The sequence below is a fragment of the Anomaloglossus baeobatrachus genome, chromosome 5 (genome assembly GCF_048569485.1).
Source record: "Anomaloglossus baeobatrachus isolate aAnoBae1 chromosome 5, aAnoBae1.hap1, whole genome shotgun sequence".
NCBI lineage: Eukaryota > Metazoa > Chordata > Amphibia > Anura > Aromobatidae > Anomaloglossus > Anomaloglossus baeobatrachus.
The window spans coordinates 34,153,303-34,225,391 of NC_134357.1; the positions used below are offsets into that span (position 1 = coordinate 34,153,303).

Here is a 72,089-nt window from a genome sequence, read left to right on the forward strand (position 1 = left end):
CACAGCTCTGGTTTCCAGCACATTGACTGAAAGGGCTGATTCGGACAGAGTCCAAGTGCCCTGAGCTCTGTGGTGGAGATGTACCGCTCCCCAGCCGGATTGGCTGGCATCCGTGGTGAGAATCACCCAGGACGGAGCCAGGAAGGAGCACCCTTGGGACAGGGAGAGGGGTCGAAGCCACCACTGAAGAGAGGTCCTGGTCCGTGGCGACAGAGCCACTAACCTCTGTAAGGAGGAAGGACGCTTGTCCTAACAGCGGAGAATGTCCAGCTGCAGAGGACGCAGATGGAACTGGGCAAAGGGAACCGCCTCCATGGAAGCCACCATTTGACCCAGCACCTGCATCAGGCGCCTGAGGGAATAACGGCGGGGCCTCAGGAGAGAGCGCACCGCTAGCCGGAGAGACTGCTGTTTGATTAAGGGCAACTTCACAAGTGCCGGCAAAGTCTCGAACTGCATCCCTAGGTACGGGAGACTCTGAGTCGGAGTCAGAGTGGATTTGGGAAGATTGACAATCCACCCAAATTGGGCTAGGGTGGCGAGAGTGAGCGAAACACTCCACTGACAGTCTGCGCTGGATGTACCCTTGACCAGAAGGTCGTGCAGATAAGGAAGCACTGCTAACCCCTGGAGGTGCAGGACCGCAATCACTGCCGCCATGACCTTGGTGAATACCCGAGGGACCGTGGCTAACCCGAAGGGGAGAGCCACGAATTGGAAATGATCCTCTCCTATTGCAAAACATAACCAACGCTGATGTGACACTGCGATTGGCACATGTAGATAGGCATCTCTGATGTCGATGGACGCCAGGAACTCCCCTTGGGTCATAGAGGCAATGACTGATCGCAGAGACTCCATGCGAAAATGCCGCACCCGGACATGCTTGTTGAGAAGCTTGAGATCCAGGATGGGCCGGAAGGTACCGTCCTTTTTTGGAACTAGGAAGAGATTTGAGTAAAAACCTCTGAACCGTTCCTGAGCGGGAACCGGGACAATCACTCCGTTTGCCTGCAAGGACGCCACAGCCTGCGAGAAGGCAGCGGCCTTGGAGCAGGCCTATAAAAGAGCGCAGCACCTCAGCAGAGATGCAGAATGCAGGATGTCCCAGAGCAGAGTGAACTCTGCCTGAGAAATGGAGGGGGCGGGACTAGGGGCGTTCCTATAAAAGAGCGGGAACTGGAGGGCTATAGAGACCTGCCGGGAAGGAGGGACGCCCCAGCAGTGGGGAGTGTCCCTCCCCTGTGTAGAACGGCCGCCGGGAGGAGCCGAACCTGTCCCTCTGCATGAGTGACATGCGAGGGCAGGAAAATGAAACTAGGCCTCCGGCGAAGCCGGGGCCTAAATTTAAGCTGCGAGGCCGACAAGCAGGCACCATCGGCGCGGTTCTCAGGCAAAAGCTGGAGAACCCGCCGGAAAAGTTAAAAACAATCACATACAGCATACTCTCCCCTTACAATAAAGAACCGGGACCCCCAACATAAACGTCTCAGGTACTTAGCTGCTGAGACGCAGGGCCATGTCCCTGAGGATGAGTGCTCCGGTCCAACAGAATCCTCAAGGGGCTGTGGATGGAGACTGGACTCCTGCCAGGCATGGAGACCGTGCTGGCTCCCACTTCAAGCCAGAGCCCAGGAGGGATGGTGAAGGAGCGCGGCATGTAAGGCTTCAGCCTTGTAAATCAACCTTAACAACACCGACGACACAGTGGGGTGAGAAGGGACATGCCGGGAGTCCAGACATGGACCCGCTTTTCTTCAAACTCTTTCCAAAAGTCAAACAATCAGATGAGAATGCATGTGTGGATGTATGACCTCCTGAACACAAAGCGATCAACTGGCTAGGACTGGCTACCAGGGGGTGTTTAAGCTCAGAGGGAGGAGCTACACTTTTAAGTGTAGTACTTTGTGTGTCCTCCAGAGGCAGAAGCTAAACACCCATGGTCTGGGTCTCCCAAAGGAACGATGAAGAAAAATGGCGGGGGTGATTGCTGGATGATAAAATTGCACACTGATGACTTGCATAAAGTACTGTTCACACATGCAGATTCACAGTCACAAGCCCGCAGCCTATTAGGTGACGCTCATACTATTAAATCAGGCGCGCTGCCAAGCCGTACCCCACCTGTGCACCATAGAGGGACAGGAACAGGAATATGCAAGGCCCAACAGAAAGGGACCTTTTGTTGCTATTTTTATATTTAGTGTAGGGACCTACAGTGCTGGCGAAAAGTATTGGCACCCCTGTAATTCTGTCAGATAATGCTCAGTTTCTTCCTGAAAATGATTGCTATCACAAATTCTTTGGTATTATCTTCATTTACTTTGCTTACGATGAAAAAAACACAAAAGAGAATGAAACAAAAATCAAATTCTTGATCATTTCACATAAAACCCCAAAAATGGGCCAGACAAAAATATTGGCACCCTTAGCCTAATACTTGGTTGCACAACCTTTAGCCAAAATAACTGCGCACAACCGCTTCCGGTAACCATCAATGAGTTTCTTACAATGCTCTGCTGGAATTTTAGACCATTCTTCTTTGGCAAACTGCTCCAGGTCCCTGAGATGTGAAGGGGGCCTTCTCCAAACTGCCATTGTGAGATCTCTCCACAGGTGTTCAGGTCTGGACTCATTGCTGGCCACTTTAGTAGTCTCCAGTGCTTTCTATCAAACCATTTTCTAGTGCTTTTTGAAATGTGTTTTGGGTCATTGTCCTGCTGGAAGACCCATGACCTCTGAGGAAGACCCAGCTTTCTCACACTGGGCCCTACATTATGCTGCAAAATTTGTTGGTAGTCTTCAGACTTCATAATGCCATGCACACGGTCAAGCAGTCCAGTGCCAGAGGCAGCAAAGCAACCCCAAAACATCAGGGAACCTACGCCATGTTTGACTGTAGGGACTGTGTTCTTTTCTTTGAATGCCTTTTTTTTTTCCTGTAAACTCTGTTGATGGCTTTTCCCAAAAAGCTCTACTTTTGTCACATCTGACCAGAGAACATTCTTCCAAAACGTTTTAGGCTTTCTCAGGTAAGTTGTGGCAAACTCCAGCCTGGCTTTTTTATGTCTCGGGGTAAGAAGTGGGGTCTTCCTGGGTAGCCTACCATACAGTCCCTTTTCATTCAGACGCCGACGGATAGTACGGGTTGACACTGTTGTACCCTCGGACTGCAGGGCAGCTTGAACTTGTTTGGATGTTAGTCGAGGTTCTTTATCCACCATCCGCACAATCTTGCGTTGAAATCTCTCGTCAATTTTTTTTCCTTCCACATCTAGGGAGGTTAGCCACAGCGCCATGGGCTTTACACTTCTTGATGACACTGCCCACTGTAGACACAGGAACTTTCAGGTCTTTGGAGATGGACTTGTAGCCTTGAGATTGCTCATGCTTCGTCACAATTTGGATTCTCAAGTCCTCAGACAGTTCTTTGGTCTTCTTTCTTTTCTCCATGCTCAATGTGGTACACACAAGGACACAGGACAGAGGTTGAGTCAACTTTAATCCATGTCACCTGCTGCAAGTGTGATTTAGTTATTGCCAACATCTGTTAGGTGCCACAGGTAAGTTACAGGGGCTGTTAATTACACAAATTAGAGAAGCATCACATGATTTTTCAAACAGTGCCAATACTTTTGTCCACCCCCTTTATGGGAATTATATCCAATTTGGCTTTGACAATTTTTTTTCTTTTTTTTTCATTGTAGACAAATTAAATGAAAATAATACCAAAGAATTTTGTGATTGCAATCCTTTTCAGGAAGAAACTGAGTATTCTGACAGAATTGCAGGGGTGTCAATACTTTTGGCCAGCACTGTACAAGCATGAGGTCCCGTGACGAGGGTTGCAGGCTTCCATATTCTGGCCATAATACCAACTAAAACCTCGTATTTTTTTGTACAGCATACAGCCAGGCCCCTTTCTGTTAGGTCTTGTATATTACTGTAGACTCATGTTCCTGTATGGTGTACAGATGGAGTACGGCTTGGCAGCCCGCCTGATTTAATAGTATGGGGGTCACCTAATAGGTTTCGGGCTTGTGTTTGTGCATCTGCATGTGTGAACAGCTTTGTATGCAAGCCATCAGTGTCCAGTTTTATCATCCAGCAATAGCCTCATTTTTTGGAAGTGTGTGTGATTTGTTCCTTCTGCACCTGTGATGCCTCTACTTAGTAGGGGCTTAGGCTACTTTCACACATCCGGTTTCTGCAATGCGGCACAATCCGGCACTTTGCAGGAAAATCGCAACCGTTTTTTTTTTTGCTGCCGGTTGCGTTTTTTCTGCATAGACTTTAATTAGTGCTGCATTGTGCCGCAAGGCCTTGCCTTCCATCCGGTTTTTGCCGCATGCGGCAGATTTAGCCGATGCGGCGGCCGGATGGAATGTTGCCTGGCACGTTTTTCGTGCGGCAAAAAAGAAGGGAATTTTGTTTACTTACCGTAAATTCCTTTTCTTCTAGCTCTAATTGGGAGACCCAGACAATTGGGGTGTATAGCTACTGCCTCCGGAGGCCACACAAAGTATTACACTTAAAAGTGTAAGGCCCCTCCCCTTCTGCCTATACACCCCCCGTGGGATCACGGGCTGCTCAGTTTTAGTGCAAAAGCAAGAAAGAGGAAAGCCAATAAACTGGTTTAAGCAAATTCAATCCGAAGGAATATCGGAGAACTGAAAACCATTCAACATGACTAACATGTATACCCCAAAAAAACAGGGGCGGGTGCTGGGTCTCCCAATTAGAGCTAGAAGAAAAGGAATTTACGGTAAGTAAACAAAATTCCCTTCTTCTTCGTCGCTCTATTGGGAGACCCAGACAATTGGGATGTCCAAAAGCAATCCCTGGGTGGGTAAAATAATACCTCGTGATAGGCCGTAAAATGGCCTTTTCCTACATGGGGGCAACCGCCGCCTGCAGGACTCTTCTACCTAGGCTGGCGTCCGCCGAAGCATAGGTATGCACCAGATAATGCTTGGTAAAAGCGTGCAGACTCGACCAGGTAGCCGCCTGGCACACCTGCTGGGCCGAAGCCTGGTGCCGTAATGCCCGGGACGCACCCACGGCTCTGGCAAAATGGGCCTTCAGCCCTGAGGGAACCGGAAGCCCCGCAGAACGGTAGACTTCAAGAACTGGTTCGTTGATCCACCGAGACAGGGTGGATTTGGAAGCTTGCAACCCCTTACGCTGACCAGCGACAAGGACAAGAGTGCCTCCGAGCGGCGCAGGAGCGCCGTGCGGGAAAAGTAGATTCTGAGAGCTCTCACCAGATCCAACAAAAGCAAATCCCGTTCACATTGATGAACTGGATGACAAGACGGTAAGGAGATATCCCGATTGAGATGAAAGGGGGATACCACCTTAGGGAGAACTCCTGAATCGGGCGCAGAACCACCTTGTCCTGGTGAAAACACCAGGAAGGGAGATTTGCAAGACAGCGCTGCTAGCTTGGCCACTCTCCGAAGAGACGTGACCGCCACTAGAAAAGGCCACTGTCCGTGAAAGGCGAGAAAGGGAAACATCCCTCATAGGCTCGAAAAGCGGCTTCTGGAGAGCTATTAGAACCCTGTTCAGATCCCAGGGCTCTAACGGCTGCATGTAAGGAGGGACGATCTGACAAACCCCTTGCAGGAACGTGCGTACCTGTTGGAGTCTGGCCAGGCGCTTCTGAAAAAACACAGAGAGCGCAGAGACTTGTCCCTTAAGGGAGCCGAGCGACCAACCTTTTTCCAACCTGGATTGCAGGAAGGAAAGGAAAGAAGTCAATGCCAATGGCCAGGGAGAAACGTCCTGAGCCGAGCACCAAGCTAAGAATATCTTCCACGTCCTGTGGTAGATCTTGGTAGAGCTTGGTTTCCTAGCCTATCCCATGGAGGCAATGACCTCTTGAGATAATCCTGAAGACGCTAGGATCCAGGACTCAATGGCCACACAGTCAGGTTCAGGGCCGCAGAATTCAGATGGAAAAACGGCCCTTGAGACAGCAAGTCTGGCCGGTCTGGTAGTGCCCACAGTTGTCCTACCGTGAGATGCCACATATCCGGGAACCACGCCCTCCTCGGCCAGTCTGGAGCGACGAGGATGGCGCGGCGGCAGTCGGACCTGATCTTGCGTAGCACTCTGGGCAACAGCGCCAGAGGTGGAAACACATAAGGGAGCCGGAACTGCGACCAATCTTGAACTAAGGCGTCCGCCGCCAGAGCTCTGTGATCGTGAGACCGTGCCGTGAAAGCTGGGACCTTGTTGTTGTGCCGGGACGCCATTAGGTCGACGTCCGGCATCCCCCAGCGGCGACAGATCTCCTGAAACGCGTCCGGGTGAAGAGACCATTCCCCTGCGTCCATACCCTGGCGACTGAGGAAGTCTGCTTCCCAGTTTTCTACGCCCGGGATGTGAACTGCGGATATGGTGGATGCCGTGTCTTCCACCCACGTCAGAAACCGCCGGACTTCCTGGAAGGCTTGCCGACTGCGTGTCCCCCCTTGGTGGTTGATGTATGCCACCGCTGTGGGGTTGTCCGCCTGAATTCGGATCTGCTTGCCTTCCAGCCACTGCTGGAAGGCTCGTAGGGCAAAATACACTGCTCTGATTTCCAGAACATTGATCTGAAGGGTGGACTCTTGCTGAGTCCACGTACCTTGAGCCCTGTGGAGGAGAAAAATTGCTCCCCACCCTGAAGACAATGAGGTGGGAAGAAGCCACCACCGAAGAGACTCCTTGGCCGCCTGAGAAAGAGAAACGTCCCTGTCGAGGGAACGTCGACTCCCCGTCCCATTGGCGGAGAATGTCCCCTTGTAGTGGACGCAGATGAAACTGCGCGAAAGGGACTGCCTCTAATGCTGCTACCATCTTCTCTAGGAAGTGCATGAGGCGTCTCAAGGGGTGCGACTGGCCTTGACGGAGAGATTGCACCCCTGTCTGAAGTGAACGCTGTTTGCCCAGCGGAAGTTTCACTATCGCTGATAGAGTATGAAACCCAATGCCAAGATGTGTTAGCGATTGGGTCGGGGTCAGAATTGACTTTGAAAAGTTGATGATCTACCCGAAACTCTGGAGAGTCTCCAGCGCAACGATCAGGCTGTGTTGGCCTGCCTCTTGAGAGGGTGCCTTGACGAGTAGATCGTCCAAGCAAGGGATCACAGAGTAACCCTGAGAGCACAGGACTGCTACTACTGCAGCCATGACCTTGGTGAAGACCCGTGGGGCTGTCGCCAGACCGAAAGGCAGGGCTACGAACTAAAGGTGTTCGTTTCCTATAACGAAGCGTAGAAACGCTGGTGCTCTGGAGCATGTCCATTGATGCTAGGAACTCTTCTTGAGACATTGAGGCGATGACGGAGCGGAGGGATTCCATCCGGAACCGCCTGGTCTTCACATGCTTGTTGAGCAGTTTTTTAGGTCCAGAACAGGACGGAAAGACCCGTCCCTTTTGTGGCACCACAAACAAATTGGAGTAAAAACCGTGATTTTGGTCCTGGAGAGGAACAGAGATCACCACTCCTTCTGCCTTTAGAGAGCACCCGCCTGCAGACGAGCACCGGCTCGGTCGGGAGGTGGAGAAGTTCTGAAGAATCGGGTCGGAGGACGAGAACTGAACTCGATCCTGTACTCTTGAGACAGAATGTCTCTCACCCAACGGTCTTTGACCTGTGGCAGCTAAATGTCCCCAAAGCGGGCGAGCCTGCCACCGACCGAGGATGCGGAGAGAGGAGGCCGACAGTCATGAGGAAGCTGCCTTAGTAGCGGTTCCTCCGGCTGCCTTCTTTGGGCGTGACTGAGCCCGCCAAGAATCTGAGCTCCTCTGAACCTTTTGAGTCCTTTTAGACGAGGACAATTGGGCCCTGCCCGAGCCTCGAAAGGACCGAAACCTCGACTGTCCCCTCCTCTGTTGGGGTTTGTTAGGTTTGGGCTGGGGTAAGGAAGAATCCTTAGACTTGGACTGTTTAACGATTTCATCTAATCTCTCACGAAACAGTCTGTCACAGAAAATGGCAATTAAGCACTTTTTTTGGAAGCAGCATCTGCCTCCATTCCCTTAACCCCAAGGCTCTGCGTACAACCACGGAGTTGGCGGACGCCCCTACCGTACTGCTCGTAGAGTCCAGGACAGCATTAATAGCGTAAGACGCAAATGCAGACATTTGAGAGGTTAAGGACGCTACTTGCGGAACAGATGTACGTGTGACGATGTCAATCTGCGCCAGACCAGCTGAACTAATTTGTAGTGCTGCGAATGCTGGAGCAAACGACGCGCCGATAGTTTCATAGATGGATTTCAACCAGAGCTCCATCTATGTCAGTGGCATCTTTAAGGGAAGCCCCATCTTCCACTGCAACTATGGATCTAGTCGCCAGCCTGGAGATTGGAGGATCCACCTTTGGACACTGGGTCCAGCTCTTGACCACGTCAGGTGGAAAGGGATAACTTGTATCCTTAATACGTTTGGAGAAACGCTTATCTGGATAAGCGTGGTGTTTCTGAACTGCCTCTCTGAAGTCAGAGTGGCCAGAAAAGTACTCAATTTACGCTTGAGATACTGAAATGGAATTTCTCCTGCTGTGAAGCTGACTCCTCCACTGGAGGAGCTGAGGGAGAAATATCCAACATTCCATTGATGGACGCTATAAGATCTTCACCATGGCGTCACCATCCGGTGTATCCGGCTTGAAAGCGGTCTCAGGATCAGAGTCCTGATCAGCTACGTCTGCCTCATCATTAGAGTCCTCCTGCTGGGACCCTGACCAGTGATGAAGCCGAGTGCCGCTCCCAGCGAGCTCGCTTAGGCTGTCTGGGACTGTTGTCCGTGTCAGAGCCTTCACCCTGGGATGCATGGGACCTCCCCGGAGCACTGATTTGTTCCAAATGAGGGTGGCCCGGGAGCATTGAATCAACATTGCCCATGGTCTGTCTGGACTGCAAAGTCTCTAAGATGTTAGTCATAGTCACAGACAATCTATCAGCCGAAACTGCCACTCTGTCCCTTTCCCTGGACAGGGTTCACAGGTGGTTCCTTTGGCCACCTCTAGCAGAGACCCCGGCTGAGCGAGTGCTACAGGGGAGCATTGCACACAATGGGGGTCAGTGGAACCTGCCAATGGAACGGTATCACATGCAGTACAAGCAGCATAGAAAGCCTGTGCCTTGGCACCCTTGCTTTTTTGCTGCTGTTGTCTAGCCATCTAGGATAGTATATAGCCAAGAATAGCGACTGTACAGTGCAATGTATAGCATACAAGCATAAAGTACAAATGAACACTTCAGCACATGCAATACACGCAGCATAGAAAGCTTGTGCCTTAGCACCCTTGCTTTTTGCTGCTCTTGTCTAGCCATCTAGGAGGGTATATATCCAAGAATAGCGACCGTACAGTGCAGTGTATAGCATACAAGCATAAAGTACAAATGACCACTTCGGCGTTAGTGGGGTCAGCACTTCAGGTGCTGCTTACCGCCCGCACAAAGGCGGGTGTGTGGTCGCCAGAATCCTGTGACTGGTTGCCCAGAGCTTGTCTCCCTTCTCCAGCTCGGACTGCATGCAGGAATGGCCGCCGGCGTCCTGTGAAGAGGGGCGGGCCGTGGGCGTGCCCCAGACTAGAGCGGGAAACTGGCGTCCCACTGTGTCCAGTGAGGGGGCTGGAGAATGCAAAGCAGACTCCAGCTCTCGGCGCTGACTTTCTGTACAGCGTCCCGCCCCTCCCCTGACTGGCAGGGCTGGGGGCGGGAACGAAACGAAAACTAGGCCGCAAAGCCGGGGACTCGAGTAATAAGCGCGGCCGTCCTATGCACGGCCAGCGCGGAAGTCCCCGGCGCACCACAAGTCCCAGCCGCGCCACAGTGTAAAACACCCAGCAGCGGCCGGCGCGGCAGTTCCTAATACATAAATTCACTCAGCTAAGCTGCAGTGAATAAAAGCACAAGCGATCCGCGCTGTTGTCCCCGGCGCACTAACACTCCCAGCAATGCTGGTGTGTGTGTGCGCGATGTGTACGGAGACACAGAGTACCTTAATGTAGCAGGGCCCTGTCCCTGACGATACTCAGCTCCATATCCAGCAGGTTCTCTGGGTCTGTGGATGGAGCCCGGTCTCAGTGCCTGGAGACCTGTAAGATCCCACTTCACCCAGAGCCCTGAGGGGGATGGGGAAGGAAAGCAGCATGTGGGCTCCAGCCTCCGTACCCGCAATGGATACCTCAACCTTACAAACACCGCCGACAGAAAGTGGGGTGAGAAGGGAGCATGCTGGGGGCCCTAGTATGGGCCCTCTTTTCTTCCATCCGACATAGTCAGCAGCTGCTGCTGACTAAACAGTGGAGCTATGCGTGGATGTCTGACCTCCTTCGCACAAAGCATGAAAACTGAGCAGCCCGTGATCCCACGGGGGGTGTATAGGCAGAAGGGGAGGGGCCTTACACTTTTAAGTGTAATACTTTGTGTGGCCTCCGGAGGCAGTAGCTATACACCCCAATTGTCTGGGTCTCCCAATAGAGCGACGAAGAAAACCGCATTCGGCCGATGCGGCGCATTTTTCAAAGCATGCCTATGGCGGCCGGATGTGGCAATAACCGCATCCGGCCGCCGCATGCGGTTTTTGCCACTGCGCATGCTCAGTAGCATGCCGCAAGCGGCAAAAACCGGACTGGCCGCAAAGGAAAAACTTATGCAAAGGATGCGGTGTGTTCACCGCATCCGTTGCATAGCTTGCACAGCCGGATTGAGCCGCAGAGCTCAAGCCGGATGTGTGAAAGCAGCCTTAGCTGCATCCTGCTAGAGTACTAGTTTTTGGCCTGGGCGATGTACAACTGCCACCCTTCTTTGCTGTAAGTAATGCTTAATTTTTGGAGGATATTTCTCTTTTTGTTGCTATTTGACCATGATGTAATTCGAATGTGTCTCTTTTTGTAAACGCTTCTTTTTCCTGGCATATGACCAATGACTCCAACTAGACTAATAGCCGCCCAGGTAAAGTTGAAAATAGATTTTAGCTGAGGAATTGTGTTTTGCAGTTTAGTGCACACAGTAATGCCAGTCCTGCTGCGGCTCCGTGCAGAGCACAGGTTATGTTGCAGACAGGCCTCTTCTCGTAAAGGAGGAATATCCAGGAGCAGCTATTTATTGGGAAAGCAGCCAGTCCCGTGATAGTACTGACATCACTACTTAATAAAGCGGGTGCACTACTCCAGCTCCCAGAGTGACACGTCACATTCACCGTCATTCACAGCAATATGTCAGGGCTTTGTTCTAGGTCACTTCAGCAGACGTTTGGTAGCGTTGGAGGTTTTACTCCCTTCCCTTTTTTTTTTTTTTTTTTACAGGGGCAGTTGTTGCAGCCTGTGTCATACCACTTGATGTGAAACTACAACCCCCAGCATGGTCTAACGTGGCACCCCAGCATACTGACTGCTCCATGGTTAGATGAGCTCAATGGCTTTGAGCTGCAGAATCTGGAATAGTCACGTGGACAGATCAATCCTTGTCATCATAGGCCGAGGTTCTGGCAACCCAAAAAATTGACGAACCTCTTTAACAAAAAGTGATGGTTGTATTCCTTTTTTTTTTCCTTCTTTTTTTTTTTCCTTCTTAAAAGGGACTATTGGCACAGGATCACTGTTCACACCAAGTCCAGGCTTTCGTGTATCATGGTGGGGCGAATCATTTAAATACAGCTTCCCACCTCCTTGTTTTCCCTTAATTTCCACCCTCCCCTCTACTGTTATTGACAGCTCTGGTTTCATAGGGCTAGAGAAGGGAGGAGATGGATACAAAACCAGCAGGTGGGAAGGGTATTTAAAAAAAATAATAATTAGCTACTATGATGCACGAGTGCCTGTACTTTGTCAGCACAGGATGACTGTTCACGCCAAGTCCCTTTAAATCACTATCAAAAGTTGCATTGATATTTTCCGAAGTGTACAACAGCAAAAAGTTGCATACATGTATATAGCATTAAAAGGCAGTCTGTCAGCACAAGATGACTGTGCAAACCAAGCACAGACACTTGATGCACCCTTGGCATGGCCAAACAGTACACTATATCCTCCCATCTATATTCATCCCTCATTATTGCCTTTAAACCCAGAGATGTCAGAAGGCAGTGGAAATTGATGAAAACCAAGTACAAAAGGTGCAGGGAACTGTTAGACAGCACCAAGGGTGCGCTGAACGCCTGTACTGGTTTTGAAGTCATTTTATGTTAAGACTCCCATTAAAGTACCTGTTTTTTTTCTTCTTCACAAAAACCTCTTGGAAACTATGGCCTTTTTGTTAGAGCTGTACCAATTTTTATGCTCTAACATGCCAGGTTTTTTATTTTTTTTATTTTTTTAATTGTTGGCATTCTGCCAGTACATTGTGTGTTGGAGCTCTCTTCCCGACATGCATTACTTCTATTATCTTGCCTGCACAGCTCTATCTTATGCCAGTTTGCAGTTTCATGCACAGGAGTGTAAAGGCAGAATCAAAACCCTTCCCCTACCTTCTGTAATGTTTGTGTCTCTGTTTCCAGAGAAGGATTACACTTGCGTTCAGCGGAGTCCGTCACTATGGAGAATAGCGCAGTCCGTTAACGCACTGCGCTATTCTCCATAGACTTGTATGGACAACGCACTGTAACGCAAGTGTCTGCGTTGCATCCGCTGCACGACGCAGCGTCGTTATTTTGACGCTGCATCGGGCGGAAGAAACGCAGCATGTAACGTTTTTTTGGAAATCTCAAACTTTGTCTCTGGTGGCCGAACATCCAGCTAAGCGCCCACCCGCCGGCATGCTCAGCTGCCGGCAAGTGACAGCACTCAGCTGATCGTTCACAATAGTCTGCTGCCGGTAAAACTGTGAAGAAAGAAAAAGAAAAAGCTTTCCGTTGTTTTGTACGATCCGTAGCATTTGTTGTTCCACTATATGCAACGCATCCGTCACACAACGCAATGCTACGGAAGCAGTCCAACGCAAGTGTGAAAGTAGCCTAACAGGCACTGAGCACCTAGTGGCTGCCCCTTTGAAGTACATTTTCACATTACAAACACTTGGGTCGCGATTAATCAAAACAGTAAATCAGTCTTTATGAATGGTGCATTTGCAGTAATATGTGCCAAATTCATCAGACTTTGGTGCATCTTACAGCTGTTGTAAGATATTGTAAGGAATTTCTGCCAGCCAGGGATTGGCTTACATTTCTGTTGTAATTTAGGATACTTGTGGTGCAAATAATTAGTGGGGCACACTTGGCTATACCTTCTCCCAGCTGCGCTCTGCCCACTTTTCAAAAGTTGGCAATACTAGCAGGAACGAGCAATAAGTCGCTGCAGTTTTAGGCTACATGCGCACACTGCATCTTTTTGTGTTCACAAACTGCAGCCAAAACTGCACCTTGTCAGAGAGAGCCTGGAAATGGCACAAAAAAAAAAAAAAGAATTTTGTTACTTACCGTAAATTCTTTTTCTTATAGTTCCGTATTGGGAGACCCAGACCATGGGTGTTTAGCTTCTGCCTCCGGAGGACACACAAAGTACTACCTAAAAAGTGTAACTCCTCCCTCTGAGCTTATACACCCCCTGGAGAACCAGATCTAGCCAGTTTAGTGCAAAAGCTGAAGGAGAATAGCCACCCATAAGTAAAACAGAGCAAGAACCGGAACAACCGGAGACTCTGTCCACGACAACAGCCGGTGAAAACACGCGGAACAAGAAATTGCCAACAGGGAGGGAGCTGGGTCTCCCAATACGGAACTATAAGAAAAAGAATTTACGGTAAGTAAACAAAATTCTCTTTTTCTTTATCGTTCCTTTGGGAGACCCAGACATTGGGACGTCTCAAAGCAGTCCATGGGTGGGAAGAAACAGAAAAACTAAGAAGTAGGCGGAGCCTAACTTCACAAATGGGCGACAGCCGCCTGAAGGATGCGTCTGCCCAAGCTCGCATCTGCCGAAGCATGAGCATGCACTTGGTAGTGCTTTGAAAAGGTATGCAGGCTAGTCCAAGTGGCAGCCTGACAGACCTGCTGAGCCGTAGCCTGGTGCCTGAAAGCCCAAGAGGCACCGACAGCTCTGGTCGAATGTGCCTTGATCCCCGGCGGGGGAGGCACCTGAGAACACTGGTAGGCATCCGAAATGGTCGACCTAATCCAACGGGCTAAGGTCGGTTTAGAAGCAGAGAGACCCTTACGCCGACCTGTGGTTAGCACAAAAAGAGAGGTGCACCGCCTAAGAGCAGCGGTGCGAGACACATAGATCCGGAGAGTACGCACCAGATCCAGAGTATGCAACGCTTTTTCAAAGCGATGAACAGGAGCCGGACAGAAGGAAGGCAGGGAAATATCCTGGTTAAGGTGGAAGGGAGAGACCACCTTAGGAAGAAAGTCCGGAGTCGGACAGAGAACCACCTTATCTTGATGAAAAACCAAAAAAGGTGACTCCGAAGAGAGCGCAGCCAAATCAGAGACTCTCCTGAGGGAAGTTATGGCCACTAGAAAGACCACTTTCTGTGAAAGACGAAACAAAGAAACCTCCCTAAGAGGCTCAAAGGGGGGTTTCTGCAAAACCGTGAGAACCAAATTGAGGTCCCAGGGGTCCAAGGGCCACCGGTAAGGTGGAATGATGTGAGACGCGCCCTGCATGAAGGTGCGGACCTGAGCCAGCCGGGCGATACGCCGCTGGAACAGCACTGATAGAGCTGAGACTTGTCCCTTGAGAGAGTTGAGGGACAATCCCAGCTGCAGACCGGACTGTAGAAAGGACAGAAGGGTCGGCAAGGAAAAAGGCCAAGGAGCATGGCCGGAAGAGCGACACCAGGACAGGAACATTTTCCAGGTCCTGTGATAGATCTTGGCGGAGGAAGACTTACGGGCCCGAGTCATAGTGGAAATGACTTCAGGAGGGATACCAGAAGTCGTCAAGATCCAGGACTCAAGAGCCACGCCGTCAATCTGAGAGCCGCAGAATTCTGGCGGAAAAACGGACCTTGTGAGAGAAGGTCTGGACGGTCCGGAAGATGCCACGGCACCTCTACGGACAGATGGAGCAGGTCTGGGTACCAAGCTCGCCTGGGCCAGTCCGGAGCAATGAGGATGACTCGACGGCCCTCCATTCTGATCTTGCGCAGGACTCTGGGCAAGAGAGCTAGAGGGGGAAACATGTAGGACAGACGAAACTGGGACCAGTCTTGAACCAGAGCGTCCGCGGCGAATGCCTGAGGATCGTAGGAGCGAGCCACGTAAACGGGAAGTTTGTTGTTGTGACGGGATGCCATTAGGTCCACGTCCAGAGTGCCCCATTTGCGGCAGATTGCTGAAAAACTGCCGGGTGCAGGGACCACTCGCCACTGTCCACGGTTTGACGGCTGAGATAATCTGCTTCCCAATTTTCCACGCCTGGAATGTGGACTACGGATATGGTGGACTTTGAGTCCTCCGCCCATTGAAGGATGCGTTGTACCTCCAACATTGCCAGGCGGCTGCGTGTCCCGCCTTGGCGATTGATGTAGGCAACCGCTGTCGCGTTGTCTGACTCGACTCGAATGTGCCTGTCCGCCAAAAGGTGGTGAAAAGCTAGGAGAGCCAGAAGCACGGCTCTGGTTTCCAGCACATTGATCGAAAGGGCTGACTCGGACGGAGTCCAAGTGCCCTGCGCTCGGTGGTGGAGACATACCGCTCCCCAGCCGGATAGACTGGCATCCGTGGTGAGGATCACCCAGGACGGGGCCAGAAAGGAGCGCCCGAGACAGAGAGAGGGGCCGAAGCCACCACTGAAGAGAGCTCCTGGTCTGTGGCGACAGAGCCACTAACCTGTGCAAGAAGGAAGGCCGCTTGTCCCAACAGTGGAGAATGTCCAGCTGCAGGGGACGCAGATGGAACTGGACAAAGGGAACAGCCTCCATTGACGCCACCATCAGACCCAGCACCTGCATCAGGCGCCTGAGGGAATAACGGCGAGGCCTCAGCAGAAAGCGCACCGCCAGTTGGAGGGACTGCTGTTTGACTAAGGGCAACTTCACAAGTGCCGGCAGAGTCTCGAACTGCATCCCTAGGTACGTGAGCATCTGGGTCGGAGTCAGAGTGGATTTGGGAAGATTGACAAGCCACCCGAATTGGGCTAGAGTGGCGAGAGTGAGCAAGACACTCCTCTGACAGTCCGCGCTGGATGAAGCCTTGACTAGAAGGTCGTCCAGGTAAGGAATCACTGCCAACCCCTGGAGGTGCAGAACCGCAATCACTGCTGCCATGACCTTGGTGAATACCCGAGGGGCCGTGGCTAACCCGAAGGGGAGAGCCACGAATTGGAAATGTTCCTCTCCGATTGCAAAACGTAGCCAACGCTGGTGTGAAACTGCAATTGGCACATGCAGATAGGCATCTCTGATGTCGATGGATGCCAGGAAATCCCCTTGGGTCATTGAGGCAATGAGTGATCGCAGAGACTCCATGCGAAAATGCCGCACCTGAACACGCTTGTTGAGAAGCTTGAGATCCAGGATGGGCCGGAAGGAACCGTTCTTTTTGGGGACTAGGAAGAGATTTGAGTAGAAACCTCTGAACCGTTCCCGGGCGGGAACCGGTACAATTACTCCGTTGGCCTGCAAGGATGCCACGGCCTGAGAGAAGGCGGCGGCCTTGGAGCAGGGGGGAGTTGACAGAAAAAATCTTTTTGGTGGGCTGGAAGAGAATTCTATCCTGTAGCCGTGGGAGATGATATCCCGCACCCACTGATCGGAGACGTGTTGAAACCACACGTCGCCAAAGTGGGAGAGCCTGCCACCGACTAAGGATGTTGCTGGAGCGGGCAGATAGTCACGAGGACGCTGCCTTGGCGGCAGCACCTCCTGCAGTCTTTTGTGGACGCTTTTTTGGACTCCAGTTGGATTTCTGGTCCTTGGCTGAGTTAGTGGACGAGGCCGAGGGCTTAGAGGACGACTAGTTGGAGGAACGAAAGGAACGAAACCTCGACTCATTCCTGCCCTGGACAGGTTTCCTGGTTTTAGTTTGTGGCATGGAAGTACTCTTCCCGCCAGTAGCTTCCTTAATAATTTCATCCAGCTGTTCACCGAACAGCCGGGACCCAGCAAAAGGGAGTCCAGCAAGGTACTTCTTTGAAGAGGCATCTGCCTTCCACTCTCGAAGCCACAAGATCCTGCGGATAGCGAGGGAATTAGCCGAAGCCACCGCAGTGCGGTGAGAAGCCTCCAGCATGGCAGACATGGCATAGGCTGAAAAAGCTGAAGCTTGGGAAGTTAAGGTAACCATTTCGGGCATAGATTCCCTGGCGAGGGAATGCATCCCCTCTAGAGAAGCAGAGATGGCTTTGAGAGCCCACACTGCTGCAAAAGTCGGGGAGAACGAGGCCCCTGCCGCTTCAGATACAGATTTGGCCAGAAGGTCAATCTGGCGGTCAGTGGAATCCTTAAGAGAGGTGCCATCAGCCACCGATACAACGGTCCGGGCTGAGAGTCTAGACACCGGGGGGTCTACCTTTGGGATATGAGCCCACTCCTTGACCATCTCAGGTGGGAAGGGAAAACGGTCATCAGAACCACGCTTTGGGAAGCGTTTGTCAGTACAGGCCCTGGGCTTGGTCACAGCGGCCTGAAAACTGGAGTGGTTAAAGAACACACTCTTTGCCCTTTTAGGCGAGGTAAACTGGTGCTTTTATGCCAGAGAGGGTTGTTCCTCTGATACTGGCGGATTGAGATCCAGTACAGAATTAATGGACGCAATCAAATCACTAACAACTGAGTCACTTTCGGACAGATCAATGGGGTACATGGAGGTAGCCTCCGAGCCCCCAGTAAAGGCATCCTCCTCATCCTGCGAGTCAGCTCCTGAATCAGAGCCGCGTGACGAGGAAGGAGAGGGAACCCTGTGTCTCTTCTTAGAAGGACGGGGTCTGGGACCAGATGATGAATCCTCTGTGAGCTCCGGTCCTGAGAGACCTCTAGTAGCAGAGGCACCCTGTGAAGGGGGCTGATGCATATTCAGCAAAGTCCTGGACAGAAGTCCCATGGAGTCGGCAAAAGACTGGGAGATAGACCTAGAAAAGGATTCTACCCAAGCCGGGGGTTCAGCCACAGGAGCAGGAGCAGCCTGAGAGACCACTGGGAGTGAGACTCCATGCTGAGGCACCGTCAGGTTAGAGCAGGCATCACAATGTGGATAGGTGCTCGGTTCAGGCAGTAGGAGCTTACATGCAGCGCATACTGAATACAGCTTTGGAGCCTTGCTCCTCGTGTGAGACATGCTGCTGGAGTGGGGGCTCTGCCAGAGAATGACCCCCAGAGAGTATATACAGAGGTCCACAACCAGAGGTTGTGGCTTACCACACCGCTGGAGCGGTGTTGTGTGCCCTCCAGATCCCGAAGCCCGGACCCCCAAGTACAGCACCTCGGCAGGGATGCTGCAGACCAGCGCTGCAATGACTGATCGCAGGGGGAACGCTGAGAAAATGGCCGCCGGAGCGAAGAGAGGGGGCGGGACTTGCTTGAGAGCGGGATCTGGAGGGCCATAGAGACCTACAGGGGAGGGGACATACACTGCAGTGAGGAGTGACCCTCCCCTGTGCAGAACGGCCGCCGGGCGGAGCCAAGCCTATCCCTCTGCATGAGTGACATGCGAGGGCAGAGAAACCGAAACTAGGCCTCCGGCGAAGCCGGGGCCTAAATTTGAGCGGTGCGGCCGGCGCACAGGCACCAGCGGCGCGGTTCTCAGGCAACAGCCAGAGAACCCGCCGGAAATATCATAAAACACAATCAGCACACTCTCCCACAACAATGAAGTACAGGGACCCCCAATATATAAACGCCTCAGGTACTTAGCTTGCTGAGACGCAGGGTTCCAAGTCCCTAGGGATGAGTGCTCCGGTCCAGCAGGATCCTGAAGGGCTGCGGATGGAGACCGGTCTCCTGCCAAGCATGGAGAACCGTGCTGGCTCCCACTTCAAGCCAGAGCCCAGAGGGATGGTGAAGGAGCACGGCATGTAAGGCTCCAGCCTTGGAATCAACCTTAACAGCACCGCCGCCACAGTGGGGTGAGAAGGGACATGCCGGGAGTCCAGACTTGGACCCGCTTTTCTTCAAACTCTTTCCAAAAATCAAAAATCAGATGAGAATGCATGTGTGGATGTATGCCTCCTGAACACAAAGCGATACACTGGCTAGATCTGGTTCTCCAGGGGGTGTATAAGCTCAGAGGGAGGAGCTACACTTTTGAGTGTAGTACTTTGTGTGGCCTCCGGAGGCAGAAGCTAAACACCCATTGTCTGGGTCTCCCATAGGAACGATAAAGAAATGTTTGTAATTGTAGGTGCGTTTTTGTGACAAATGTTAAAAAAAAAAAATGCAGCATGTTCTTTCTTCCTGCGTTTTTGTTGTCAAACTTTTGACAAAACGCTGACAAAAACTGCAACATGTGCATAGCAAATCTGACTTCTCAGACTTTGCTGGGAAGTCAAATGTCAGAAAGTTCTGACAAAACTGCAGCAAAAAACGCAGCGTGCGCATGTAGCCTTATACCAAAAACTGCTTGATGAATTTGCCGTTATTTAAGTCCTTCGTGACCACCACTATGAGTTAAAAAGAATGATAAATGCAAGAGATACCCTGTTTCCCCAAAAATAAGTCTGGTTTTTTTTGCCTTGAAAAAAAGCACTAGGTCTTATTTTCAGGGGGTGTCTTATTCTTGAAGAGACATGGTTGGGGGTAAGTTAACACCCCCCCCTCCTTCCCAGGATAGTCATACTTACCAGGACCAGGCATCTGTATGGCTCCCAGATCTCCCAGCAGGTGTGCTACACAACTCCCCTGCATCTGGCCGACTCGTATCAAACGAACAAACGCCCCCTGCATCTGGCCGACACTCACATCAGAACAGTCACACACATCCGATCACATACATTCACGATATCTCACATGCCGGTACAATCGCACACTCAACATCTGGAGATACCACATTCTTCCAGCCATGTGATCCTCCGGCAGGTCCTGGAAGGTCACTGCACAGTATCGCCGCCGAGAAGCAAGCAATATCACTGGATGTGGAGTGTGTGTGTGCTCTGCTGCGGCGTCTGGTATCATCGGGAAGGGGGGTGGGGGGGGGGGGGGGGGGGGGGGAAGAGGAGTCTTCTCTCCTTTCTTTAGGGGGTCTCCGCTGTCTATAATGAAGTGTCCTTAGTGTCTAACTTTTTTACCGCTGCATGGACACTTCATTACAGACTGCAGCTAGGTCTTATTTTCAGGGGATGTCTTATATTTAAGCCTCCCTGAAAACTCCTGCTAGGTCTTATTTTCGGGGAAACACGGTATATGGTATGGGCTATGGACAATATATTTGCATGGTGCAACCATTACTACCCCAGAGCGCAGGTGCCAGCGAAAGATGTCAAGGATTATACATGTAATAAAGTTTTCTGCAGTGACAAGTAACACAACTGCTTTTATTGACCGACAGAAGATGGGATTTTCCTAATATTTGCATGCGGCAATAAGACTTAGTTTGACATTATACAGTGTGTGTTCCGTCTCGCATGGACCTCGGATTGTTCAGTCGGGCCGGCTGTATACTTCCCTTCCTCATCAGACGATATCTCCTGAATGGTGATGTCTAAAGTCAGTTAATCTAAAAAGGGAGCTCATATCCCCATAGCAATATCCTTATATCATGGTGGATAAAATATTGTAAGCTTCAGTAGCCAGTCTGACTATGAAGCTTATGTGACCTCTAGTGTTTCTCTTCTACAGATGCATGTAATAAATGGCTTATGTAATGGCCAAGATGACTACCTATCTCCAGACTATAAAGTTACTATACACATGCAGGTTTCCGAGTGTCACATGAGGATATAGTATCAGTAGTGCACAAATTCACAAGAGGCAGCCATCCGGGGTAAGTCGGCTTCTTTTTCTTACATAGCAGTTTTCTGGATTGTGAATGAGCAGCGGATATATTGTCCTGGACTTTGCACCATTCATCGTTTTATTTGGTGCAAGTAGCTGGAGATTGACCTTTCCTGGTGCCGTCCTAGTTTATTCTTGGTTCTCTGGATGCCGGATGATTTCTTGGTCGTGCAGAACGCCAGTCGATCTTGTGCATCATCGCAAGGCTGGGCAGAATCCTCCTCGCTAGAAGCCACGTCTTCCTTAATACTGTCAGAAAGAAAAAATAAATAAATTAATAAAAAAAAAAAAAAATCAGACACTGATGAGGTCACACTGTTAGGCCTAAAACACACTTCCGCAAAAAACGTTTTTCGGGTCCGTGTTCAGTTTTTTTTGGGCGTTTCTCCGGTACGTATGGCATCCGTGTGATGGCGTATGCGAGCCGTGTGTACGTGTAAAATGCCCGTGTATGTGTACGTGGAATGTCCGTGTGGAATGTCCATTTGTGTGTTGCACAATGTCGTTGATACATGTCGGCTGACAGCAGACAGAGTTGCGCGATGAGAATTAACTCGGGTGAACTTCACTGTCATGCCGCGGCTCTGTCTGTGTGCCGCATACTGATTAGCGGTCACCTGTGAAGGATTCACCAGTGACCGCTAATCCCCCAAGTGACTGAAGAGAGCAGCCCTCTCTCATACTTACCGCTCCCCGATCACCAGCGCGGCGAGGAACAGCTGTGCAGAGAATACGCGGCAACAATTACTTTGAAGATGCCGGCCGCTCATTAATCAATCTCTTATTCCCTGCTTTCCCCACCCACAGATGCCTGTGATTGAATACACCGCCGCTCCTGTCAGCTCCACGCAGCAACTGAGGTGAGTAGCGCGATCAGCTGAGCTGTCACTGAGGTTACTCGCGGCAAACGATGAACACAGCTGATCGCGCTATTCCCTTCATTAGCTGTGTGGAGCTGACAGGAGCGGTTGTGTCTTCTGCAGCTCCGGTCACCTTTATGCAGCAGAGCTGGAAGCGACGCTGGACCATCCTGGAGTACGCCGGATATGGAGGGCTTTTTCGGGTTTAAATTGGTGAACAAGGCAATTTCTTAGTGTTTTTTTTTTCTAATAAAGGATTGTTCGGGTGTGTTTATTTACTGTAATTTACAGATTAATCATGGAAGGTATCTCGGGGAGACGCCTGACATGATTAATCTAGGACTTATTGGCAGCTATGGGTTGCTGCCATTAACTCCTTATTACCCCGATTGCCAACGCACCAGGGCACATCAGGAAGAGCCGGGTACAGTCCCAGAACTGTCGCATATAATGTATGCGGCAATTCTGGGCGGCTGCTGACTGATATTGTTAGGCTGGGGGGCTCCCCATAACGTGGGGCTCCCCATCCTGAGAATACCAGCCTTCAGCCGTATGGCTTTATCTGGCTGGTATTAAAATTGGGGGGGACCGCACGCCGTTTTTTTTAATTATTTATTTTACTGCACAGTATAGACATGCCCACCGGCTGCTGTGATTGGGTGCAGTGAGACAGCTGTCACTCAGCGTGGGGGTCGTGTCTGACTGCAACCAATCACAGGCGCCTGTGGGTGGGGAAAGCAGGGAATACGAGATTGAATATGCCTGCCGCTCATTAATCAAAGTAATTGTTGCCGCGTATTTTCTGCACAGCTGTTCCTCGCCGCGCTGGTGATCGGGGATTGGTAAGTATGAGCCGCGGGAAGAAAAAAAACGAGCACCAATGTAAGTATGACTGAGAACAGCAGAAAAAAAGGCAAGTATACTGAATTTAATTTAAAAAAAAACACAAAAGAAAAGATCGCTAGTGTAAAAACGCACACACATGAAACGTGCTGAACACGGACATACTCCGTGTGCGGTACATGCAGGCACGGACCCATAGACTAAAGCGGGTCTGTGCCTGCGTGCTGCCGGCCAAAAACGGACATGTCGTCCGTGTAGAAAAGCGTACACACGTACTTACGATACGGTCACACGTTCCGTGTGATTTTACGTGTGTGTGCCATCTACCAATGAATAACATGGGTCTCCGTGTGTACGTGTCTCCGGTACGTGCAAATTAAACGGATTTGTGTTGCGGGTCTTAGATAAATCCTGTCAGGGGTCAGCCCACAAACACTTATGAATCCGTAGTATGAAATGCATGAGCACAGGGGCCCTACCCCACTGGGGACCCCTTTTGCAAGTATTGATGGTCACACGTGCTACCGATCCATTCATTGAGAGAGACAATCTCCTAGGTGACCCCACTAAACTGGAAACCTGGGACCCCCATTTTTTGTGATCAGTGTGGATCCCAGCGGTAAAGAGATCCTTCTAGAGAACTGGTAGTCGCAGGAGTTACAAGTCTCAAAACTCAGAAAATAGCAAAACAAAAATGTATATATTTTTTCCCCTAAAGGGAACCTGTCACCGGATGTTTATAATACTTACCCAACGGTTGGTGCGGTGCAGACTGGTTGAATGGGAGTCTCCGTTTTCCGGGTCCACGCCTCCTCTTTCGGCCATCTTTGTCCTCCATCTGAAGCTAGTGTGGATAACGCGTTCTACGTAATCTACACTAGCCCATAGTGAGGTCCTGCGCAAGCCCCGGAGAACGGAGACGCCCATGCGACCAGTCTGCTCTGCGCTGACAGGTTATCTTTAAAGTTAATCTTGCAATTTTTTTTTATAAGTCAACTGGCATAAAACAAGCCACCATGTGGCTGGAAAGAAGGGAATTTTGTTTACTTACCGTAAATTCCTTTTCTTCTAGCTCCAATTGGGAGACCCAGACAATTGGGTGTATAGGCTATGCCTCCGGAGGCCACACAAAGTATTACACTAAAAGTGTATAGCCCCTCCCCTTCAGCCTATACACCCCCCGTGCTGCCACGGGCTCATCAGTTTTGGTGCAAAAGCCCGAAGGAGGAAAAAATTATAAACTGGTTTAAAGTAAATTCAATCCGAAGGAATATCGGAGAACTGAAACCATTTAACATGAACAACATGTGTATACAAAAACAGGGGCGGGTGCTGGGTCTCCCAATTGGAGCTAGAAGAAAAGGAATTTACGGTAAGTAAACAAAATTCCCTTCTTCTTTGTCGCTCCTTATTGGGAGACCCAGACAATTGGGACGTCCAAAAGCAGTCCCTGGGTGGGTAAATAATACCTCATAATAGAGTCGTAACGGCTCCGTCCTACAGGTGGGCAACTGCCGCCTGAAGGACTCGCCTACCTAGGCTGGCATCTGCCGAAGCATAGGTATGCACCTGATAGTGTTTCGTGAAAGTGTGCAGGCTCGACCAGGTAGCTGCCTGACACACCTACTGAGCCGTAGCCTGGTGTCGCAAGGCCCAGGACGCTCCCACGGCCCTGGTAGAATGGGCCTTCAGTCCTGAGGGAACCGGAAGCCCCGAGGAACGGTAAGCTTCGAGAATTGGTTCCTTGATCCACCGAGCCAGGGTTGACTTGGAAGCTTGTGTCCCTTTACGCTGGCCAGCGACAAGGACAAAGAGTGCATCCGAGCGGCGCAGGGGTGCCGTATGAGAAATGTAGAGTCTGAGTGCTCTCACCAGATCTAACAAGTGCAAATCCTTTTCACATTGGTGAACTGGATGAGGACAAAACGAGGGTAAGGAGATGTCCTGATTGAGATGAAAAGTGGGCAAGGCAAATGGCCAGGGAGAAAATCCCTGAGCAGAGCACCACGACAGGAATATTTTCCACGTCCTGTGGTAGATCTTGGCGGACGTTGGTTTCCTAGCCTGTCTCATAGTGGCAATGACCTCTTGAGATAATCCTGAAGACGCTAGGATCCAGGACTCAATGGCCACACAGTCAGGTTGAGGGCCGCAGAATTCAGATGGAAAAACGGCCCTTGAGACAGCAACTCTGGTCGGTCTGGCAGTGCCCACGGTTCGCCGACCGTGAGATGCCACAGATCCGGGTACCACGACCTCCTCGGCCAGTCTGGAGCGACGAGGATGACGCGGCGGCAGTCGGCCCTGATCTTGCGTAACACTCTGGGCAACAGTGCCAGAGGAGGAAACACATAAGGAAGCCGAAACTGCGACCAATCCTGAACTAAGGCGTCTGCCGCCAGAGCTCTGTGATCTTGAGATCGAGCCATGAATGTTGGGACCTTGTTGTTGTGCCGTGACGCCATTAGGTCGACGTCCGGCATCCCCCAGCGGCAACAGATCTCCTGAAACACGTCCGGGTGAAGGGACCATTCCCCTGCGTCCATGCCCTGGCGACTGAGAAAGTCTGCTTCCCAGTTTTCTACGCCCGGGATGTGAACTGCGGATATGGTGGATGCTGTGGCTTCCACCCACAGCAGAATCCGCCGGACTTCCTGGAAGGCTTGCCGACTGCGTGTCCCACCTTGGTGGTTGATGTAAGCCACCGCTGTGGAGTTGTCCGACTGAATTCGGATCTGCTTGCCTTCCAGCCACTGCTGGAACGCTTTTAGGGCAAGATACACTGCCCTGATCTCCAGAACATTGATCTGAAGTGAGGACTCTTGCTGAGTCCACGTACCCTGAGCCCTGTGGTGGAGAAAAACTGCTCCCCACCCTGACAGACTCGCGTCCGTCGTGACCACCGCCCAGGATGGGGGTAGGAAGGATTTCCCCTTCGATAATGAGGTGGGAAGAAGCCACCACCGAAGGGAAGCTTTGGTTGCCTGAGAGAGGGAGACGTTCCTGTCTAGGGACGTCGGCATTCTGTCCCACTTGCGTAGGATGTCCCATTGAAGTGGACGCAGGTGAAACTGCGCGAAAGGGACTGCTTCCATTGCTGCCACCATCTTCCCCAGGAAGTGCATGAGGCGCCTCAAGGGGTGTGACCGACCTTGAAGGAGAGATTGCACCCCTGTGTAGTGAACGCTGTTTGTCCAGCGGAAGCTTCACTATCGCTGGAAGAGTATGAAACTCCATGCCAAGATATGTCAGCGATTGGACCGGTGTCAGATTTGACTTTGGAAAATTGATGATCCACCCGAAACTCTGGAGAATCTCCAGAGTAACGTTGATGCTGTGTTGGCATGCCTCTTGAGAGGGTGCCTTGACCAGCAGATCGTCTAAGTAAGGTATCACTGAGTGACCCTGAGAGTGGAGGACCGCAACTACTGTAGCCATGACCTTGGTGAAAACCCTTGGGGCTGTCGCCAGGCCGAACGGCAGTGCCGCGAACTGAAGGTGTTCGTCTCCTATGGCGAAGCGCAAGAAGCGCTGATGCTCTGGAGCAATTGGTACGTGGAGATAAGCATCCTTGATATCGACCGATGCTAGGAAATCTCCTTGGGACATTGAGGCGATGACGGAGCGGAGGGATTCCATCCGGAACCGCCTGGTCCTTACGTGTTTGTTGAGCAGTTTTAGGTCCAAAACAGGACGGAAGGACCCGTCCTTCTTTGGAACCACAAACAGGTTGGAGTAGAAACCGTGACCCTGTTGCTGAAGAGGAACCGGGACCACCACTCCTTCTGCCTTCAGAATGCCCACCGCCTGCAGAAGAGCCTTGGCTCGCTCGGGAGGCGGAGATGTTCTGAAGAATCGAGTCGGAGGACGAGAGCTGAACTCTATCCTGTAACCGTGAGACAAAATGTCTCTCACCCAACGGTCTTTTACTTGTGGCAGCCAGGTGTCGCAAAAGCGGGAGAGCCTGCCACCGACCGAGGATGCGGTGTGAGGAGGCCGTAAGTCATGAGGAAGCCGCCTTAGCGGCACCTCCGGCGGTCTTTTTAGGCGTGATTTAGACCGCCATGCGTCGGAGTTCCTCTGATCCTTCTGCGGCCTTTTGGACGAGGAGAATTGGGACCTGCCCGCACCCCGAAAGGACCGAAACCTCGACTACCCCCTCCTCTGTTGGGGTGTTTTTGGTTTGGCCTGGGGTAAGGATGTTTCCTTTCCCTTGGATTGTTTGATGATTTCATCCAATCTCTCACCAAACAAACGGTCGCCAGAAAATGGCAATCCAGTTAAGCACTTTTTGGAAGCCGAATCTGCCTTCCATTCCCGCAGCCACAAGGCCCTGCGTATTGCCACCGAATTGTCGGCTGCAACCGCCGTACGGCTCGCAGAGTCCAGGACAGCATTAATAGCGTAGGACGCAAATGCCGACGTTTGAGAGGTTATGGACGCCACCTGCGGCGCAGACGTACGTGTGAGTGCGTCAATTTGCGCCTGACCAGCTGAGATAGCTTGGAGTGCCCATACGGCTGCGAATGCTGGAGCAAAAGACGCGCCGATAGCTTCATAGATGGATTTCAACCAGAGCTCCATCTGTCTGTCAGTGGCATCCTTGAGTGAAGCTCCATCTTCCACTGCAACTATGGATCTAGCCGCCAGTCTGGAGATTGGAGGATCCACCTTGGGACACTGAGTCCAGCCCTTGACCACGTCAGGGGGGAAAGGGTAACGTGTATCCTTAAGGCGCTTGGAAAAACGCTTATCTGGACAAGCTCGGTGTTTCTGGACTGCCTCTCTGAAGTCAGAGTGGTCCAGAAACATACTCTCTGTACGCTTGGGAAACCTGAAATGGAATTTCTCCTGCTGAGAGGCTGACTCCTCCACTGGAGGAGCTGAGGGAGAAATATCCAACATTTCATTGATGGACGCAATGAGATCATTCACTATGGCGTCCCCATCAGGAGTATCAAGGTTGAGAGCGGCTTCAGGATCAGAATCCTGATCAGCTAGCTCCGCTTCATCATACAGAGAGTCCTGTCGCTGAGACCCTGAACATTGTGATGATGTCGAGGGGATATCATAGCGAGCTCGCTTAATCGGTCTGGGGCTGCGGTCCGTGTCAGAGACCTCATCCTGGGATCCATGAGACACCCCGGGAGGACATTGCTGTTCCAACTGAGGGGGACCAGGGGGCAATGATTCCACAGTGCCCCTGGCTTGAGATGCCGGCCTGGACTGCAAGGCTTCTAATATCTTAGCCATAGTCTCAGAAAGTCTGTCAGTAAAAACTGCAAACTCCGTCCCTGTCACCTGGACAGTGTTAACAGGTGGTTCTCCCTGGGCCACCCTTAGCAGAGGCTCCGGCTGAGAAAGTGCCACAGGGGCCGAGCATTGCACACAATGAGGGTCAGTGGAACCTGCCGGCAGTATAGCCGTACATGCTGCACAGGCAGCATAGTAAGTCTGTGCTTTGGCACCCTTGCTATTTGTGGACGACATACTGTTGTCTCCTCTGAGCAATACAGGAGGGTATATAGACAAAAATCAACAGTGCACCATACAGTGTAAAGTATAGTCTATAATCATATAATCTATAAGTACACTTCTGCACTAGTGGGGCCAGCACCACAGGTGCTGCTTACCGCCTGCGCAAAGCGGTTGTGTGGGCACCAGAAATCCTGCCTGGGTCTCCCTGAGCTTGTCTCTCCTCTCCAGCGCTTAGCAGAGCTGAGAGGAATGGCTGCCGGCGTCCTGAGGAGAGGAGGGAGCCGTGGGCGTGCCCTAGAAAGTGCGGGAACTGGTGCCCCACTGTGCAGAGTGAGGGGGGTGGAGTATGCAAAGCATGCTCCAGCCCTCAGTGCTGCCGTCCTGTACAGCGTCCCGCCCTTCCCCTGATTGGCAGGGCTGGGGGCGGGAAGAAAACGAGACTAGGCCGCAAAAGCCGGGGACTCGAGTTATAAGCGCGGCCGCCGTATAAGCGCGGTCGGCGCGGAAGTCCCCGGCGCACTAACAGTCCCAGCCGCGCCGCAGTGATAACCATGGCAGCGGCGGTCAGCGCGGCAGTCCCCCTACACGAACACACTCAGCGACGCTGAAGTGTGTAATGGCACAAACGCAGTCAGCGCTGCTGTCCCCGGTGCACTAGCACACCCAGCAATGCTGGAGTGTTGCTGTGCGCGGTCCCCACGGGGACACAGAGTACCTCAAAGTAGCAGGGCCATGTCCCTGAACGATACTCGGCTCCTATCCAGCATGGTCCTCAGGAGCTGTGGATGGAGCACGGTCTCCTGTGCCTGGAGACCGAAAGGATCCCACTTCACCCAGAGCCCTAATTGAGGGATGGGGAAGGAAAGCAGCATGTGGGCTCCAGCCTCCGTACCCGCAATGGATACCTCAACCTTAACAACACCGCCGACAAGAGTGGGGTGAGAAGGGAGCATGCTGGGGGCCCTGTTATGGGCCCTCTTTTCTTCCATCCGACATAGTCAGCAGCTGCTGCTGACTAAGCTGTGGAGCTATGCGTGCATGTCTGACCTCCTTCGCACAAAGCATAAAAACTGATGAGCCCGTGGCAGCACGGGGGGTGTATAGGCTGAAGGGGAGGGGCTTTACACTTTTAGTGTAATACTTTGTGTGGCCTCCGGAGGCATAGCTATACACCCAATTGTCTGGGTCTCCCAATAAAGAGCGACAAAGAAAATAAAGTTATGACTAAAGGTGAAGAGGAAGAAAAATCAAAAATTAAAGTTTCCTCCAATGGGAAGGGGTTTACTGACCCTAATGTGCCCCATAGTACCGCTCATGACAACACTTGTGCCTTGGCGAAGGGAACCAGTCATCATCCAAGTGCAGCCCAATCTGCAAACAGCACATTGACAGAGCTTTGTAAGAAAAGACTCAGAATACCTGTGCATAGTCTTCCCCCCCATACAGAAAAAAAAAAAAATTCAGTTTGATTCATATGGTCTGAGTGTCAATATTTCCTCAAATGTTTAAAATAAATAAATATAATATTATCTATATCTATATCTATATCTATATAAAATAAAATTCTCCACTTTCTCCTTTCTGATCATTAAAATTAGTCTATGCTTGTATGTGATCTGACTGTAGTCAGAATTTTTTTCACAAATCAATACATATGCACTGCCGATTTGAGGTAACCCTCAAAGAAAAAATTCGGATGTCTCCCAAATTTTCTACAAACCATGGTAGGTCTTGGATGTCTGAAAAGCCCCATAGACCATTACAGGTTCGACTGCCATCCGTGAAAACCACAGACCGCACATGTACATCGGACTTCTGAATGAGCCCTTGATCCTCTGCTCTGTCAGATTTCAATCCAGTGGGTGGTCCTATCGCTGACTGTATGCACAATTATACATAGAAAGCTGTCAATCACTGATAGGACCGCCCACTGGATCCAAAATCGCAGAGCAGAGGATAAAATAAAAAATACAGGGTATACTGAATCTTTTTACACAAAGCCTTGCATCAGGCTACTCTGCTCCCCCTGCTCATCATCTGAGTTATATGGCCGTCTTATCCCGGCCTAATACTGTATCTCATCCAAGATATCCACATGTCATAACAAGGCCTCTCCATTCTAGTGCAATAAACCCCTAGTCCAGACATGTGGCTGCATTTGCACAATCTTCAGTGAAGACTACAAAACAAAAATCAGTTAGGCCATTTCCTAATCTTCCATAGACTACAATGGGCAGTAACTAACCCTTACCAGAGTTTGCTGAAATTCTGCACGGACAGTCCTCCAATCCCATCCCCGCTCATTTTTGGATGGGACGAATGGAAGCCCTTGTTCCTCTTCTTTCTTTGTAGCTTGATCAAAGCTTCTGCAATGCGCCTGTCCCCGGCATAGTTGTAGATGATCTGAGCCCGCTCGTCGGCACACTCGTCCCCGCTGGTGCGGAGCAGCGTCTTTATCTGCAGGAGGTCAATGTCTTTGAAAATGTTGGCAGAGGCCTTTTTCCTGCTCCGTGGTTCTGGAGCCGGCCACGCTGCTGCAGGGGTGCTGATCACAGAAGCTGGCGTGCCCATGATAGAATAGTCTGGCAAACACTGCAAGGAAGAATAAAAATAAACATGTGCAACAATAAATAGCAGGGAGACTGTTCTAGATATCATCTGGTCACTGCCCACGTAGAAGTTTCACTTCCATGTTCTGGCTAGTTCTGCTTTTGGCTACCGCCAGGTGCGTTTCCAGCTTATCTATCCACGGATGATCTCAGCACCGTACATTGCTCTGCTGCATAGCCGTACTAATGTGGTGCACGGTTTATGTGGGCCAGCACTGCATTAACGGGGTCTATACATTCCGTGGTTTTAACATTACAACCTCCAGTGTGAGCATGCTAGGAATTGTAGCTTCACAATAGCTGCGAGACCCATGCTTTAGGAGAATAGAAAACTAATTGCAGCGGTATTCTTTTCCAGGCGCCAAAGCTTGGAAGCCGGGCACGGTTACATTTAATGGTTTATTCGGGCTTCAGGAACATCACTTCACAACATGTTTCGGCAGCATACTCTCCTTTATCAGGTGATCTGATGACCTGCTAAAGGCGGAGTATGCTGCCGAAACATGTAAAGTGATGTTCCTGAAGCCCGAATAAAGTATTAAATGTAACCGTGCCCGGTTTCCCTGCTTCCAAGCTTTAGCGCCCAGAAAAGAATACCGCTGCAATTTTTTTCTATTTTTAACCTACCATCCCTCTTGGGGGGGCAGCGGACGGAGCTGACTTAACAAGGACCCTTCTCTAACAAAAGGACCAGCCATTCCAGGACCTGTCGTGGCGTCACATCTCACATGACCGGCTGATTGCTGAACCCGGAATCCTTCGGACATGTGGTGGGCGTTACACACCAGCAGCGTTGCGCAACCCTTACAGGTTAGTGGTTCTAACTTCATCTACTTCCACTGGACCACCAGGTGTTACCCTAGGAGCGCCCCTCAGACTTTCCTTATCTCCCATGCTTTAGGATAAGCATGGTTCGTGATGTCCAAACACAAGTCCCCGCACTAAATATGGCACTCAGAGGGGCTCTACTATACACAGTGCCACTCTCATCCACACAGTGTCTGGTACTGCAGCGCATAACCCTCCAATACAGTCCTATCTACATTGCTGGAGGTTACTGGTGGAGGCCAACATGGACAATGTCTCATATCAAGCACTAGACAGAATTTGGTCACTAAACTTTGGATTACTCCAAACAAGAAAGACACTAGAACAGCTAAGGCTATGAAAAACAAGACTGTCAACTAGTATTTATCAACATTGACAGGATTAACTAGTTGGTCATTGTTCCATACAGGACTCCGGTGACCTGTTGGTATGTGAATCCCTGGTTATGGTGATGCTCCCACTCAATGGGCACAGCAGCGCCTGAAGGGGACAAATGACATCAAGGCGGTGTCAAAAATACCTAAGTGATCAATGGTTTTATTGGAGGACATCAGTGCTTGGAATGGACAGCTGGTCTCGGGCCTTCCTCATTCCTAGAGGGATGATTACCACTGCAGCCATATTTTAAATGATCTTTGTATCTCTATTCTATTTTGGACCCAAGAGCGCCATCTTCAGGAGAATTTCGGCGTCAGCAGGAATGTGTATTTTCCTGATCGGATGGTCCTAGTATATATAGGGCCGTTACAGGAACGGACAAAGTATGGGTTTTGCTGAAACAGAAAGATGGTGCACAGAGAGAGGCATTGCCCTTCTTCCCGTACCCCCTTATCCCTTTCCTCTTGTCCTTGAGGGGGTGTTGGGGGGGGGGGGGGGGGAATAGGATTCCATCATCGAGATCTTCAATTACACTACACTTACATTACACTTCAGATACACTTGACTGGGAATTTTGCTTAAAATAAAAAAAAAAAAAAAAAAAAAAAAAAAATCACAACTCCAGTCCACATTGTGACTAGCAAACGCGTTTCGGACTGCTGTATATTATTGATGCAATGATTAAAGACAGCAGTGTAAATTTGTTTGTAGTCACAATCTTGGTTGGAGTTGTGACTTTTTACATTTTAGTTCCCCAATAAAGAGTAAGATCTCGATACTCGAATCCTTTTCACTATCCGATTTTTTATTAAGTCATTGCAAGCTTCCGTACATTGATCTTTTCTATGGATTTTTTTTTTCTTTAATTTATTCCTTGTCCTTAGTTAAAGAAGCTTATGCACAACTTTTGCATTTACGGCCTATCCTTAGGATAGGCCATCCATTCTCGATCGGTCAGGGTCCGACACCGAGCACCCCCACTCATCGCCTGTTTTCAGACCTGGCGGAATTGAGCATTTCCAACTGCTGACACTGGAAACAGCTGATCTGCAGGCGTGCAGGGTGTTGGACCCCAGTTGATCAGACACTGATGCCGTAACCTAAGAACAGGCCATCAATATACGGCACCAGTAGTGGATAACCTTTAAGTTTCCCATAATTATATAATATAATATAATATAATATAATATAATATATATATATATATATATATATATATCCTGTTTAGCCACAGGAGACAGTAACGGGAAGTATAGAGGACTGTAACTTCTCCAAAATGCATCAACTTATGGCTTTGCCTCAAAAACTACAGATGTGCTTCCAGCGCAAGACCAGTGTCAGGTGGCTGCAAAACAGCCACATTTTAAGGTTTGTATCATAGTCCCAAACCTTGATGTATAAAACTAATGGGTCTGGATGTTGTGCCCAGATTATAAACACGACATACTGCCATATCTGTCCGAATCTGGCCTAGAACCCTTTACTAAAAGGGTTATCTACTTCATTATTCTATTTGTTTCAAAATAAATGAGGGTGGCCTTCAGGGGAAGAAAAAAAAAAAATCTGTACTCCGCCACGGATCATTCACCACCTCCCCCTGGTGCTGGCTGCCTTCACAAGCCCACCCACCTTTGAAAGAGGAAGCGAGACCAGCAGGGGACCCGGGCAGCTTGACAAGGAAGAAGTGCCAATCAGTAGGCAAATATAGATTATTTTATTTATAGACCAATCTGGGTTGAAGAGAAAAAATAAAAAAATGGGGTGGACAATTGCTGTATTTATGAACGCTTGTGAAAACCCAGATTTTAAGCACTTTTCACAGCGCTTGTTAGTTTACACATTTGGTATCTGCATTTTGTCCGCATTCAAGTCCTATAAGAGGAGCCAATAGTGTAAAAATAAAAAAAAAGAAAAAACCCACAAGTATCACATGCACTTATGTAATAAATAAAAATAAAGAAGTGAACTGAGGCTCTTATCTGTGGTTACCACCAGTATGCCAACCATCCCACGTAATAACACCCGCTGCTCGGGTACATATGACAGTGATACACAACCGCGTTACCACTGCCGCATCACCAGCACATGCCAAGCTGCACAAAATCCCGGCTAACACTTCCTGCGTTATATGAGATTAGCTGGCATCGCACATCCTGCCCTGGAGCCGCGCCAGCCTGAGCTCTGCCCTGTGAGTCATGTAATCAGTACACTCTGCAGAGGAAAATGTACATCAAGGGAGGAGGGGGCCTCATGACTACAACAGACTATGCCGGATTGGGCTCCTTGGCTATCAGAAAAATAAAGACACCCCCCCCCCTCCCCCCAATACCACGCACACTTGAATCCGGTCTACAGAACACGCAGCACCAATCTGGGTCCTTATCATGATTCATGATTTTGTGCTACAATGTAGCAGCCTGGATTCAAATGAGGCAAACCATCAGCAATGACAAAAATTCGGTCTGTCTGGGCCACGGACAAGCCAGCGGATTAGGCCTATAGTGACTAAGTGGGGCTAATCTGCAGATTATTCTCCTAAGATTTTCCTAACAGAATTGGGTGAACACGGCCTCTGAACTTCTTACATCTGAGGATTTGCTACAATTGTGTTCGGTCTGGACAATCATCTGTGAGCCGAACCCATCATCAGCAGACCGTTTGCTACATTGTATCGGTGCCATGAAATGCATCAAGCTGGAGTCCAATCTCACTGTCTACAATTGTAACAACCCCACTAAGGTTATGTGCGCACATTGCTTTTTTTAGACCCTGCATTTGTGCGTGTTTTTTGCCGCTAAAAAACGCACCCACGACAAACGCATTCCGTTTTACCGCGTTTTTGATCACTTCGTTTTGCTGCATTTTTCAAATGCATTGGGTGGGTGGAAAAACAGGAGAAAATTGACATGTTCATTTTGTTTTCTGCACAAAAACGCAGCCAAACAATAGGCTTTGTCATAGGCTTTGCTGGGGAAGGAAAGTCATGCAGTTTTGAGCCCAAAACCACACAAAAACGCACCGCAAAAACGCAGTAAAAAATGCAGCGTGCGCACATAGCCTAAAATTTGGAAACCGCATTAAGGCTATGTTTACACAGTGCATTTTTGCAGCTTTTTATTGACAGCAAAACCTATTCTCTTGGCAAACAAAAAAAAGCTGCGTTTTGTTGCTGTGTTATTTGTCTACAGTACATGTTGAAATAAAGTTAAATTTATTCACCCAAAAAAAAAAAAAAAAAAAAAGACGCAACTGCGTAATACATACTAAAAAAAAAAGCTACAAACTCTGAAAGAATTGACACTGCTTCTTTCAAAAATGCTTAAGTTTTCCATTTCAGTCTGGAAAAAAAAAGTAGGTGTGTATCCGTGTGCATGAGATTTCTGGAATCTCAGGTTTTGCTAGTACTGTAAAAACAGCTTGTTATTAGCATGAATTTGCATAAAAACCAATGAAAACAAAAAACATGCAAAAAAAAAAAAACCACAGCAAAAACAAATGTGAACATAGGCTGCAAAACAAAATAAAAATGACCCCTCCTCCTCTTGTCCTGCAAATCCAGTTAAATAAAATTAACGCTTAGTATAATGGTGGATATCTACTGTCTGAGCGGTGACTTTCCAGCTTTGTGTCAGTGAAGAGTCTCACGGGGACATAACGTCCCCCAGTGACCGATGTGCGGACGTCAGCAACAGATAAGAGGCTGCACCCAGTTCTGCTCCTGCTGTATCTGTCATTACAGTCTGTGCAAAATAAGAGCCTTAAAGGGGAATCCACTGTAAAGTGATGTCCATGTAACGTCTCTAAGGGTAACGGTCATTTAAAATACCTCATATTATATATATTTATGATAAATATATATATGGACTTCTGATTGGTGGTGACATGGGTCTGGATAACCCTCTCATCAGTAATAACATCTTCTCCACCTCCTGCCTGCACAGGCCCATAGACTTACATGGACCCCTATGTAAAACTCTCTCATTCACATCAGTGAAATCCTCGAGTCTAGGGGGGTGTCAACCTGCACTTGTAGTGTCCCCTACAACTGGCTGACAGGCCCTTAAAAAGAGTGTCACCAGCAATTTGCCCCCTATATGAGAGCAGCATAATGTGGAAACAGAGACCCCAATCCCAGTGATGTGTGACTTACTGAGCTGTTTGATGTCTGTTTGTTATACAGAGCTCATGAATATGCTGGACTACCTGAAGCACAACAAGTAGTCCTCTAATGATAATGCACTGCTGATAAAACAGTGATTTAACATCTCCAGATATCCCTGGACCCTACGTTTTACCTATTAAATATTCTACCTGTTCAGTTGGGCAGGAAAGTTAAACTGTTACTGCTACACATAACCGCAGCAGCCAGGTGTTTAATCGCTCGTAGCTGGAGGTCAACTCATCCACCCTCACTCAACGACTTCCATTCTCTGATCCAAGAAGTGAGGAGAATGGAGTATCAGCAATGTCAAATAACATGATAGATCACTTTGAGTGTATTTGGTCCCTTTGGGATACTTACTGGGCTAATAAAGAATAGTGGATCTGTATGGTCTGTACGGAAATCCTATATACTCACCTGCACTCTACCTCCTTTCCCCTTGTCTTCTTGTCTAGTATCGTAATTAGTGTTGAGCGGACACGGATCCGCAAAATCCGGATCTGCACGGTTTGAGCGCCCGATCCGAGTCCGACCACTACCCAGGATTCGGGATGCACGATCCGGAATATATATTATTTTTTTTTTCTCCCTCTCGTCCCGGATCCGGCTCCCCATTGATTTACATGGCCCCGGATTCCGGATCGGATCCGGACTTCAATGGCAACCCAATCCGGAGGACCCGGATTATGACCGATCCGCTCAACTCTAATCGTAATGTTTGTCTTGTTATAGTCCTTATCTTTCTTACAGTAATAGATAAAATGTGTATCCTGATACATGGTCTTCTGCTAATTGCTCACATGCTAGTGGAGCACTTCCATGTTATTTTTTTTCTGTATGCTTTGAAAAATGTAATAAAAATTCAGTTAAAAAAAAACAACAAAAAAACCCAGTGATTTAACAAAACTACACTAAGCAGCTCAGTAAGTGAAACATCACTGGAATCAGGGTCCCTGTCTCTACATTATGAGGTTCTCAGATTAGGCAGCAAAAACATGGTGAGAATCACTTTAAACTGTTATTACCTTTCCATAGGATAAGGGGATAACTTTGTAATCTCTGGTGGTCCATTATTGGGATCCCCAGTTTGGTGCACTGGTACCTGCAGTGGTGGCGCACACTCGACCTCAGCTACATTCAGTATCTATGGGATTGCTGAAAATATCTGAATAGTTATGAACTCTGCAGCAGACGTGAATGAAGCAGAGGCCGAGACTGAAAGTCAGATTCCCAGGCTCCAAAGACCCCTAACGTGTGCAGCACCAGACCCCCAGCAATGAGTAAGTCTATAGATAAGGAATAACTCTTTACAGGGGTCCATACATATCAATCGATCTGTATTTCTCCAAATCACATGTCCGCTCAGTTCAGCCAGGCATGCATGTGTTTTCTGAAAGGTGCTATATGCCAGTGCCAAAAATCACTTTTTTCTGTTCTTAAAGGGATTGTCCAACTTAGCAATGCTGCTAAAATGAGTAAATCAGCTCTACCCCCCTTTGCAAACTCCCTGCTGTTCCAATGCTGCAGCCCCAATTCTCCCCACTGGTATACACCACATGACCGCTGCAGCCCCAATTCTCCCCACTGGTATACACCACATGACCGCTGCAGCCAATCCTACAAACGAATGCCCAGATCAGCGATTGTCTGCAGTGGTTTCATAGGGTGCACGGTTTGCAACCAATATAAACAGTGCACCAGCAGGGAATATAGGAGGCACAATGCATGCTGGGAGTTGTGGTTCTAGCTGGAGAACGCCTAAAGTTAACGATTACGGTTCGATAAACACTGCAAATTGTAAACAATCCCTTTAAACGTGTGCGACATGGAGTGTCACAGGATAAAGCAGAACCTACCTGGGTAGACATCAGGCGGATCAGGAGGCCGCAGCCCGGTGTGCAGACATGAAGCGGAACAGGGGTCCACAGCCCGGAACAGAACGTCCTGCCTCCTCCGCCGCCAGCGTCCGACTCACTCAGGCCAGTGACGTAACCACACCCCGCTCCAGAGGGCTGACGCAAACATACAACTCAGCCAATCAGAACTCCTAGGGGCGTGGCGTAGCTATTGGCGGGAGACGTGGCTTCTTCCAGCCGTTGACGTCATCTTGAGGCAGCGCTGAGGAGATTGAGTGAGGAGAATGTTCTCCCAGTGTGATAACCGCAGGCAGGGCTGCTGTGCCAATCAATGCACGGTGACTGCAGAGCACAGCCAGTAATAATAATAAAGTGTATACACATCCATCATCATCAGCACAGCAATAATAATAAAGTGTACACCCATCCTTCGTCATCAGCACAGCAATAATTACCTCAAAAATAAACATGGCTGCCATAATAAGCAGCTTCCATCCTTTTTATTATCCTCATAAACCTGTTCTGTGTAAAATTAAGAAAATTAACATTACCCAACACCTTTCTGGACAGGACGCATCAATGACATCAGTGTCGAGCCCTGTGTTTGGCTGCAGCGGTCACCTGCGCTGTAAATCCTGATGTCACCAACAGATCCTGTCAACAAAGACCAGTTGAGAGACAACACTTATTAGGCTGTGTGCACACGTTGCGTTTTTTACCGCGGAAACGCTGCGTTTAGAACAGCAGCGTTTCAGTGGCAAATTGCATGCGTTCAGCTTTCCCAGCAAAGTGTATGAGAAAGCCGAAAAATCAGTGCACACGCTGCGTTTCTAAACGCAGCGTTTTGGATGCCAAAAATCGGTGCGGAAAGAAAAGCAGCATGTCACTTCTTTTGTGCGGTGTAGCTGCGTTCTCTCCCCCATTGAATCAATGATGCGGATCAGAACGCAGCTACACCGCAGTGAGCTGCTTTTTTGTTGCGGTCCGCGGGCTTTGTCGGCACGCCAGAACGCAGGCATTTACCTGGAAGTGAGGTCAAGAGGTTTCCTGTTGACCTCACTTCCTGGCAAAGTCCAGGAAAGCCCCCGGTGTCGCCAAAGTGCCCGCCCCGACCCCCGACCCCCCTCCCGAAAATACAACATGGCACAAATGTATAAGGCCATGTGCACACGGTGAATATTTGGTGAATTTTTTACCTCAGTTTTTGCAAGACAAAATCAGAAGAGGGTGATAAATACAGCAGTGGTGCCCATGTTTCTATTTACCTTTCCTCTGATTGTTTCACTCCTAGTTTTGGCTACAAATACGGAGGTAAAAATCTTACAAATACTGAGATAAAATACAGAGGTGCAAACTCACCAAATACTGATATAAAATACAGAGGTAAAAACTCACCAAATACTGAGGTAAAATGCTGAGGTAAAAACTCACCGAATACTGAGGTAAAATACTAAGGTAAAAACTCAGCAAATACTGAGGTAAAATACTAAGGTAAAAACTCACCAAATACTGAGGTAAAATACTAAGGTAAAAACTCACCAAATACTGAGGTAATATACTAAGGTAACTCACCAAATACTGAGGTAAAAACTCACCAAATACTGAGGTAAAATGCTGAGGTAAAAACTCACCAAATACTGAGGTAAAATACTAAGGTAAAAACTCAGCAAATACTAAGGTAAAAACTCACCAAATACTGAGGTAAAATGCTGAGGTAAAAACTCACCAAATACTGAGGTAAAATACTAAGGTAAAAACTCAGCAAATACTAAGGTAAAAACTCACCAAATACTGAGGTAAAATACTAAGGTAAAAACTCACCAAATACTGAGGTAAAAACTCACCAAATACTGTGGTAAAAACTCACCAAATACTGAGGTAAAATACTGAGGTACAAACTCACCAAATAATGGGGTAAAATATTGAGGTGGAATTTTTTTGTTTTTTTCCCTCTTTTACTCCTATGACAGCCATAACTTTTCAATTTTTTTCGCTGTCACAGCCGTACAAGGGCTTATTTTTTGTGGGAAGAGTTGTAGTTTTGAATGACACCATCCATTTTATCAAATAATTACCATATATGGAAAAATGGGGGCAACATTTTTAGAAATGAGGTAAAAAAATGGTGGCAAAGGACATGGTTATGTTTTTTGGTGCTCATTGTGTGCTAAAAATGACCTGATAATGGTCAGTACGGTTACGGTGATAGCAAATTTAGTATTTTTTGAAATTATTTTGGTGGTTAAATAAAATAATTGGTTTGCGTTGCCATTTTTACAGAACAGCAACTTTATTATTTTTCCGTTGATGGGGAGGTGTGAGAGCTTGATTGCTTTTTTGATTGCTTTTATTGTGTTTTTGGCGGAAGGTGCGAAGACAGAAAGCCGTCAGATTGTGGTGTTTCGAATTTTATTTGTTTAGTCCTGAGCACCGCGCCCTGCTACAGTCATCTCTCACACAGATAAGCAACCGGGCGGCCGGGCGCAAGCGGCAGCTTTATTTAACCCTTGAGCACGGACTTTCAGCAGAGGGAGCACAGAGGACGAGGTCCCCCATGTTGGCAATCTAATGACTGTCAACCATCTAGTGAATAGTTGATCAGTTTTGGAGACTGTAATACCCCTTTGAATCTGCTGATCTTTTTCTGTGCTTATTCGCAGACTGCATTCGCACACATTACTTTGCAGGTATTTTCGCTGCACCTCACAGTCTGTGTATATAAAAGAGTCTATATATTCAGTGTCTTTATGCATTTGTATTTCCAATTATTGCATTTCTTCCAAAATACAAAATTGCATGAAACATATTGGATACTCAGCATTGAGACCACCATCGATCCTGGTCAAGTATCCAACACCTTTGGCTGTAAACACCCCCACATCATCAGGCTTCCTCCACCGAACTTCACATTTCCTTCAATTTCTAGATCCGTTCGCCCCTTTTCCCCTTGTTTCTTCCACACCCATTTGCCCCCATCAGAGCCGTCTATTGACTTTTGTTTCATCTCTCCAAATCACCCGTTTGCAACCTTCTCCTGTCCACTTTTCGGACATTGTTGCAAACTCCAGCCGATTCTTCATACGATGATATTGCAGTCGTGGCTTCTTCCCCTTTTTCGGGCCACCATTCCAGACTTGTGTAACGTTTGTCGCTCGGTGCTTGCATGGACGTCTGTGATCTCACTATTATGAAGCATACCAGCCGCCTCCACTGCCGGATTTGGCGCCCCAGAACTAATAGATCTTTGATGAGTTGACTTGTAGACTCCAATATTTTGCCTGGATGTCACCTCTTGGCTTTTGAATGGATGGACTTCTTTTTATATTCTTCCATTTGTCATGGCCTCACATGATGGAGTTTGACAATTTTCTTGGATGGAGACCGCTATCGATGAGCTGGATGATGCGGATTCTCTTTTCGTGGGAAATCTTCTTCATGGCTGCTCCTCGATTCAAACCAGTGACATTTCGCTTGGGATTCAACCTAATAACACACTGAGCTATTATGGAATGTGAGAACAGGTTGTAATTTGTAGTATACAGGAAGAAAAAAATATCCACCACCAGGAGCAAAACAGTAACAATGCAGTGACCTGACAAGAATCTGCATAAATAATCATATGCTCAGATTATAGATTAATTTTATAGATTAAAGTTGACCAATATCCAGATGCTGGGGCCTAGGTCCAAATTTTGCACCAGAGCCCACTAGACTATTGTTATGTCCCTGTCGCCTGTGCACCCTTTAGTTTTTTCCTGTGCAAAGCCACTTGAGGTAAAAGCCGATTGTGTTTTTCCTGAAGTGGCTTAATTGGCGGTTTTGCTGTCATCATTACGATGGCTCTGCTTCCATTTTTTCTATAATTTTAACTATAGCTAATCGCCCAGAGAATAAATGTGATGCCCTGGCCTATCAGGTCGTCACAGGATATTGTGCAATCTGCTCTTCCGCACGGTATCCAATCCTCCTTGGTTACGGGTCCCTGGCCTTTGGTGTTGCTAAAAACAAGCTGATCGAAATCCTAGAAACACTCTGCACCACACCCACCAGACACACCAATGGGTAGCCTGAAGGGAATAGGGCCGCCCACCTGGGGGGGTTAGTTAGGGAGTTGGTCAGGAGTGTCAGGAGCAGTCAGCTGTGTGGTGACTCTCGTGAGTAGAGGTCACAAGTCAGTTGGAGGAGGTCAGGAGCTGGGCTCCTTGTTAATACTAGGTGGTAGCCTGGTAGGAGCTGGAACCCTGGTCGCAGGGGATCATGTCAAGGGGCACGGAACTGCCGAGGAGGGCGGCCGGCGGCCTTGTGCCATCTCCGGGCAGGGGCCAGGGCTCGATGGGGTACGTGGACCCTAGGCCGGGAAGTAGCTTCAAGCGTCCTGGTAATTCACCCGACGAGGACGAAGTCATCAGGAATCGTTCTCCACCCGCTCCAAAATCGGGGTACTAGCGCAACGAGGGGGATAGGACTTTCCCAATACACAGTCCAGAAAATCCCAAGAGTGAACCCTTAGAGCAAGCTCACTCAGTTAGCCATACGGGTGAGCGGGACCGACTAGTTTTATACTACAGGGGCCAACCAGTAAAGAAGGTGCCAAGGGAAAGGTCACAGGCTAACAAGCAACACCATCGGGCACGGGATCCCAGCGTGCTCCATCCCTGCTGCAACGGTGCTCAGAATTTCGGTTTACAAGTTGTCAGTGTCAGCGTTATTGGACTGAGTGAGTACGCAGTGACCCTTTCCTCCCCAACGGTATCCCCTTACTACCATCACCGAGCCCCGGGGCATTCCCCCTACCCACGGAGGGCTTAAACATCTGTCTGCCATCCCATCACCACCGGGCGCTCCCAACAGCAGTGGTGGTACTCCACCTTACCACACACCGTGGGTGGCATCACGAACTCTAAACACAACCCCCCCCCCCCCCTGTAAATACTCCCCTTTTATTTTGAGTGGCCGTGCGACCCCTCCCGGGTCCGGAGACCCCTCGAGTCACCGCGGATCCGGATCCGAGCAGTCTTGGCTGCTGAAGCTGGGGCGGTACATAAAGATGTCTCTTCTTTCAGCTACTGCACGGTTTCCGAACTCAGAAGCAGTTAAATGAAGTAACAAAATATGGAACATGTGCACAGCAAATAGTTTTTACATCACTGTGCATTATATACACTATTTGAGGCAGTTGTGTAGCGCTTTTTTAGGTTGGTTCTGCCTGAAAAAGACATTGTGTGCTCATAGCCTAATATATTTGGATGTGGGTTGTAAAAATCCTAGGCACGTCGCATTGACAAGTACAATCAGATGTATGAAACAATGACTATTCCACATGTGAACACAAGCTACTGATGAAACTGGAAACCTGTCCACCCTGTGCAGGCAGTCATGCTCTAATTCCATCCATCTTGCCATAAAATTTCCGGATGTTCGACCGCATCATTCTTCATTGTCACATTTTTACATATGGCTGTGAAGCAAGAGTGAGCATGCAAATAACTGGCGGCCGAACAGCCCTGAAGTGAGACTATGAAGAAGAGAATATGACCAGACTCTCTGCAGCTGCCCACACTAGCAAGACATTAAAACTGTTGTAGACTTTTGTAATAGCTATAGAGGGTTAATGGCACAAGTATGTGCACCATGAACCAGATTTCTTAATTCTGTGTGTAATACTTAGATCGTGTAAACTTAGACTGGACAGCGTTAGGTTATGTGAACACAATGTTTTATTTTTTTTCAGGCAGTTTTGTAGTGAGTCATTTTTGAAAAATGCCTGAAAAAGCACTCAGAAAACATAAAAAAAAATATATAATTGTATGCAATTGTATGTAAAAACGAGTTGCTGTGCATATGTCCAGGCTTTAGATCGTCTGGCCCTGTATAGCCTCCAGACACGCGGCTCATTGGTGGGCCAAAAGCCAACCTGAAGCATAGGCCTGGGCTTCTGGCTTGAATGTGGGTTTCAAGGGACCGAGTGGCCTTCTCCACTGAACCACTCGGTTCAGGTCATGGGCTGACATCTCCAGGCCTGGCACTTCTGTTGATGGACTTAACTTTTTGAAGGTTGGCCATATTTTCACACCCTTTCGCTGCTCTGATGCCCACAATGGATGGAGTTCACTTTTGGAGCTGCGCATCTGTCCACCATCTTAGATGGAATCACCTGCAGTCCATGTGTATCTAGTGTTGTTAAAGGGAACCTGTCATCAGAAATTAAGCTTTAAATCTAAAAGTTTCCCCCTCTGCAGCTCCTGGGCTGCATTCCAGCAAGGTTTCTGTACTTTTTGTGCCCCCTTTGAAACCAAATTAAACACTTTATAAAGTTGTACCTTTTTGTCTGCCATTCTTGTAAATTATCCATGGGGGCGGGCTCTCTTGCGTCCGTTACTGTCCCTCCTGCAGATTGACGCCGTCCCCCATTGCTCATTTCATATCTCAGGACGCCGCCCACTGCGCCCGAGGTCCCGTGCACGCGAGGACCGCTGGTGACGTGGTCGCAGGCACGAGATTATGGGCGGCGATAATCTCGTGACCGCGATCTCCCCTCTGCCTCCAGCGTTCTGCGCAAGCGCTGGAAGATGACCCGACGTCCCTCCTTCCCATCCTGCCCTGCAGCAGGAAATAGATGGGATGAGCGGAGCAGGCCACCACAGGATACGAGGCGACGCGGAGAGGATCTGAGCGACGTGCACAGTAAAAAAAAACATGTAAAATCAAACAAAGACACACATTGTCTTCTGAAAAGTGAAAAGCACTAAACTTTTTTTGGTTTTTTTTGTAACCTGTGCTGTGCTGCACCTTGAGGAAGGTAAAGAAAATTGTCCCCACCGCACAAGAGGGACATGAAGCATAACAAGAGAAAGTAGTCCACGATTCAATTCATTCTGCAGGTGATTTAGGAATCATTAATTTGTCCAATTATACACTTACAGAAACTGAAATGTTATTATTAACAAAGGGCTTATCTTTTTCACCCATGAACAGTTTGGATAAATTAATTCTTACAAAGGACATATATTTATTCTGCAGGCAATTTACTTTTAAACTTCTCTACCAACAACCCTCTGTGATTGATACAATGCCAAAGGATGAAAGAGCAGTGTTCCAGGACCTGATTGCCATACTGAATGACAACTAGGATTTATCAAGAAGGAAAATTGGTTTTCCTGGCTGACTACCCTCCCACGTCACTCATTCATTTTCCCTTCATGCAGCCATTCAAATATTTTTGATATTATCTGTAAAGACATTTAGAGTTTCAAAATTGACCACAATAGACTCAACAATCTCTCAGTTGGGGAGAATAAGGCATTAGTATATCTTAAAAACAATAAGAATTTCATTATAAAACAGGCTGACAAAGATGGGAATATTGTTTTATGGTCCATTGAATACACCAAGAAAGCTAAATGCCAACTTTTGAACAAATCTTGTTACCAGTTTCTGCCCTCAGACCCCACACTGTTCTTTGAAAATAAGGTTGGTTACTTGCTTTCAACTGCATTTCATTGTGGCATCAGAACCAGAAAGGAAATGTGTTGGTCTACTACATGTCATCCAATTATTTCCTCATTCTATATGCTACCAAAGGTTCACAAATCCTTAAGAGAACCACCAGGTAGACCAATTGTCTCTGGCAAAGGGGGGCTTTTTAAATGTCCATACATTTATCTGGATTTGTATTTACAACCCTTGGTTCCTTCATTAGGATCCTACATCAGAGAATCCTCAGGCCTTATCCAGCGCACGGACACACTTGTCATTCCATCAGGTGATATTTTGGTTAACTTGGACGTTGAGTCCTTAGACACCAACATTGGACATGACCTTGGTATTGGGGCCATCTCATTCTATGTGGACTCTCATACCCAGGGTGACAGGAAGCATGATTCCTTCATTTTGGATTTACCATTTTTTATCTTAAATAACAGCTATATTGCCTTTAACCATGTCTTCTACAGACAGACGTCAGGGACAACAATGGGGGCATGTTGCGCCCCATCGCATGCAAAACTTTTTCTTGGATGGAGAGAGAAGGCTGAGGTATGAAAGATGACAGCATTCCAACAAAACCTCTTCTAGTGGTACAGGTTCATAGATGATATTCTAATGCTATGGAACAGCACCTTGGAGGAATGTCAAATTTTATTTCCATTTTGAACGATAACCTTTGGAATATTGCTCTTACATTTAACTTTTCATCATCTTCCATAAATTTTTTGGACCTCAAGCACAAGCATCAAGACCACCTTATTTGGAGAGCCAACAGGAACCAACCGTTTGCTGCATTGTACAAGCTTTTATCCAACACCCTTATGTAATGGCATCTCAAGGGGACAGTTCATGTGGCTCCAAAGAAATGGCAGCTCCATAGCCGATTTGAAGACCAAGGCAAGAAGCCTCACAAACAGATTTGTGGCCAGTGGATATCCACGAAATGTAATCTCAAGAGCATAACAATATTCACCAAAAACAAATGGGAAAGAGATCTTAGAAGCACATGAGACCTCAAATAAAATCAATGTCATTACTACATAAAACAACCAATGGCATAACATCAGACAGGTTTTAAATAAGAACCGGGGCATTCTTTTGCGTGAATCTAGGCTGAAAAGATAAATCACAGACACCTCAAGAATAATAGTGAAGGATGGAACTAATGCCAGGCCATAGGGGCTCCACACTCAGTTAGTTTGTATGTATGACTTTGGGCAGGGTGTGCAACACTTACTATTTACTTCAGGTTGGTGTCCATCACCCCATAGCTGGTCCCGTCGTAGATGCCGTAAACAAACATGTGACTCCGGCGTTCTCTTGGCAAACCAAACTTCAACAGTTTATTCTTTCCCCACTATCACAGACAGGGCCTCACTTCTGACACTTCTGTGGTTACTGTGTTTTTGGGCTACTCTCAGTCGACCTATCCCTACTATCTTGGTTCTCATCCGCTGGGCACCTGTGTCTCCATTTTCCCACACTTCTTACCGCTCTCCACTTCTGGGCCCCAACAGTTGTCTACTCGCACCCCTTCCCTGAGACCGCTGAGGTGAGCCGTAGGCTCCGAACCCTTAAAGGCCCCATCACACTAAGCAACATCGCTAGCAACATCGCTGCTAACGAACAACTTTTGTGACGTTGCTAGCGATGTTGCTGTGTGTGACATCCAGCAACAACCCGGCCCCTGCTGTGAGGTCGTTGGTTGTTGCTGAATGTCCTGGGCCATTTTTTAGTTGTTGCTGTCCCGCTGTGAAGCACAGATCGCTGTGTGTGACAGCGAGACAGCAACAACTAAAAGTGCAGGCAGCAGGAGCCGGCTTCTGCGGAGGCTGGTAACCAATGTAAACATCGGGTAACCAAGAAGCCCTGTCCTTGGTTACCCGATATTTACCTTTGTTACCAGCCTCCGCAGCTCTCACTGTCAGTGCCGGCTCCTGCTCTGTGCACATGTAGCTGCAGGACACATCGGGTTAATTAACCCGATGTGTGCTGTAGCTAGGAGAGCACGGAGCCAGCGCTAAGCATTGTGCGCTGCTCCCTGCTCTGTGCACATTTAGCTGCAGCACACATCGGGTAATTAACCCGATGTGTGCTGTAACTAGGAGAGCAAGGAGCCAGCGCTAAGTGGTGTGCGCTGCTCCCTGCTCTGTGCACATGTAGCTGCAGCACACATCGGGTAATTAACCCGATGTGTGCTGTAACTAGGAGAGCAGGGAGCCAGCGCTAAGCATTGTGCGCTGCTCCCTGCTCTGTGCACATTTAGCTGCAGCACACATCGGGTAATTAACCCGATGTGTGCTGTAACTAGGAGAGCAAGGAGCCAGCGCTAAGTGGTGTGCGCTGCTCCCTGCTCTGTGCACATGTAGCTGCAGCACACATCGGGTAATTAACCCGATGTGTGCTGTAACTAGGAGAGCAGGGAGCCAGCGCTCAGTGTGCGCTGCTCCCTGCACGTGTAGCTGTGGCGCCCTAGGACCTGGTCGCCACAGCAGCATTGCCCTCCCAAAGGGTTAATGCTGAGCCTGGAGGTAATTGGGAGATCCATTGGCCAGCAGGTTTAACACCCAACACAGTTCTCCCTCCGGCCAGCAGGGGGAGCTCTGAACCTGGAATTCCAGGGAGCCTTCCTCTACCTGACCAGAGGGAGGAAGTGCAGCCAGTCTGTAGGGAGTAGTGGAAGTGAACAGACGCAGAGTGAGCTGTCCTGTGAATCTGGGGCCTAGAGCTGGAGCAGCTTGGCCCAGAGAAGCAGGAATAGCTGAGAGGCAGCAGAGAGACTCAGACATCGGAGTCTGTGGTTGCCAGGGTATAAAATCCGTCCCTGGTAGCCGAGTCCGAAGGGCAGGAGAGCTGCAAGCCCCTGGCCCAGAAAGATCCAAGGTACAGCTGCAGCATCAGGGCCCGGTGTAGACTCCAGCGGAGAAGCACCAGAGAGAGGGTCTGCGCAGCCACCTACAGAAAGAAGGGACGTGCCATCGGTCCCAGCAGCAAAGAGGGCCATTGCTGGATTCAGAGAAGCAGGGTCCTATCATCACAAAGCAAAGTACAGGAGTAGGCCTCATACTCAGCTGGCCAGAAAGATCATCCCAAGTACTTCCAGGCCGACCGGATCCCCATCACCACCTGTAACGGTCTCCCAGGACTGGACTGTTCCCAGAGTAAAAGAGGAAAAGGTAAAGAGACTGTTGTTTGTGCCTGGTTCTTTCCTCGCCTGTCGGCCCTGCACCGTGTTAGCCACACAACACCATAGACTTTCACGGGCACCAACGGTATCCCGGGGCATCGCTCCACCTGTGGGGAGCAGTACCATCATAGCTGTCATAACATCACCCCGGAGTTCTCCCATAACAGCGGCGGCTTAATAGCCGCATACCACAGGTGGCGTCACGAACATTAACTCTAACTCATCAGCCACATATTCAACTGACACCCACCAGGGCCACGGAGCCGGGCCCAGCCACCACTGACTACCACCGGACTAGTCCGGCCCGGCACCGGGTGTCCCATAGCCCTGGGGTGGGCGAGTCAACTTTTGGCGTCACGAACAGGATTTCGTGCCCGGTCTAACCGGGTACTGTGCGCCTGAAGAATTGCGCCTTAAAGACTGTATTACTGCGTGTTTCACTGTTTGAAAACTGCCGCCGCCATTAGCCTCACTGAGCGCAGGAAGAAGGGGGGCGTGCCTGACAAAGAGCGCGAAGGGAGCGCGCCATCAGAGCAGAGCGCTGTTAACCCCGCGCGACCCAGAAGGAAATTTGAAAAGTGAACGGAGCCTGGTAAGGTTCACTAAGGGGGAGGAAGATGTCCGACGCAGAGGGAGGGCAGGTGGCTGCCATAGCCCGAGACGCCGCAGCGCCCGCCGAAGCGATCCCTGTCGCCGTCGCCCCATCCCCCGCTGTAGCGCCGGTAATGCCGATCACCATGCCGTACATACCGGGCGCAGAATGGCTGCCGCAGTATTCCGGGGAGTCCCATACCTTGAGCGACTTCAGAGAAAGCCTGCACAGCTTATTCCGGGTGTATCCGCTGACTGAGAGCCAGAAGGTGGGCATATTAATGGGACAGCTAGCCGGCGCAGCCCAGCGTGAAGTGAAGTCCTGGCCTGATACAGATAAAGGGACAGTAACCCAGATACTGGTCAAGCTAAAGAGTACTTTTGACACCCGCACCGCAGCAGAGATAAAGATGAGATTCTTTGGGTGCAAGCAGCGGCCCACAGACAGCATAAGGGACTATGCCTTAAACCTGCAGGAGGCCCTGAAAGCGGTTAAACAAGTGGACCCAGAGAGTGTACGTGAAGAACACAAACTCCTAACTGAGCAGTTCATAGAGGGGCTCCTGTCAGATGCCCACAGGACTCAGCTGCGTATCATGGTCCTGCAGAACCCTGCTCTGGACTTTGCAAAGTTTAAGGACCAGGCCATCCGGGTACTGAGAGAATCTACACCGAATGACCCAGTGCCCCTCCGGCCTCTTGCTATCACGTACCCCGGGGTGGTGCCTGCAACACGAGCCACTGCAGGGGCTGAGGCGCAGTCCCTGGATAAGGATCCCACTGCAGAGCTCAGACAGCAGTTCCAGGAGCTGACCAAGACTGTAGCTGCCCTTGCCAAGATCGTGCAGTCCCTACAAGTGACCCCATCGCCTGCAAAAATCGAGTTGGCCTCCAGCCCAGATGACGTCCCATGGATGCGACAGAGGAGGGTTCCGCCGACCCGAGGCAGAGACACAGACCGGTATGATTCAACGGGACAACCGATCTGCCGCCGCTGCAGCCAGGCGGGCCACATTGCACGATACTGTCCTTTAAATGGGCCGAGCCTGGGGCCAGGAGCCGACCCCCAGGTGTAAGGAAGCCCGGCTCAACCCCCAGCCGCAGCAAGTATGTGGGAGGACGACCGGTCCTTCCTATTGTGCTGGATGGGATCCCTTTGAATGCCCTCCTGGATACTGGGTCCCAGGTAACGACCATCCCCTATAAACTGTACAAAAGATATTGGGCTGATTCAGACATTGACCATGGCCCAGATGATGATTTAACAATTGTGGCCAGTAATGGTCAGCCCTTACCTCAAATTGGGTATAAAGAAGTAACCATTAAAGTGGGGCGGGTGGAATTGCCATGTCAGGGGATGATAATTGTAGATATTGATCGCAAAGAATCTGACCCGCTGGTAACCATTGGTACAAATGTGATAGAAAATTGTATTGCCGAAGTGATAATTTTGTTGCAGCAGGCGTCTGAAACTGCCAGCTCCGGGCAGCAGCGTGCCCTACAGAGGGAGATCAGAGCCCTGATGAGGAGGCAGCAGGTGGAGCTGGCCGGAGGAGAAATTGGCAGTGTGAGGGTAAGTGACCCCCTACCCATTGCAATACCCCCAAGAAGTGAAATGTTGATATGGTGTCGGGCAGCAATAGGCCTCAAGGGTCAGGATTACCATGCCTTGGTAGAACCGGTGTATTCAGACAGTAGGCCTGGAGTCCTGATAGCCAGAGGGGTAGCAGACGTCCGCAAGGGGAGAGTGCCCATCCGTGTCCTGAATTGTGGGGAGGAGGAAGCCAAATTGCCCCGGTACGCCACTGTAGCAAAACTGTACACTGTCAGCAACAACACCATCAAAGCAGTGGAACCCTTGATCCCGTCCGACCAGGCGGAAGACAAGGGCTCCAAGGGGCAGCTGGAAGACTGGTGCCAAAACTTACATGTGGGCACCGACTCCACCCCCTCACACCAAAAGAATGGGGTTTACCGGGTGGTACAGGAGTACGAGCGGGTCTTCAGCAAACACCCCCTAGATTTTGGGCAGGTGAAAGGGGTTAAACATCAAATCCCCACGGGTGATCATCCTCCCGTTAAAGAGAGATACCGCCCTGTACCCCCCGCACAGTATCAGCGTGCCAAAGAAATGTTACGGGAAATGAAGGAGGCTGGGGTTATCAGAGATAGTTGTAGCCCCTGGGCAGCTCCACTAGTGCTCGTAAAGAAAAAGGATGGTACAATGAGAATGTGTGTAGATTACAGGCAAATTAACCGCATTACACATAAAGATGCTTATCCCCTACCCAGAATAGAGGAGTCACTAACAGCCTTAAAGTCAGCTAACTATTTCTCCACCTTGGATCTCACCAGTGGGTATTGGCAGGTTCCCGTGGCAGAGGCGGACAAGGAGAAGACTGCATTCACGACGCCGATGGGCCTCTGCGAGTTCAACTGCATGCCATTCGGGCTCTGCAACGCCCCAGGGACATTCCAACGGTTGATGGAGTGCTGCTTGGGCCACCACAACTTCGAAACCGTGCTGTTGTACCTGGATGACGTCATAGTCTACTCCAAGACTTATGAAGACCACCTGAAGCACTTAGCAGAAGTGTTCGAGTCTTTGTCAAAATATGGCCTGAAGATCAAGCCGTCCAAATGTCACCTCTTGAAGCCAAAGGTACAGTACCTGGGTCATGTGGTCAGCGCAGAAGGTGTGGCACCTGATCCGGAGAAAGTCACCGTAATCAAGGACTGGCCAAGACCCACCACGGTAAAGGAGGTGCGGCAGTTCCTTGGGCTGGTGGGCTACTACCGAAGGTTCATTGATGGTTTCACCAAGATAGCAGCGCCCCTTCAAGATCTCCTGGTGGGCCAGCCAAAGCAGGCTAAGAAGCAGAGCCCTCCATTTGAATGGAGCAGCCAACTAGAAACCTCCTTTGTCCAGCTGAAAGGGGCTCTCACGGGAGAAGAAATTCTGGCCTACCCTGACTACAGCCAGCCGTTTGTACTGTATACAGACGCCAGCAACGTGGGCCTGGGAGCCGTTTTGTCCCAGGTGCAGGGAGGCAGGGAGAAGGTGATAGCGTACGCCAGTAGGAAGCTTCGGCCCACAGAAAGGAATCCAGAAAATTACAGTTCCTTCAAGCTGGAGTTCCTCGCTATTGTTTGGGCAGTGACTGAACGCTTCAAACACTATCTGGCGTCGGCCAAGTTCACCATCTTCACGGACAACAATCCGTTGACACACCTGGCAACAGCCAAGTTAGGGGCGTTGGAACAGCGATGGATGGCCCGGCTGTCTAACTTTGACTTTACCATCAAGTACCGGGCTGGCAAGAAGAATAACAATGCTGATGCGCTGTCCAGAATGCCTCACTTACCCGAATCTGGAGAAGACCTGGATGAACTCGAAGAGATAGAGTTACCGGCTTTCCATCATCAGGGCGTTTCCCAGTGTGAGCATGCTGTGGGAGTGAAGCGCTCGAGCCAACACGAGGTCCCGGTTAACCCATTACTCCACCATAATTGGGAAGAGACACAGAACGGTGACCCGGCGGTGCGATTGGTCAAAGAAAAGCTAGCACAAGCTGAGACTCATCTTGGTCCAGATGCTCCAGAAGAAGCCCAGCAGTTGTGGAAAGAGAGGGGACGACTGTTCACCTACCAAGGCAAGCTCTGCAAGAGACACGTCAACTGGCGAACAAATGAACTTGTCTGGCAGATCGTGGTTCCGCAGAGGGATGCTCCAATGGTCCTAGCAGCTTATCATGATAACGCAGGCCACTTTGGGTGGAAGAAGTTGGAGGCCCTACTCCGTGATCGGTTCTATTGGGTGCACATGAGAAAGGTGATCGAGAAGTGGTGCCGAGACTGTGGCCCGTGTAACCTGAGGCGGAAGGATGATGCCAGCCAAAGGTCTCCCCTACAGCCAATTGTTACGAAGCAGCCCCTGGAGTTGGTGGCCCTGGACCACGTGAAGTTAACACCAAGCCGGTCAGGCTATGTGTACGCCCTCACAATTGTGGACCATTACTCTCGTTTCCTGGTAGTAGTGCCTGTGAAGGACCAGACAGCCAGAACAGCAGCTAAAGCGTTCCAGGCATCCTTTTGCCGGCCTCACGGTTATCCGGAAAGGGTACTGACCGATCAAGGCCCTGCGTTCGAGGCGGAGGTGTTCCAAGAGTTTTGTAACATGTACGGTTGTAAGAAAATCAGAACAACACCGTACCACCCCCAAACCAATGGACTGTGCGAGAAAATGAACCATGTGGTTATTGATATGCTGAAGACTCTACCTCTGGAAGAAAGGAACCAATGGCCAGAGAAGCTGCCAGATCTGGTCGACCTGTACAACCATATCCCAGTAAATTCGACCAACTGCAGCCCCGCTTACCTGATGCGAGCCAGACCTGGCAGGTTGCCTGTAGACTTTGAGATGGGGACTGTGTCGCCTGAGGCGGTTCAAGAAATAGAGGATTGGGATACAGAACGGCAGCAGCAGTACCGTAAGGTCCAGGAATGCGTAGAGAGGAGCCTGTCTCAAGCCAGAACAAGACAAGAGCAGCAGTACAATCAAACGGCCCCAGCAACTCCCTTAGCACCTGGAGAACAAGTCCTCAAGAAGAAGCGGAGGACGCATAAATTGGATGATCAGTGGGAGAACGAGCCCTACACCATTATCCCCTCCAACTTTGACAACAGTAAGGTGTGCCTCATAAGCAAGGACGAAGGCAAGACTTGTCAAGCAATATCCAGAGACCGCCTGAAGACGTGCCCTGAGCGGTGCAAAGTTCAAAGGGAAGTGGAGGAAGTTCGAGAAGAAGGGGAAGAGATGATACAAACGATCCTCGGCAAATTCCCCAAGACTTGGACCCGCATAAATGGTGCCGTAGTGGTACCGGTCCTGACGTTCCCACAGTTGGTCGAGCCAGAAACAGAACAGGTTCCGGATCCACCCAAAGAACCGTCCGCCCCGACACACGGTGACACGCCAGCAGTGGAACAGGAGGATCAACCCCCTGTCAGTGGTGAACCTGTCATACCCTTGGCGACTCCTAGACCACATAGGCAATCATCATGCATACCTATTGGGGTTAGGCCTACCGGTAGTGCTGAGATAGGAGACACACTAAGTAGTCAGGGACAAACACCAGAGCTACGCAGGTCTCAACGCAGCACTCGGGGACAACCCCCTCTAAGGTATAGGGAATCAACTATATAAAGAAAGAGTATTTATTAGAATGTAAATAGTTATGTGAAAAGTCTGTAATGTCGTGTACAAAATGTTTTTTTTTTTGTGATTGCGAAAATGGACAATTGGGCCACTGGACTATGGGTGGCCAACACCTAAATTGTTTATAGTTAGCACCAGTGTGCTCAACACCCCTGAAGAAAAACCCGTCCGGCGTGCATAGAGTGGGGTCATCAATGCTCTGACGCACGCCCAGAGCCTACGTTGGGGGTTTGATCGCGGCGGGTCCCCCATGGAGCAGTGTAATGGACACCCGGCAGGGAGCCACACTGGACTCTTATAGTACTGTCTGAAGTTGTAACGTTAAAAATAATGTGCCTCCCATATTGGGATGAAATGTATGACATGTTATGTTTTGTTTCCACAGTCCGGGAGTACTGAATTTAACTAAGGGGGAGTGTGGCGCCCTAGGACCTGGTCGCCACAGCAGCATTGCCCTCCCAAAGGGTTAATGCTGAGCCTGGAGGTAATTGGGAGATCCATTGGCCAGCAGGTTTAACACCCAACACAGTTCTCCCTCCGGCCAGCAGGGGGAGCTCTGAACCTGGAATTCCAGGGAGCCTTCCTCTACCTGACCAGAGGGAGGAAGTGCAGCCAGTCTGTAGGGAGTAGTGGAAGTGAACAGACGCAGAGTGAGCTGTCCTGTGAATCTGGGGCCTAGAGCTGGAGCAGCTTGGCCCAGAGAAGCAGGAATAGCTGAGAGGCAGCAGAGAGACTCAGACATCGGAGTCTGTGGTTGCCAGGGTATAAAATCCGTCCCTGGTAGCCGAGTCCGAAGGGCAGGAGAGCTGCAAGCCCCTGGCCCAGAAAGATCCAAGGTACAGCTGCAGCATCAGGGCCCGGTGTAGACTCCAGCGGAGAAGCACCAGAGAGAGGGTCTGCGCAGCCACCTACAGAAAGAAGGGACGTGCCATCGGTCCCAGCAGCAAAGAGGGCCATTGCTGGATTCAGAGAAGCAGGGTCCTATCATCACAAAGCAAAGTACAGGAGTAGGCCTCATACTCAGCTGGCCAGAAAGATCATCCCAAGTACTTCCAGGCCGACCGGATCCCCATCACCACCTGTAACGGTCTCCCAGGACTGGACTGTTCCCAGAGTAAAAGAGGAAAAGGTAAAGAGACTGTTGTTTGTGCCTGGTTCTTTCCTCGCCTGTCGGCCCTGCACCGTGTTAGCCACACAACACCATAGACTTTCACGGGCACCAACGGTATCCCGGGGCATCGCTCCACCTGTGGGGAGCAGTACCATCATAGCTGTCATAACATCACCCCGGAGTTCTCCCATAACAGCGGCGGCTTAATAGCCGCATACCACAGGTGGCGTCACGAACATTAACTCTAACTCATCAGCCACATATTCAACTGACACCCACCAGGGCCACGGAGCCGGGCCCAGCCACCACTGACTACCACCGGACTAGTCCGGCCCGGCACCGGGTGTCCCATAGCCCTGGGGTGGGCGAGTCATAGCTCCGTGCGCTGGTAACCAAGGTAAATATCGGGTTGGTTACCCGATATTTACCTTAGTTACCAAGCGCAGCATCTTCCACGCTGCGCTGGGGGCTGGTCACTGGTTGCTGGTGAGCTCACCAGCAACTCGTGTAGCCACGCTCCAGCGATCCCTGCCAGGTCAGGTTGCTGGTGGGATCGCTGGAGCGTCGCAGTGTGACATCTCACCAGCAACCTCCTAGCAACTTACCAGCGATCCCTATCGTTGTTGGGATCGCTGGTAAGTTGCTTAGTGTGACTGGACCTTTAGAGTCTACCTCAGGGTTCCCTGACTGGCTCCTGAGACCTGCCAAAGCCTTCTGCAGAACCCCCCTCATAAAGCTTGTCTCTCTAACCAACCCACTTGCAATCTGTCACTCCTCCCCTATCTTAGCTAACATCTAAGCCACTGCTGCTCTTGCCCAGCCGCTATGTGGCGCCGGCCACTGCATGGTCCCGACTCTGCTACGTGAGGAACCCACACTTCACTAGCAGCAGTAATTTTATCAAATACATTGCCAGCTTACTTAGTACCTAAAACACATTATCTTCACAACACAGTCAAATAGCATAAAACAGAGGGGGTTGGCGCACCACCTCTTACAGTAGGACGAACGGTTAAAAATTTGAAGGACAATCAGTCATTTTAAAACAGGTACTCAACATTTAAATAGGGGCTCTAGTTTTAAAGGTTCCTATCCTGCACAGTCTGGTGTATTTGGTGCATTCCTTATTCCTTCATCTAAAACTTTCTTTCCCATTTTTACTCCCATTATTTGTCTGTGTTGAATTTCTTGTCTTATTTCAACAACGAGCACATTGATCAATATGTACAGTATATATAGTTCACATTCAACATATCATAATTAATCCTTTTGGGACATTGTGCAATCGTTCAAGAGCTGCGATAACTTTGGTGCCACCTTGTGGCCATATTACTTTGGTACTATTGATATGAATTGTCTGTATTACTCGTATATCTGAAGTGTATTTGTAATCAATACAATCATGGGATCATAAATGCCACTTATATGCACTGTTTTTAAATAAGAGTTGCGATACGTTCTACATTTCATTTATACTATTTCATTTTCAGACAAATCTGGACACTTCTGTACATGCAAATGTTGTACCGCTTTTTGCAAGGAAAGACTAGAAGCAATGGGATGAAACTGATGGGGAGGAGACACAGATTAGATATTAGAAAAAACTTTTTGACAGTGAGGGTGATCAATGAGTGGAACAGGCTGCCACGAGAGGTGGTGAGTTCTCCTTTAATGGAAGTCTTTAAAAAGAGGTTGGACGGACATCTGACTGGGATGATTTAGTGAATTGTGCTTTGAGCAGGGGGTTGGACTAGATGACCTAGGGGGTCCATTCCAACTCTAATATTCTATGATTCTATGACGCCAGCTGCCTCCCAGCTAAACAAGTTTTGGGTAACATTTCTAAAGGTTATAAGTCTGTACATCTCTTGCAGCATCTGCCCCTGATGAAGCCGCATTCCTAGCAACGATATACATGGGGTTATCCCTACTGCCTGTTTAATTTTCTCCTGGATACCCCAATATAGTATACTTCACTAACTGACATCTTCGTATTGGTTGTACTGGTAATGAAGGCAAAGGTATTTTGAATGGGTACATCCAGCGGCGAACTGTAGTACCTGGGGCCCACCAGGAAAAATCAATCTTGGGGCCCACCAGCACCATGCAGTTACCGTACTGTATATAGCAGGGGTGGTATTCAAATTTATAACAGGTTCTCTGTAAACCCCACCCATTTGAAAACCACACCCATTCTGTTAGCCACACCCATTTTCACGCAACTTCCTCAACCAAAAAATACAAGTAATTTAAAGTAAAATCTCCTTCCCCTCCAATACCTGCACTCTCCTGTCCAGCACCAGTTGTTCCAGTCACTGTCACTCTTATTGTATTAAATGATTTTTCTACAGTTTTTAAAAATTATTATTAAAGGAGCCCTGCTAAAATAGGAATGGACGACCTTCCCCCTACAGATCTCATCCCATTATGGCCTCTTTCCCCTGCAGATCCCATCCCATTATGGCCTCTTTTCCCCTACACATCCCATCCCATGTGGCTCCTTTCTCCCTATACATCCCATCCCATTATGGCCTCTTTCCCCATACAGATCCCATCCCATTATGGCCTCTTTCCCCATACAGATCCCATCCCATTATGGCCTCTTTTCCCCTGCAGATCTCATCCCATTATGGCCTCTTTCCCTTGCAGATCCCATCCCATTATGGCCTCTTTCCCCTGCAGATCCCATCCCATTATGGCCTCTTTCCCCTGCAGATCCCATCCCATTATGTCCTCTTTCCCCAGCAGATCCCATCCCATTATGGCCTCTTTCCCCAGCAGATCACATCCCATGTGCTCCTTTTCCCATATAGCTCCCATCTTATGTGGCCCCTCTCCCCATATAGCTGCCATCTTAATGCGGCTCCTCTCCCCATATAGCCACATATAGCTGCCATCTTAATGCGGCTCCTCTCCCCATATAGTTACATATAGCTGCCATCTTATGTGGCCCCTCTCCCCATATAGCAATATATAGCTGCCATCTTAATGTGGCCCCTCTCCCAATATAGCCACATATAGCTGCCATCTTAATGTGGCCCCTCTCCCCATATAACCACATATAGATGCCATCTTAATGTGGCCCCTCTCCCCATATAGCCACATATAGCTCCCATCTTATGTGGCCTCTCCCCATAGTCACATATAGCTGCCATCTTAATGTGGCCCCTCTTCCCATATAGCCACATATAGCTGCCATCTTATGTGGCCCCTCTCCCTGCATCTTCGGGTCACTGAGCGCTTACCTGCTCCAAGCACCGGTGGCCTCTCCTCTGTCTTCCATCCTCCGCGGCTCTCTGCACACTAAGGGTATGTGCGCACTAGGTGTTTTTTGTGCGTTTTTGGCCGCAGAAAAACGCACAAAAATGCACCAGCGGTAAAAACGCGATGCGTTTTTACCACGTTTTTGGCTGCCTTTTTGCTCACTGCTTTTTTATGCGTTTTTTATCAGTGAACAATGCCATTAAAGATTGTTGAAAAAAAAGATCTGATGTCATTTCCTTCTTCAATATGTTCTTCATTCTCCACTAGTGTATGCAGGAGAGCAGACAGCTGCAGAACTACAAGGCTCAGCATGCTCCATCCAGGACTGTATGCAGGAGTTTTTTGCCCTCCAAAAAAATGATGTGAGCTTTGCCATATTTTTGTATGCTAGCCAGGTACAGCAGGCAGCTATGGGCTGCCCCCAACCCCCAGCTGCCTATTTGTACCCGACTGTGAACCAAAAATATAGGGAAGCCCTTTTTTTTATTTCATGAATTTCATTAAATAATTTAAAAAAAAATGACGTGGGCTTAGCCATATTTTTGAGTCCAGCCAGGTACAACTAGGCAGCTGGGGATTGGAATCCGCAGTGCAGGGTGCCCAAGCTTTCTGGGCACCCCCTCTGCGAATTGCAGTCCGCAGCCACCCCAGAAAATGGCGCTTTCATAGAAGCGCCATCTTCTGGCGCTGTATCCAACTCTTCCAGCTGCCCTGATGTCGGGTGGCTCGCTGGGTAATAATGGGGTTAGAGCTAGCTGTATATTATCAGCTGGCCCTAAGCCCGAAATTCATGGTGTCACGCCAATATTAGACATGGCCACTATGAATTTCTAGTAAAGATAAAAAAAAAACACAACACACAGAAAAATATTTTTATTAGAAATAAAACACAACACAATTAGTGACTCCATCTTTATTGAAATAAAGAACCCCCCTCTACAGTAATACTGGGTCAGGGTCCCGCGCCGTCCAATCCAGATCCAATATCATCTGATCGTTTGCTGGAAGGCAAAGCGATCAGATGATGTGTCAGGATCAAGGATGTGAATTCCATGACACAGCAGCTGATTGTATAAAAGCCGTTTATACAATCAGCTGATGCATCAGTGCAAAAAAAAAAGAAAAAAACCCCACACACTTCTGTGCAGACTCCTGTCAGACCGATCAATGCAGGACCCGGCGGTAATCAGCTGATAAAGTCTCCTGACGGCATCAGCTGATAGTTTAGCCGGCCGGGTAGTAAAAAGCCGGCGTCACCGCTGTCACTATCACTGTCAGCTGATTCCATCAGGTGACAGCATCAGGTGATCAGCGCCAGGTCCTGCAGCTATCGGAGGTGTCCCGGCCGTCTGCACACAGCCGGAGCCGCGGTACCGGGAGCGGACATGGCACCGGGAGGCTGCAGACAGGTGAGTATGAGGGGCCCCTGCTCACTCCCCGGGACCCCGCACCCACCCTCCGGGGCCCCCGTACACCCTTCCTGGGCCCCTGCACTCCCCCCCGGGGCCCCTGCTCTCTCTCCGGGCCCCCGCACCCCCCCGGGGTTCCTGCTTGCTCCCCGGGCCCCCGCACCCCACCCGGGGCCCCTACTCGCTCCCCGGGCCCCCGCACCCTCCCCCGGGGCCCCCGCCTTCTATACTCACGTGCTGCTGCAGCCAGTGGGGTGACGCCGGTCCGTCCTCCGTAGCGCGCAGCGCGATGCTGCCAGCACCTGCACAGGAAGGAAGCAGTCATCACTCTGAGACTGCCTCCTCCTGCAGTGTCGCTGCGCAGATGAGTCAGAGCCACGCGGCACTGACAGTGACAGCAGGCAGAGAAGGGAGATCGCTCTCCCTGCTTGCCGCTCCAGAGGGAATGGGATTGTCACTAATCATATCGGCAATGTGCCGATATGATTAGTGAAATTTCCGGCCGGGGGGGCCTCTCACACACATCCATAGGGGCCCAGGGTGGTAGGGGGCGGGGCCTAGGGGGCATGGCCAGCAATAGCAGGGGCCCACCGGGGGTTCTCCTGACCTCCTGGTGGGCCAGTCCACCCCTGGGCACATCATTGTCTAATAACTATAACAATGACAGGAGAAATCCCAAAGAAAAAATTAACAAATCAAAAATTCCTACAATTTACTATTTATTGAGTATGCAATAAAACGCTATAAGCGGATATACCTTTAAAAAACCTCCAACCTTAGTTGTACTAAGGCAGAGAACAAGAAAAAAGGTAAATAGATTGGCTTGCCAACAACACCTACAAGGCCCTAATGCTACCCCTAAGTGCTGACTCTACCTATCCACGGAGGTTGGCACCCTAGATGACGCAAATGGTGCCCCTACTCACCCTAGGACTCCCTAAGCTCAAAAACCTGCGAGTACAAAGTTATCCACCAACTACAAGCTACAACAAGACTAGCTTAAATAACCATGCTATCAAAACCATTATGATAATGGAAATCAAAATATCCACTAAACTATCATCCAATACTCAGGAGGAGCAAAAGACGTTTTTATGGGATGATTTTGCATGTTAAGTATCTAAATTTGTATATGTTTTTTTCATAGCAGTAATGCATGTCTATATTCCCATATTCATTGTTCACATATGTTAGCACTGCAGTGTGCAACTGCCTCCTTTTTATATACCATGATGGGGTCCTGATGGGGATATACAGTATATACTTGGATGGGGCCATGATAGTGGACATATATACCAGGATGGGACCATATATACCAGGATATAGTCATGATGGGGTCATACACCAGGATGGGGCCATGATGTGGACATATACCAGGATGGGGTCATGATGTGGACATATACCAGTATGGAGTCATGATGTGGATATATACCAGGATGGGGCCATGATGTGGACATATACCAGGATGGGGTCATGATGTGGACATATACCAGTATGGAGTCATGATGTGGACATATACCAGGATGGGGTCATGATGTGGATATATACCAGGATGGGGTCATGATGTGGATATATACCAGGATGGGGTCATGATGTGGACATATACCAGGATGGGGTCATGATGTGGACATATACCAGGATGGGGTCATGATGTGGACATATATCAGGATGGGGGACATATTTATCAGGATGGGGAACATATTTACCAGGATGGGGGACATTTGTACAGGATGGAGGTCAGTACTACACAATGAAAGTGGAAGGGGGGCAATATGCATTTCTTTATAGGATTTAATTGAAATACTATGTCCCAAGAATGACAAAAGTATTTTAGGAGTGATACCTTTATAGGGTAACCAGACAAATTATATTAGCAAGCTTTCAGAGCACAGAGGCTCCTTCTTCAGGCTGAATTACAAATGAATTCCTGAGACAAAATCTCAGTAATTAATTTGTAATTCAGCCTGAAGAAGGAGCCTTGATGCTCTGAAAGCTGCTAATATAATTTTTCTGGTTAGCCTATAAATGTATCACTCCTAAAATACTTTTGTCATTCTTGGGACATAGTATTTCAATAGATTTTTCTGGCTAACGCGGTACCACAATATTACCTTGTATTGCACTTTATAGAATTTAGAATGCTACAATGGCCCATACATCTGATGAACATATGGGGGGGAGGGGGGGCCCAGGCTCAAACTCTGCACTGGGGCCCATCATACTCTAGTTACGCCACTGGCAGTCAGTGTCATTTTCAGCAGGAAAATGTAAACTAGAATATTGTGGTTATATATCGAAACACCATATGTCATTGAGTATATGAAATTGGCTTAACATGTGGAAACTGGACTTCATTTTCCCACCCTCCCCCCAGTGTCACTTATTAATGAAGCATAGATTCCACCAGTTATTCATTAATTCTCCTGTCTGTACACAGGGTATTTCCAGTATGTTCAGCGAAGAACAAGAATCAAAGCATCAAATACAGAAATGGAATCTCTCGGGTGAAACCGAAAATAGGGGGTCACCATTTTTTGAAGGTTTTTCCAGGTCTTTCATAAAGCATTGGCATTTTGCTAGCCTCCATTTTGGCACTAAACTTGCTATATCTTGTTTATCGCTTCATGTGAAGTGGTTAAAAGAAGTAACAAAAGACTAAAGCGGGCTTTACACGCTGCGACATCGCTAGCATCGGCTAGTGATGTTGAGCGTGATAGCACCCACCCCCATCGAACATTATCGCTACGGCAGCGTCACACGCACATACCTACTCTGCGATGTCGCTCTGGCCGGCGAACCGCCTCCTTTGTAAGGGCGACGTCACACGGCAGGCGTCCAATAGAAGCGGAGGGGCGGAGATGAGCGGGACGTAACATCCCGCCCACCTCCTTCCTTCCGCATTGCCCGTGGAGGCAAGTAAGATGTTTGTCGCTCCTGCGGTGTCACACACAGCGATGTGTGCTGCCGCAGGAACGATGAACAACATCGCTGATAAGCAGAAAACAATTTTTTGTTTCAGGACGACCTCTCTGCGACAAACGAGTTTGGTCTCATGGTCTCATGGTCTCAAGCTTGAGACCGTGAAGAAGGCGGCATATTGTCTCCGCTGAAATGCGTAGTCTGTTCAGCGTGATGTCTGCACCTTGCTATGGAACTCTGGAAACTTTTTTAATCCATTTGCAATAAATTTTGGATTTTAATTACAATACCTGAATTCTCCATTCCTGCTGGACTTTTCCACGTTGATTTTCTACATTGGTGGATTTGTTCCCAGTCCTGGTCCGTACAACACAGAGAAAGCAGGTATATATTATCCAGAGTTCGGAGGACAGCTGCTCCACCTTGCATGTTGAGATATATATATATATATATATATATATATATATATATATATATGTGTACAGTCATATGAAAAAGGTTGGGCACCCCTATTAATGTTAACCTTTTTTCTTTATAACAATTTGGGTTTTTGCAGCAGCTATTTCAGTTTCATATATCTAATTACTGATGGACTGAGTAACATTTCTGGATTGAAATGAGGTTTATTGTACTAAAGGGGGCTTTACACGTTGCGACATCGCTAATGCGGAGTCGTTGGGGTCACGGAATTTGTGACGCACATCCGGCCGCATTAGCGATGTTGCTGCGTGTGACACCGATGAGCGATTTTGCATCGTTGCAAAAACGTGCAAAATCGCTCATCGGTGACATGGGGGTCCATTCTCGATTATCGTTACTGCAGCAGTAACGATGTAGTTCGTCGCTCCTGCGGCAGCACACATCGCTCCGTGTGACACCGCAGGAACGAGGAATCTCTCCTTACCTGCCTCCCGGCCACTATGCGGAAGCAAGGAGGTGGGCGGGATGTTCCGGCCACTCATCTCCGCCCCTCCGCTTCTATTGGGCGGCCGCTCAGTGACGTCGCTGTGACGTCGCCGGTCACAGCGACGTCGCCGGGCAGGTAAGTATGTGTGACGGGTCTGCGCGATGTTGTGCGGCACGGGCAGCGATTTGCCCATGTCGCACAACAGATCGGGACCGATATCGCAGCGTGTAAAGTAGCCTTAACAGAAAATGTGCAATCCGCATTTAAACAAAATTTGACCGGTGCAAAAGTATGGGCACCTCAACATAAAAGTGACATTAATATTTTGTAGATCCTCCTTTTGCAAAAATCACAGCCTCTAGTCGCTTCCTGTAGCTTTTAATGAGTTCCTGGATCCTGGATGAAGGTATATTTGACCATTCCTGTTTACAAAACAATTCCAGTTCAGTTAAGTTTGATGGTCGCCGAGCATGGACAACACGCTTCAAATCATCCCAAAGATGTTCAATGATATTCAGGTCTGGGGACTGGGATGGCCATTCCAGAACATTGTAATTGTTCCTCTGCATGAATGCCTGAGTAGATTTGGCGCAGTGTTTTGGATCATTGTCTTCCTGAAATATCCATCCCCTGCGTAACTTCAACTTCGTCACTGATTCTTGCACATTATTGTCAAGAATCTGCTGATACTGAATTGAATCCATGTGACCCACAACTTTAACAAGATTCCCGGAGCCGGCATTGGCCACACACCCCCAAAGCATTATGGAACCTCCACCAAATTTTACTGTGGGTAGCAAGTGCTTTTCTTCGAATGACGTGTTTTTTTTGCCTCCATGCATAACGCCTTTTTGTATGACCAAACAACTCAATCTTTGTTTCATCAGTCCACAGGACCTTCTTCCAAAATTTAACTGGCTTGTCCAAATGTGCTTTTGCATACCTCAGGCGACTCGGTTTGTGGGGTGCTTGCAGAAACAGCTTCTTTCGCATCACTCTCCCATACAGCTTCTCCTTGTGCAACGTGTGCTGTATTGTTGACCGATGCACATTGACACCATCTGCAGCAAGATGATGCTGCAGGTCTTTGGAGGTGGTCTGTGGATTGTCTCTGACTGTTCTCACCATTCTTCTTCTCTGCCTTTCTGATATTTTTCTTGGCCTGCCACTTCTGGGCTTAACAAGAACTGTACCTGTGTTCTTCCATTTCCTTACTATGTTCCTCACAGTGGAAACTGACAGTTTAAATCTCTGAGACAACTTTTTGTGTCCTTCCCCTGAACAACTATGTTGAATAATCTTTGTTTTCAGATCATTTGAGAGTTGTTTTGAGGAGCCCATGATGCCACTCTTCATAGGAGATTCAAATAGGAGAACAACTTGCAAGTGGCCACCTTAAATACCTTTTCTCATGCTTGGATACACCTGCCTATGAAGTGCAAAGCTCAATGAGGTTACAAAACCAATTTAGTGCTTTAGTAAGTCAGTAAAAAGTAGTTAGGAGTGTTCAAATCAAGAAATTGATAAGGGTGCCCATACTTTTGCACCGGTCAAATTTTGTTTAAATGCGTATTGCACATTTTCTGTTAGTACAATAAACCTCATTTCAATCCAGAAATATTACTCAGTCCATCAGTTATTAGATATATGAAACTGAAATAGCTGCTGCAAAAACACAAATTGTTATAAAGAAAAAAGGTTAACATTTATAGGGGCGCCCAAACTTTTTCATATGACTGTATATATATATATATATATATATATATATATATATATATATACATATGCTTTGACAACATTGTTCACAGCAGTGACCTGAGAGTCACAGATGCACCCGGATGTCTTCGCCATGCCATTCCCATTCCTTTTGAGCGCTGTTCCATCCATTTTATCGATTTTCCAGCTCCCTCCAGATCTCCTGGGAGGGTCTTCTGGAAAAATGCTTGAGATTCCCTTTGACTTTCATTATACTAGTTGTTACTCAAATCGAGTCCCTCTGACCTGCTTCATTCGAGTATCGACCACTCAAGCGTTTTAGGCTAGGGCCCCACTTTGCGTTTTTAACCTGCGTTTCTGCAGCGTTTTGAGCTGCAGCGTTTTATGGCCAAATGGCTTGCGTTTCGTTTTTCCATGTTATCCTATGGAAAATGTGAAATTTCTGACCACACTTTGCTTTTCAAAACGCTGCGTTTAATTTGCATAATTTGTGGCAAAAACCATGCGTTCAAAGAAGCAACATGTCAATTGTTTTTGCCATTTTGGGTGCGTTTTGCTAACATTGAAGTCTATGAAAAATGGCAAAAAACAAGATTCCAGCAAATTCCTGCGTTTTACCTGCTTTTCCAGTGCAGAAAACATGCTTTTTGGACATCAAAATAATGATTTCATATGTCCCTTTACACACACACACATAGTCCGACAATTAAAAATAAGAATTTTAATAAATTATTGCAATTTTTCCATTAAATATCATATTACTGCTATAATTTCATTAAATTAATCTATTTTCATTATTTTTCACAAAAATATAGATTTGTTTCTTTTTTTCCCAAATTTTTCCATTGAGTTTGACTATTTAAACTTTATTTAGCAGTGTCATGATGTTCAAAACGCCTCTATCAAAACGCAGGTGGAAATGCAGGTAAAGAGCACTGAAAACGCATGTAAAACGCGGTAAATACGCATGCGTTTTCAGCGCTAAATTTCTGAAAAAGGCAACTTTGGTCAAATCAATTAAGCCCAAAACGTGCGTTTAGAAATGCAACTAGGACGACGCAAAGTGGGGCCCTAGCCTTAGAGGACTCTCATCACTAATTATAATGTACCTTTATACAGCAAAGTTACCATGTAGCATTTTAGATGCTGTATTGAAATCTGAAGTGCATTTTGTTGCAAAAATAGTGCAGCCACTGACATCTACAGGATACATTTTCATGTTAGAAATTTGCAATTCTCAGCATTGGTCACTTAACACTGTGGATTAGCAATATGCACCCAGAACTGCTCGTGGTTCTGTGTGCATAATACACCTGACTGGTTCCCTTTAATATAAAAATCTGATTTGAACAATAGGTAATTTTCTGATAAATTCATTTTAATGGGGGTTTAAAGGCTTGGGATGCAAATCTGGAGTCTATGTGAATCCTCACAGCATGCCGTGTGCACAGTGTTAGGATTCTCCGGTTGCGAAAAAATCTGATTGGATCAATAAGTAATTTTTTGATCACCCGTTTATTTAAAGGGAACCTGTCACCAGATTTGGCGACTATAATCTGCGGCCACCACCAGTGAGCCCTTATATACAGCATTTTAATATACTATATATAAGAGCTCAGGGCGCTCTGTATAACATAAAAAACACTTTTATAATACTCACTAAGGAGGCAGTCCTGTCCGGTGGGTGTTGCTGGTCTCCTGTCCGGCGCCTCCTATCTGTGGCAGTCGCTGTCCTCCTTCAATCCTGCCCAGTGTGGATAACGGATCTACGTCATCCACACAAGCCAGCATTACGATTCTGTGCAGGTGCACTGGATCTGCCCTGTTGAGGGCAGATCAACGTATTATAGTGCGCATGTGCGGGCAGTCTTTAACGTTTCCTTGCGCCTGCGCATTACAGTACTCTGATCTGCCCTCAACAGCACTGATCAAAGTGGACCGCAATGCAGGCCGGTGTGGATGATGTAGATCGCGTTATCCACACTGGGAGGGATAGAAGGAGGACAGCGATCACAGCAGATAGGAGGCGCCGGACCAGAGAGCAGCGATGCTCATCGGACCGGACCTTCCCCTAGGTGAGTATTATAAAAGTGTTTATTATGTTTAAATATAAGTAAACTTGGGACTACAGAACAGGAGAAGGACTTGGGGATTCTCATTACAAATAAGCTGAGCAGCAGCACTCAATGTCAGGCAGCAGCTGCTAAAGCAAACAAGATTTTAGGGTGTATAAAAAGAGAGATTAGATCCTGGGATCCCAACGTATTGTCACCCCTCTATAAATCACTTGTAAGGCCACATCTGGAATATGGGATCCAGTTTTGGGCTCCACATTTTAAAAAGGACATTCAGAAGTTAGAGTCAGTTCAAAGACGGCAACTATACTACTACAAGGAATGAAGGCCGCCCGTATGATGAGGAATGGAGGCCGCCCGTATGATGAGTAATGGAGGCCGCCCGTATGATGAGTAATGGAGGCCGCCTGTATGATGAGAGGTGGAAAAAGTTAGATATGTTTAGCTTAGAAAAAAGACGTCTCAGAGAAGATCTCATTTATATGTATAAATACATGTGTGGTCAATATAAAGGACTGGCACATGACTTATTCCTTCCAAAGACAGTACTAAGGACCAGGGGCCATACACTGCGAGTGGAAGAAAAGCGATTCCGGCAGCTAAACAGGAAAGGGTTCTTTACAGTTAGAGCAGTCAGACTGTGGAATGCCGACCACAAGAGGTAGTAATGGCAGATACTATAACAGCTTTTAAAAAAGGTCTGGATGATTTCCTCAGTACACAACATTGTTGGTTATAAGTGACTAAGGCGGGCTTTACACGTTGCGACATCGCTACCGATATATCGTCGGGGTCTCGTTGTTAGTGACGCACATCCGGTGCCGGTAGCGACATTGCAACGTGTAAATCCTAGGTGCGACGATGAACGAGCGCAGAAGCGTACAATATCGCTGATCTGCGTAACGTCGTTCATTTTCATAATGTCGGTTCGGCTACAGGTACGATGTTGTTTGTCGTTCCTGCAGCACCACACATCGCTATGTGTGAAGCCGCAGGAGCGACAAACATCTCCTTACCTGCGTCCACCACCAATGCGGAAGGGAGAAGGTGGGCGGGATGTTATGTCCCGCTCATCTCCACCCCCCGCTTCTATTGGCCGGCCGCTTGGTGACGTTGCGGTGACGCAGAATGCACCTACCCCTTGAAGGAGGGATTGTTCGGCAGTCACAGAGACGTCGCCGACCAGGTATGTGCGTGTAAAGCTGCCATAGCGATAATGTTCACTACGGCAGCGATCACCAGATATCGCATGTGCGTCGGGGGCGGGTACTATTGCGCTTGACATCGCTAACCGATGCTAGCGGTGTCGCAAAGTGTAGAGTACCCCTTAGTGACCAAATGTAAAATTGGTGGAGGAAGGTTGAATTAGATGGACCGAGGGCTTTTTTCAACCTGTGTAACTATGTTATACAGCACCGCCTGGGATCCTATATAAATGCTGTATAAGCTTATAGTCCCCAAATCTGGTGACAGGTTCCCTTTAAAGCGTTTTTCCTACATCAAATCTAAATATTCTGCAGACACAATCTCTGAAATCATGGCTTCTACTCTCTTTATGCTTTAGCCTAAAAATCACTATTTGGTAAGTTGACAGCGTTATAGAAAAAAAGGCAAATAGCTGCATCCTGTGTAGCAGTGAATACCACTGCTTGCTGAATTCTCACCCCACATCCGCCTTTCACAGATTTCTGACACTAGGGTGAGGAAAGGGTGTGTAACACTCTACAACCGCTCCATCCAGATGTGGAGGTCCAGGGGAAGTTGCATGTACAGTGATGTCAGCAGAGGAAGAAGAGGCATTAGGTTACATGATGGGACTGCCCACACCCCACATCTGAACAGGCTGCACGCAAGACAAGGCTCTTCTGTGGAATACAAGGAAACCTTGGCGAAAAGACTCCTGCCCTGGCACACTGGGGCACTGATTCTGCAGAGCTGCTCCTGGGATTGAAAGTCTGTGCCCAGTTCAAAGCTGCAATGTCTGCCCAAGCGACCAGGAGCTCCTTGAGTGCCAACAAGACTTTCCTGAGAAGTTTCCCTGGGGTGCTGAGAGTTCTGCAACTGGTGATGGGGGCTGCACTGTGGATCACCATCGCCTCCAGCTCTTACAGTGGTGGGATCCATTTCGCCTTGTTTGTGGCTGTGTTCTTCTGGCTCCTTACCCTGCTTTTGTATTTCCTCACTTTGCTGGACAAGCAGGATTTAGTGCCACTCCTAGGGGGGCAACGCTGGCTGCTCACCAACCTCATCTATGAAGTCCTGGCCACAATCTTACACGTTGCAGCCACCATCGTTATGGCCCACTACACAGACCACAATTCCTATTGCACCTTAGCTGGGTACCAGCACTGGTGCCCATACTATACCTATTTAACGGCCTCTATATTCGCCAGCCTCTGCAGCCTCCTGTATCTGCTCACTACAGTCTGCTTCTGCTACAAAAAGTGCAAAGGGGAGCAAAGCATTATATAGGGGCATGGTGACTGCAGCTGGGGCCACAGAAAGTCCTTGGATGCAAAGAAAGTGACAGTATTTGGATGAATCCCTTTCATCAATGACTTCTTTTGTATCAGTTCTGACCATTATGTTTTGTTTCTTTGTTGTATTTCAGGTACATGTTTGCTTTTATACTGGGGAAATGTTACATTATTACTTTTTACTTTGTGCTGTTGTATGCCTTACCTCTGAATATAACAAATGCACAAACCATCCAGTAACTCCTAATTTTCTTTTATTCTTTTGTTTCCCTATGGGGTTGCACTGAATTTACACTTAAAGCCTTGCATTAACTAAAGGGTGACCTGCCATATTTATTCTTTTAGGAAATAGTTCCACAATTGTTGCACTAAAGGGTGACCTGCCATATTTATTCTTTTAGGAAATAGTGCACCAATTGTTCCACTAAAGGGGGACCTGCCATATTTATTCTTTTAGGAAATAGTTCCACAATTGTTGCACTAAAGGGTGACCTGCCATATTTATTCTTTTAGGAAATAGTGCACCAATTGTTCCACTAAAGGGGGACCTGCCATATTTATTCTTTTAGGAAATAGTGCACCAATTGTTCCACTAAAGGGGGACCTGCCATATTTATTCTTTTAGGAAATAATGCAACAATTGTTCCACTAAAGGGGGACCTGCCATATTTATTCTTTTAGGAAATAATGCAACAAATGTTGCACTAAAGGGGGGCCTGCCATATTTATTCTTTTAGGAAATACTGCAACAATTGTTCCACTAAAGGGGGACCTGCCATATTTATTCTTTTAGGAAATAATGCAACAATTCTTGCACTAAAGAAGGATCTGCCATATTTATTCTTTTAGGAAATAGTGCACCAATTGTTGCACTAAAGGGGGACCTGCCATATTTATTCTTTTAGGAAATAATGCAACAAATGTTGCACTAAAGGGGGACCTGCCATATTTATTCTTTTAGGAAATAATGCAACAATTCTTGCACTAAAGGGGGACCTGCCATATTTATTCTTTTAGGAAATAATGCACCAATTGTTCCACTAAAGGGTGACCTGCCATATTTATTCTTTTAAGGAAATAGTGCAACAATTGTAAACGTATTGTAGATTTATAGGGTATATAACCGCTACACCTTTGTGTTATTGCAGTAAAGGGTATTGGTGTGTTTTAAGGGGATTTTTGTGCATGTTATTCAACAAATTCCTCCCATAAACCATGTGCTATTTACTTCAGAGGGAAATTAACTGTAAATATATTTTACGTATATATTAGAAATCAGTATCATGGGAAAAAAGAAATAAATGACAGGTCACTTATTGGAACAGATTCTGCTTGGAAACCATGGCAGGTAAGCAAAAGTGCAAATCCATAGCAGAAATCCAATGGTCAGTTTTGGTCGTCTCTTGCAAATCCTGAATTATTTTGTTTTTGGGCACAATTATTATGTGTGGATGCAACCTAATACCGCTGAGCTGCAGACTTGAGACACTTCCTGTAGCCATTTCTTTTCTTTCTAAACATTTCCATAAAGAGACACAACACTGGCACACAAGGGAAGACATACCCTGGGTGCGGCGTGTGCACATGCATAGGAGACCTGTTATCCCATACTACTATATGGCTATGTGCCCAAGTTGCTTTTTTATGTGCTTCTTTTTTGCACATAAAAAATCATGTTTTAGCAGAAAAAAGTGCATTTTTTTGTGTTTATGCGTTTTTCCTGCTTTTTTTGCGTGCTTTTTTAAGGCAATGGCGACTGCAAGGGTTCCTGCGCTGTTCTGAACCCTCGTACTCCGGCTAATTTTACAGCTCGGACCTGGCTCTTACTGCCCGGAGCGGTGCTCACG

General features: G+C 48.5%; 2 protein-coding genes across 2 annotated transcripts; one reads left to right on the plus strand and one right to left on the minus strand.

Moving 5' to 3' along the window:
* Positions 1-20,373: 20,373 nt before the first annotated feature.
* On the minus strand, positions 20,374-38,021 carry AVPI1 (arginine vasopressin induced 1). The gene is made up of 3 exons (XM_075352232.1): positions 37,884-38,021; positions 30,302-30,642; positions 20,374-21,118 (listed from the first exon to the last, which is right to left on the minus strand). The coding sequence occupies exons 1-3, from the start codon at positions 37,893-37,895 to the stop codon at positions 20,941-20,943; spliced, it is 531 nt and encodes a 176-aa protein (XP_075208347.1). The 5' UTR covers positions 37,896-38,021; the 3' UTR covers positions 20,374-20,940.
* Positions 38,022-69,393: 31,372 nt separating this feature from the next.
* Positions 69,394-70,490, plus strand: MARVELD1 (MARVEL domain containing 1). The gene has a single exon (XM_075352233.1). The coding sequence runs from the start codon at positions 69,743-69,745 to the stop codon at positions 70,235-70,237; it is 495 nt and encodes a 164-aa protein (XP_075208348.1). The 5' UTR covers positions 69,394-69,742; the 3' UTR covers positions 70,238-70,490.
* The last annotated feature ends 1,599 nt before the right edge of the window (positions 70,491-72,089 follow it).

Coding starts and splice junctions, on each gene's coding strand:
- AVPI1 (XM_075352232.1), bottom strand. Junction 21,119..30,301: donor CAGAATTTCAGCAAACTCTG/GTAAGGGTTAGT, acceptor TCTTTCTGACAG/TATTAAGGAAGACGTGGCTT.
- MARVELD1 (XM_075352233.1), top strand. CDS start 69,743: ATGTCTGCCCAAGCGACCAGGAGCTCCTTGAGTGCCAACAAGACTTTC.